Below are 72,089 nucleotides of genomic sequence, written 5' to 3' on the forward strand. Positions count from 1 at the left end.
ATCAAAAATTCCCCACTCAAAGCCTATTTTGAAGGAAATTGGATTCTCTACAACTTTGTCTCTCACAAGCCAGGGCTAGAAATGATTCATTTGAGAAATACAGTGCAAAAGATTACAGGTCCTTTTCAGGCATCCTTCAAAAGCAGTTTTTTCCCAAGGAGGATATGATCAAGATAAAAGCCCCAAATGAAAAATATATTCCAAAGTGGCTTGTAGAGGACCTCTTGAGGTTTCCAAAAGGTATTAGAACTCCCTCATAGCTTAAAAATTGAGGGAGATATGCTTGATCAAAGTTAGGTGATTTTGAAGGACCAAATGTGAAAAAGGAGGGTTCAAATTGAGGAATTTTGCAAATGGGCCTATGGTTTTCTTATGAAAGCTTGGTCCACAAGCCATTGGCATGCCCAAAGTCATTTGCCACGAAAATTAGCATTATATTTGAATTAATATGATTTTTATTTCATTTTAATGATTTAATAAAGATTAAAAATCAAATATTTTGTCAAAAATTATATTTGGTTGATTTCCAATCAGCATTAATACCTAAATATAATCTATTTTCGTGACAAAGTGGTATGAAAAAGATTGACACAATATTTGGACCAAAATAGTAGCTTGGGATTCAAGAAAGAATCAAATTTCTCAAATATGGCAAAATTGGATTCATTGAGGTTTGGGCTATCTTTTTAACCTAATTTGATTCTCCTATAAGTATACAAGTCAGAACAGTGGACTAGGGGTTGGAAATTCGGTGCAGAAGGCCATATTCAAGAACTCCAAATTCTCCAAAAAAACTCAAGATCGGTTTCTAGGAATTAGGGGTTTTCAAAGCAATCTAAAGATCACAAAAGTTTCCCTGAAGGATTCTGAACCTGTGTGGATCATCACTCGACCCCAACACCCCCAGAATTGTCTCAGTTTTGCCAAGGTAAGTCGCTTAAAACATTGACTCGATTAACATGTTATAGGTACTTTCATGATGCTTTGATCATATATTCTGGCTTGTGTTGATGCACTGATTGTTTCTGGATTGATTGTGGGGAGTTTTCTTGCCTTAATCACCTTTCGCCGTTGAAGGTCGAATAAGCTTTTAGGGTTTTGATTTAGGGCTTTCTGTTAGAGATAAAATTAGGCCAAACCATAGACATGGTTGGATTCGCGTGACTATAACGAGGAGTTTTCAGGGGTCGCGAAACATTTACAGACACCCACGCCCTGTTCGCTATTTTTGTGTTTGGTTTGCTACAAACGAATTAGTAGCAAAATCGTAGCTAAATGTTCAGGGATTTAGCAGGGTCTGGTGGAGATGACGATTGCGTGGCATTACGCCACTGGCTCATTCAAACATTCGCGCGCAGTGTTTCTTTGGACTCTCTTGTTTTTTTTAATTGAGTGGGCGCGTGTTTTTAACACAACATGCTCACAGACCAGTTGGCAAGCGCGCTTGGGGTTTATACCAAGGGTCCAGGGTTCGATCCCTGGCCCTTTCTATTATTTTTCTGAATTTACATTCTTGATCCCATGCGCTTCATATCATAAGACCCACCATAGTCCCTCTAGATCCAGCCATAGAATCCACCACTCATTTAGATCCAACGTCCCAGGATTCAGTCTCTACACCATATACCTTATTAACAATCACATAGAATCAAAACCCTTATAAAACTTAATTAATTTTAATTATTTATCTGGTTTTAATTGAAATATCTTTTTTAATATATATTAATTATATAATTATTTTTTCTAATGAAATAAATATATAATAATTATATTAAGAATTTTAATTTGTTGTTCGTGCCGATTAAATCGATTAATCGCTATGGTCAACAATGATTTTAATTAAAATACTATAAAACACAAATCAAATTATATTCGATTAAATGGTTGCAATTATCTTATTGATTGTGATGATTAATCCTCCCTTATTCTAAATCTAATTTGTTATTATTTGTAATCGTATTAATCGGTTATGAGGGGTAACAATACAAAATAAAATTCACTAAAATAATAAAACACATTAATTCATTATTAGTGATAATCGAATCAATCGATTTGAATTGGTAATGGTGCAAAACCTCAAATCTGTTAACTATGGCGAATGAATCTATTGATCGTTGCGGTTAATAGTGCTAAATCAAATCAGGGTTGTACGCCCAAAACATCTAAAACAACTTCAAAACATTTTTTCAAACTTCAAGTTCAAAATACAGATTTTTATCTACGATAGGCTATTCAAAGCCTCCAAACCTTCAAATCAAATTTCAAACCTTAAGGCGTACAACCCTCCCCGAACTACGTAGACTCTGATCCTCCATAAGGAGGTACGTAGGCACTTGGCAACAAGGCGAGTCCCCTTCCCTAAAATCTCAATTTTTCCCCTATTCACTTCCTTAGCTATAAACCTCAATTTTAGCCATAAACCTTTGTCCTTAGATTCAAAGCCAATAGGAAAGGGTTGAGGGTGTCTAACACCTTCCCTCGACCTGAATATAGTATCTTACCCTGATCTCTTAATTGCATAGGTTTCCTATTCGCCTTGGTAGAATAGGTGGCGACTCTCTAAGTTTTAATTTTTAGGCAGGTTGCTACAGCTGGCGACTCGCCTTGTTGCCAAGTGCCTACGTACCTCCTTATGGAGGATCAGAGTCTACGTAGTTCGTGGGACGGGTTGTACGCCCTTAAGGTCTGAAATTTGATTTGAAGGTTTGAAGGCTTTGAATAGCCCATCGTAGATAAAAATCTGTATTTGGAGTTTGAAGTTTGAAAAATGTTTGAAAAATGTTTTGAAGTTGTTTTAGATGTTCTGGGCGTACAACCCTGATTTGGCACAATTAACCGCGATGATCAATAGGTTTGATCACCATAGCCAAAAGATTAGGGGTTTTGTACCATTACCAATTCAAATCGATTGATTCGATTATCGCTAATAATGAATTATTGTGTTTTATTATTTTTTGTGAATTTTGTTTTGTATTGTTACCCCTCGTAACCGATTAACATGATTACAAATAATAACAAATTGGAATTTAGAACAAGGGAGGATTAATCATCACAATCAATAAGATAATTGCAACCATTTAATCAAATAGAAATTAATTGTATTTTAATTAAATAAATATTTTAATTAAAGTTATTATTGCCCATAGCGATTAATCGATTTAATCGGAACGAACAATAAATTGACATTTTAATATAAATATCATGTACTAATTTATTTAGAAAAATAATTATTAATACATGAATAAATATATTAAAAGAGATTAATTAAAACATATTATTAATTAAAATTTATTTTAGTTTATTGGGATTAAGATCCCATGTGGTTAGTTTGAGGTGTATAGTATAGGGCATTAGATCTGCAGCGTTGGATTTGGCTGAGTGGAGGTTGGAGGGTTAGATTTGTGAGGTTGTATGGTAGCTTATAATATGTAGAGCATGGGATCAGCAGTTAGAAATTCCAGAAAAAATAATAGCAAGGGCCAGGGATCGAACCCTGGACCCTTGAGTGACCAACAAACACGCTTACCAACCCAACCAGCGTGCGCGTGTGTTCAGAATACACAACCAGCTCATCATATATGAAACAATAAAAAGGATAAAATCCCTGCGCGCGAAATTCGAATCAGCGAATAGCGTGATGCCACGCACTCGTCTTCACCACCAGACCCTGCAACCTTTGCTACGAAATTGCTAGAAATATTTCGTAGCAACACCAAACCACCAAAATAGCGAACAGCTCATGGATACAAATAAAAATGGCGCGACCCCCCGACTCCTCTCGTTTTGATCATACAATCCTAATGCTAGCCCTGTTTTGTCTTAATTTTAACCCTACTGAAAACCCCCAATTAAAACCCTAGAAGCTTAAATCGGCTATCAATGGCAGAACACGCTTAGATCATGCAACTTCAATCAAAATTATCCAGAAACGATCCCCACATGATAACAAAGCATAACACGCAAACAATTTCACGTAAAAACGCAAAGATTGGCCCAATCGATTCAAAGTTCAGTGCGACTTACCAGGGCCTATATGGAGATATTCTGGGGTTGTTGTTGAAGCGTGAGTATCCCAATAGCTTCAGAATGATCCCACGAGTCTTTAGCAATCCTCGTATCTCCTTGAAAGTTCCAAATTCCACGAAACCGAAATCAAGTTTTTGGAGAATTTTTTTGTTCTTGGAATCCTTCTCTGCAGAATTGTGCGTCCCCTAATCTATTGCTCTCACTTGTCTACTTATAGGAGGATCAAATTAGGTTAAAAAGATAGCCCAAACCTCAATGAATCCAATTTTACCATATTTGAGAAATTTGATTCTTTCTTGAATCCCAAGCTACTATTTTGGTCCAAATATTGTGTCAATCTTTTTCATACCACTTTGTCACGAAAATAAATTATATTTAGGTATTAATGCTGATTGGAAATCAACCAAATATAATTTTTTGACAAAATATTCGATTTTTAGTCTTTATTAAATCATTAAAATGAAATAAAAATCATATTAATTCAAATATAATGCTAATTTTCGTGGCAAATGACTTTGGGCATGCTAATGGCTTGTGGACCAAGCTTGCATAAGAAAACCATAGGCCCATTTGCAAAATTCCTCAATTTGAACCCTCCTTTTTCACATTTGGTCCTTCAAAATCACCTAACTTTGATCAAGCATATCTCCCTCAATTTTTAAGCTATGAGGGAGTTCTAATACTTTTTAGAAACCTCAAGAGGTCCTCTACAAGACACTTTGGAATATAATTTTCATTTGGGGCTTTTATCTTGATCATATCCTCCTTGGGAAAAAACTGCTTTTGAAGGATGCCTGAAAAGGACCTGTAATCTTTTGCACTGTATCTCTCAAATGAATCACTTCTAGCCCTGGCTTGTGAGAGACAAAGTTGTAGAGAATCCAATTTCCTTCAAAATAGGCTTTGAGTGGGGAATTTTTGATGTTCCATGTGAAAGTTATGCCCAGTCAAAGTTGGGTTGACTTTCTCCTAAGAAACCCTAATTTGAACCTTTTTTGCATTTGTTCATCTCTGAGTTTCTATTAATGGAATCATGATCAATCTTTGATCAAATGATGGTTATGCACCTCTATACTTGATGTTTGACCAATGACCATAGTTTGAATCATGCTTTGATTGCAGTTGACCTTCAAGTTTGAATCAGTTAACTGTGGATCTTGGGGATTGTTTGAGCAAAGCTTTGGCACTGAATCTTGAACCTTGAATCATTGTGAATGGAACATGGAGGGCAAATTTTGGGGTATGACAGAGGTCATTTGGACCAATCTCTTGAATCCATCTACCAACCAATGAAGCCATAATTTTAATCCATCAGTCCATGTTGACCAGCAGCAAACAATTTTGAGGACGGTCCTGCTTTAAACCAGTTTACTCTTCTAACCGCGGTCACACTCTTAGCAGTTCAACCCCGAAGTATGAAAGGCACTAGTCCACTGCCCTTATTGATGAATAATAACAAGCCCATATGATAAGTAGACCCCGATCCTTTGTGAAGACAACATACGACCCTGCCTTGAAGGAAAACCTTAGCCTGTTCCATGACCCTTGATCCCTTGTCAGATTATTGATTAATGAATGCATGAGTTATGTTAGATGACCTAATGAGAGGTATGTACATGAGATTATGAAATGCATAAGTCTAAGCCAGATAAAATTGAAAGGGTAGGACAAATTTGGGGTATGACACCTTTCTTTCATTCAAGACGCAATTGACTGGTATACTTGCACATACACAAGTAAGGCCCTCCTCTTGAATGAAATGAATTTAGTTATTTTGTCACTCTTTTAATGTTTGTGGTGGAATAGTAGAAATACCTCTCTGTAAAGATGATTTCATGCCTCTTTACTGTAAACAGAGATTTAATTCAAGCTTCAACCTTGAGCTTCAAGCAATGCACCAAAAATAATTAATTTCCCTAATTATTTCTCCGAACTACAAAAAGCTCTGACTTCCATTAGGGATATGTAGGCATGAGTTTCACAAGGAATCTCAGCGAGCTAATAAAAAACCAAAAAATAGTCAGTCTGTCTGTCTTTTAAATCAATTCAATTCCTTCTCCTAACACAAAGGAGAAACTTTCCCAATCATTCAACAACAAACACAAACACATAGACACAGAGAAGGTTCCCGTAGAGTACTACGGATATGTAGGGTGCTTAAACTCTTCCCTATGTATAACCGACCTCCCGGACTCCAGAATTTCTAGTCTAGGTGAATCCCCACACTTAGCAGACTCCTAGGGTTTATTTGAGATCTTTTTCCCTTTTCCTACTCGTACGATAATTAAAAAGTTCGTGTGATATCGTAGGAAGAACTGAAACAAAATTCATCCTGCCCCAGGCGCATTCTCCTTCCAAATTTCGCGTGAAGGGTCTAGCGTGCCGTCCTCCCAAGTGAAACGGGGAGGTAAAAAAAACGACACCACACCCGTGCCCCGAACTACGTTGACTCTGATCCTCCATAAGGAGGTACGTAGGCACTTGGCAATAAGGCGAGTCCCCTTCCCCAAAACCTCAATTCGTTCAAATCTCATTTTTGCCCTCTTCACTTCTTTAGCTATTAACCTCAATGATTTTGCCATAAACCTTTACTTTACAATGCAACCCTTAGGAAAGGGTTAAGGGTGCCTAACACCTTCCCTTGACCTGATTATAATAACTTACCCATATTTCTTAACTGCGTAGGGTTTCCTATTCGCCCTGGTAGAATAGGTGGCGACTCTAAAACCTTTATTTTTAGGGCAAGTTGCTACACTTTCCTTCAACGTTATGTCTTCGAAGGAATGTCATATGATCTCGCGTCATTTTGAGGAGCTAATGACTTTGATTGAAAGCGGATGAACTGTCTTTGGGACGAAAACTGCCATTCATCGACCTATGTTGAGGAATCTGAACTATCTTCTTGACGAAGACTGCCATTCATTGACTCCGCTGGGAAGTTAAAAAACAGTTTTCTAGGAGGAAAACTTCCATTTGTCAAATTTGATGGGGATGAAACATCTTGGAAGCAGACAAACTGTTTCTTGCAAAGAAACTGCGATTTGTCGATTCCTCGGGTATTAAACAGACAAACTGTCTTTCTTGAGAAGGACTGCCATTTGTAAATTGCTAGGGGAACAAACTGTCTTCTTGAGGGAGACTGCCATTTGTTGACCCAGCCGGGGAGTTGAAAAGTGAACAAACGGTCTTCTGTTGAAAGAGACTGCCATTTGTCAACTTTGCTGAGGAATTCATAAACGAAACGAACTGTCTTCATGAAGAAGGCTGCCATTCATTGACTCTGCTTAGGAAAAAAAGTGAGCAAACTGTCTTCTGTAAAAGAGACTGCCATTTGCCGACTTTAATAAGGAATCCTTAGGCGAAACGAACTGTCTTCGTAAAGAAGACTGCCATTTGTTATCTTTGCTTGGAAAAAGTGAGCAAACTGTCTTCTGCTGAAAGAGACTGCCATTTGCTGACTTTACTGAGGAATCCTTAAGCGAAACGAACTATCTTCGTGAAGAAGACTGCCATTCATTATCTTCGCTTAGAAGAAGTGAGCAAACTGTCTTCTGCTGAAAGAGACTGCCATTTGCCAACTTTAATAAGGAATCCCTAAGCAAGACGAACTATCTTTGTGAAGAAGACTGCCATTCGTTATCTTCGCTTGGAAGAAGTGAGCAAACTGTCTTCTGCTGAAAGAGACTGCCATTTGTTGACTTAAACAAGGAATCCTTAAGCGAAACGTACTGTCTTCGTGAAGAAGACTACCATTCATTATCTTCGTTGGAGAAAACAGTGAAACGGTCTATCTTCTTGAAGAAGATTGCCATTCTTTGACTCTTGTGGGGAAATTCGAAAGCGGACAAACTATCTTCCGGAGAAGATTGCCAACAATCGACGTGTCAGAGAATCCCGGTTGGGGAACCCAAAAAGTGAACAAACTATCTTCATGAGGAAGACTACCATTTGTCGACCTTGCTCGGGAACAACAGTAGTGAACAAACAATCTCTTTGAGGGAGATTACCGCTTGCTGACTTGTTGGGGAATCCTGGTGTATGAACCGTCATCATGAAGAAGAATGTTCTTTCATGACTCGCAGGGGAAACTTGAGTAGATGTCCAAGTGGCTCGAGCAATAATAGTATCAAAGCCTAACTAGACTATGCTAACTATGTAGTCATGTGATATGATCCGTAAAGAATGTCTGAATGTTATGAAGATTATAAAACGTAAAGTGAATGTGAATAGGATTGTCGCGGATGTGAAATCCCGTGATACGACTTGATTTTTTTTTTATTGATCAGAAGATGTCTTCTTCTTGGAATATGTAGTTTGCACTCGGTTGGGGATACCTGGTTACCGGTTGTCCGCTGTCTGAAGTGAGTGACATGACTTGAAGTGAAAATCCGTTATCGGGAGATGTTCGCAAAGCGACATCATGGGGAAATTTGTTCCCGGAGTTTCAACTGTTTTTGGAGCAACTGCTTGCATTCTTCCTATTGTTTGTAAACCTTAGCAAGAAATTTCACCTTTATTTTGCAAGTAAATCCATTTTATTTTTGAAAACGTTTGTTTCAAGAAAATGACTATCAGACCTAAAAATGCATTTTAAGAAACTGAATAAGACTCGATTGAAAAGAAAAGGCACAAGGCTCAAATTGTTATTTATGGAATGGTAATCAGTCAAAGGCTTAATTCCATGGAGTATTTACAAAGTTGGAAATTGGTAATTTTTGGGAAAAGGACTACGTTGAAACGTGACGACCGTTATCTTTCCCTTCAACTCTGAGTCGCGCTGTATTCGTGCTTTGTAGAAGATGACCTGCTAATGATGAATACTCCGCTATGGATTTTCTGAATGATCAAGTTTGTCCTGAACACAGTTACTTGCCATATATCCCTAACTTTTGCGTAGACTACCCCTTTCGGGTTTTAAGTCTACCGGGATTGATTATACATATTTTTTTATGTCTCTAACTTTTTCCTGAATCGCCCTTTCGGGTTGTCAATTCATGCGAGTTTTCAACTTAGCGAGCTGTTCTTTTAATTATTTAGGCGAAGTATTTCTTGACTGCGTCGACGTTCACAGGACGGGTGAATTCTTCTCCATCCATAGTCGTGAGTATTAAGGCTCCTCCCGAGAAAGCTCTCTTGACCATGTATGGGCCGTCATAATTGGGAGTCCATTTGCCCCTGGAATCTGTGATAAAAGATTGAATCTTTTTGAACACAAGGTCGCCTTCTTTGATTGTGCGAGGTCGAACCGTTTTGTCGAAAGCTTTCTTCATTCTTTATTGATATAGCTGTCCGTGGCATAAAGCTGTCATGCGCTTTTCTTCGATTAAGTTCAACTCATCGAATCTGCTTTGACACCACTCGGCTTCTGTTAATTTTGCCTCCATCAAGACTCTCATTGATGGGATCTCAACCTCTATGGGTAGGACTGCTTCCATGCCATATACAAGGGAGAAAGGAGTTGCTCCAGTCGAAGTACGTACGGATGTACGGTAACCATGAAGAGCAAACGGGAGCATTTCATGCCAATCTTTATAAGTGATGACCATTTTCTGAATGATTTTCTTGATGTTTTTGTTAGCTGCTTCTACAGCTCCATTCATCTTTGGTCTGTAAGGAGATGAGTTGTGATGTTCAATCTTGAATTCTTCACAAAGTTCCTTCATCATTTTGTTATTCAAATTTGACCCATTGTCAGTGATTATCTTGCTAGGAATGCTGTAGCGACAGATGATGTGATTCTTGATAAACCTGACGACAACTTGTCTTGTAACGTTTGCATATGAAGCTGCTTCGACCCACTTGGTGAAATAGTCTATGGCTACCAAGATGAAGCGATGTCCGTTGGACGCTTTTGGCTCGATCATTCCGATCATGTCGATTCCCCACATGGAGAAAGGCCAAGGGGAAGAGAGTATATTGAGAAGAGATGGTGGAACATGAATTCTATCAGCGTAGATCTGACATTTGTGACACCTCTTTGCATACTGGTAGCAATCTGACTCCATCGTCAGCCAATAATATCCTGCTCTCAGTATTTTCCTTCCCATGGTGTATCCATTGGTGTGAGTACCAAGGGAACCTTCATGTATTTCCCTCATGAGTGTTTCTGCTTCATTTCTGTCAACGCATCTGAGCAGGACCATGTCGAAATTTCTCTTGTACAGAACATGTTCATTCAGGAAGAATCTGCCAGCTAACTTTCTCAAAGTTTTTCTATCTTTCTTTGACGTCCCAAGAGGGTACTCTTGTCTTTGAAGAAAGTTTTTGATGTCGTGATACCATGGTTTGTCGTCGATGATTTCTTCTGTTGTGAAGACGTGAGAGGGCCTATCCAGGCGTATGACATCGATCTGAGGAATGTCATTCCAATGATTTATCCTAATCATGGAAGAGAGTGTGGCTAATGCATCAGCCAAGTTATTTTCTTCACGAGGAATGTGATGAAAATCTACCCTGTCGAAGAATGGTAATAATCTTCTCGCGTAGTCTTTGTAAGGGATTAGCCCAGGTTGGCGTGTTTCCCATTCTCCTTTGATTTGATTGATGACCAAAGCAGAATCTCCGTATACATCCAAGTGTTTGATTCTTAGATTCACGGCTTCTTCGAGACCCATGATGCAAGCTTCATATTAAGCCTCATTGTTTGTGCACTTGAAAGTTAATCTAGCGGTGAATGGAATATGGGTACCTCGAGGGGTAACAATGATTGCCATAATTCCTCGTCCATAAGCATTGACGGCTCCGTAAAAAATTAAGCCCCATTGGGATCCTATCTCAGGTCCTTCGTCTGGTAGTGGCTCTTCGTAATCTTTCATCTTGAGGTACATGACGTCCTCGTCCGGAAAGTCAAAACTGGTTGATTCATGACCATTGAGTGGATGGTGAGCCAGGTGCTCAGGTAGGATTCTTCTTTTCACGGCTTTCTGAGCGTGATACTCAATGTCGTATTCTGATAATAGCATCTGCCAACGCGAAATTCTCCCAGTTAATGCAGGCTTTTCAAAGATGTACTTGATTGGATCCATCTTGGAGATCAAACAAGTAGTATGTCGAGTCATGTACTGGCGAAGACGCTTGGCAGCCCAGACCAAAGCACAACAGGTTTTCTCGAGCATGGAGTAGCGGGATTCACAGTCGGTGAATTTCTTGCTCAGGTAGTAGATGGCATGCTCTTTTCTCTTCGTCTCGTCTTGCTGCCCAAGGACACAACCCATGGAATCTTCTAAGACGGTTAAGTACATTATCAAAGGTCTTCTTTCCACTAGAGGAGACATTATGGGTGGTTCGAGCAGATATTCCTTAATGCTGTCGAACGCTTTCTAACAATCGTCTGTCCAGACGCAACTTTGATTTTTCGGTAGAAGTTTGAAAATTGGAGCACAAGTTGCAGTCATGAGATATATGAATATTGAGATGTAATTCAGACGTCCAAGAAATCCTCTAACTTATTTCTCGGTTCTGGGCGAAGGCATTTCCTGAATTGCCTTGACTTTATCTGGATCTACTTCAATTCCTCGTTTGCTGACGATGAAACCAAGGAGTTTTCCTGAGTAGAAACCAAAGGTACATTTGTTGGGATTCAGGCAAATCTGAAACTTCTGTAAGCGTTGAAATAACTTTGTCAGATTCTGTATGTGATCTTCCTCATTTTCTGATCTGGCAATCATGTCATCCACATAGACTTCCACTTCCTTATGCATCATGTCGTGGAAAAGTGTAGTCATGGCTCTTTGATATGTTGCCCCTGCGTTATTTAGTCCAAAAGGTATAACGCGGTAGCAGAACGCTCCCTAGGGAGTGATGAAAGTTGTTTTCTCCATGTCTTCAGGTGCCATCTTGATTTGGTTGTATCCCAAAAATCCGTCCATGAATGAGAAAACTTTGGATTTTGCTGTACTATCCACTAACATGTCAATATGTGGTAGAGGAAAGTCATCCTTAGGGCTAGCTTTGTTCAAATCTCTGTAGTCGACGCACATGCGGACTTTTCCGTCTTTCTTAGGTACGGGAACAATGTTAGCTAACCACTGAGGGTATTCTGAAGTGACGAGGAAACCAACGTTGATTTGCTTTTGAACTTCCTCTTTGATTTTCATGGCCATCTCCGGATGAGTTCTTCTCAATTTTTGCTTGACCCGGGGGCATTATGATTTTAATGGTAAATGATGCTCCTCTATACTGGTATCCAGCCCTGGCATATCCTGATAGGACCAAGCGAAGACGTCTGAGAATTCTTTGAGCAGTTGTATCAAACTCTCTCTGATCTCTGAACTGAGCGAAACTCCAATCTTAACCTCTTTTCTGTTTCCATCGGAAGCAAGGTTAATGATCTCTAGAGGCTCATTGTATGGCTGAATGGCCTCTTCCCTTTGTTGAAGTAACCGTGAAATTTCCTTTGATATTTCTTCGTCTTCTTCTTCCTCTGCCTCGAATACAGGAAACCCAAAGCTTGGAGAAGTCATACGATCGTACGTTTCACCGAGGTGTTTTATGATTAATCTGCATATATGTGATGATTTTTATTTAGACAACGAGGGAAGACTCGGTGTATGCAGTTAATGGAATATTTTGATGTTTTTAGGGTGTTTTTTAGGATTACCAATTTCCGAAAAAAGAAAAAGGAAAAACTAACGAAGGAACAAAATGACATTTTTATTTATCGACAGTCACTTCTTGAAACAAAGACCCTATAAAACAAAACTCTATTATGTCATACCCCAAAATTTGCCCAACATATTTATTCATATTTCAATCCATCTGACTTTCAAATGCTCAAAGACACACAAGAAAGAAGCATGCAGTCTCTCTCCAAAACAACAGCCTTTAAATTAGGGTTTCTGATTTAATCAAGGAATCTGAGCTTCTGACACCTCAAGTGGACTACATGATCCCTCATATGATTCAAAGTGCCCTCATGCCAAGTTTCGAGCCCTGATTCAAAAGATTGCTCACTCAATGACCCAAATAATCAACAATCGACTGGTTGACCTAAAAATCAAACTATGGTCAAACCACAGTCAAAACTTCTGATTTTTGGTCAACATCCTCATTAGGAGGTACCCTTAACCATTTGATCAAGGATTGATCATGGTTCATCAAGAAAAGATCAGAAATCAACGAATTCAAAAGTTTCTAAATTAGGGTTTTCTAGGTAAAAGTCAACCGAACTTTGACCAATCATAACTCCCACATGGAACATCAGAAATTTTCCATCCAAAGCTCATTTTAAAGGAAATTTTATTCTCTAAAACTTTGTCTCTCACATGCCAAGTCTAAAAATGCTTCTTTAAGAGATATGGACCAAAACATTATAGGTCCTTTTCAAAAGTCAACCAAAAGTCATTTTTTTCAAAAGAACATACAAGGAGCATGGAAAATTATTTTGACATGAGACAAAAGACATTGGTTAGAGGACTCTTCAAGGTTTCTAAAAAGGCCAAAAACTTGAAAAAATGTGGAAGCATGAGGAAATGGAAAGGTGCACAAGTTCACTTATTTTTAAGGGCATGTATGAAGAGAAAAAGTTCAAAACTCCAAATGTTTCCAAATGGGCCTAAGATATGGATTTCAAACTTCACTATGGGCTTTATAATAACTCTTGGAATAATTATTTTATTTTTCTAATATTTATTTTTATTTATTTGAATTTTAATTCATTTAAATATTAATAAATCATATAAAATTAGAATAATTTATTTTAAATCCAAGATTCGATTTTTTAATCAATTCCAATTATGCAATACATCAAATATATGGTCCAATTTCGTGAAAGGGGAGATTGGAGAGAAAGGAACAAGATTGGAATAGAAAAATCAAGATTTAATGCAAATTGAGAATCAAAGATTTTCTTCACCAAAACAAGATTTGTTCTAAGTTTTATAACCTTAAAAGGCTCCTCTATATATTGATAACAAAACCTAATAAGGGGAGGACGAAAAAAAGGGGCAAGGAGGCTAGGGTTTTCAAAGGTAAAAAATCAAAGAAAGTAGGGCACGATATAATTCTCTTCTCAGCAAGCTTCAACATGTTCCAGCAATCCTAATTTACTCCTGGGACTTCAAAAGGTAAGAATGATCCCATAACTAAGGCCCATGCTACTCAGAATTCATCATTCGTGTTATTCATGCATCTCCATGTTTGATTTTCGTATTACATATATTCACGTGTTTCAATTGGATTTGACTGTTTGATTGAGTTCATGACAAATGTTAGAGGAGATTTGAGTCCTTAAAGGGGAGTTTTAACGCACAACATGGAATCTGCCATGGCTAGGGCATATGATGCTCATGGTTCGGTTCCGTCGATGTAGGCCGTCTCCGATCAAAATAAATCCATCATTTAAGTCGCCTGAGCTTGATTATTGGATCTGGGTTCGCTTTACTCGTGATTTGCTCGTGTTCTGCGTGTTTTATGTTCTTGCAGGTTTGCTACCATGAAAGTCGCAGCTAAACCGTGGCTAGGTTGAAAGAAAATTCGTAGCTAAAAGCTCTGTGAGTTTTAATGAAGAAGACGATGCAGGTGGCGTGGTATCAATGGCCAGTCAACCACCCAATTTTCTCCCATTCGCGTGTCGTCGTTCTACTTGTTGGTCAAAAATTCAAACTTCCTCTCTCCAATAACTACCGGCTGTCCGTGCAGACAATGGGCCCACGCGCGTTTGCCGTTTGACTTCCACCATTCACGTTTTTATTTTATTTATTTGTTGCAGGTGTATATTATATCAATTAAAACACACAGTACAGTTGGCGAGAGGGAGAGTTTTGGGACTTAAGGGTTCACGGTTCGAACCATGCCTGCGAATTTAATTTTTATTACCTGAAGCGCCTTGCAGATCCAGTACGCTTGACCTACACTCTGTTATCGTACGCCCTCCTATCATCACCATCGGATCATGGCTATATCAGATCCAACACACCTAGCACGCGGTCTCACCATGGAGCCTCACAGACCAACCACATGGAATCAAAAGCTAAGAAGTTTTTTCAATTTTTTATTTTATTTTATTATATAAACTCTTTTATTTGTTTTCTTTCCTTTATTTTATTTTTTATTTCAAGTATTATTTTTAGTTAAACCTTTTATTTGTTAAATAAATATTTTCAAAACTCTTTAATATATTTATTTAATCGAAAGTTCGATTTTTCTAAATTCTCAAATATATTAAAAATATTCACTTTTTATGTTTTAAACCAATTGCTTTAAACCCTGATTTTATTCTAACTATTTTTCATGATCATTAATCACTGTTGTTGGTAGTTGGTAGGTGTTTTCCATTAACGCATTTTTAAGCCTTATAAACCTTGTGGGTCACAACAAGTTTTCTTTTTAGGGTTTATACAATTAAGGTTTGTAGATCACTCATACACTAAATTTCATTTTCCTTATGCAATTTTTTAGGGTTTAATCAAAAGTCCTCCGACTACGTACCATGCCAATCAGGAAGCTAAGTTTCTAATCCTTTTTATTTATTTATTTATTTATTTATTTTAAATATTATTTTACTTTTCTTTATAGATTGAATTAAGGTTTACACAAATCTCTCCTACACTAATCCACTATTATTTTCTTATTTATTTTCAGAATTGATCGAGGGTTCGAGGAAGATCAAGGCATTCAAGAATTTTTGTTAATTATTATTCCTACTTATTTTCTGTCTTTTTAATTTCCCCCGTCCCCGCAGGTGTTTATTGTAATAGTTGTAGGTTTTTATTTTCCTGCCTTTAATTTCTGCTCATTTTAAACTGCGTGGTTAGTAAATTAGGGAGTGCAAGATCATCAATCAAACGTTAGATCATTAACTCAAGATTAAATATCTGAATACAATCACGTGATTGGTGCACACACTCACCTTTAGGGTAATCTCTCTTGTTGCCTTTGTTGCCTGATGCCTTATAATTCTGTCGCCTCTAAGTATACTAAAATAGTCAAAGTCCCTCGATTCCGAGGATACCTAAAGCAAAGGTTGCCTTATTCAGTGATATCATCCAGTCCCTCAAAGTTGCCTCGGTTTAAAAGATGATTGTCCCAATTGCTAAGGTATTCTCGCATGATGCCTAAAAAGATTAATGACTATTATATCCTTCCCTTAGACTACCTGCCCTCTACATGGTAGGGACAGTCTTATGGCGAATGATACTTTTCTCGATGACCCTTAACATCCAATTGAAAGGCTTCCTGCCCTCTTATGGCATGGATAGATCCTTTCGCCTGAAAAGCTAAAAGAACGAATTTTCAAACTTAGGGTAGTTGCTATTAATTGCTTGCTCTAATTCAAATTACTTTTTACACCTCTTTTTCAAATTCAAAAAGACTACGCTTATTTACAAGCTAAAGTTCTTCTTCAAAAATCTCTTCAAACAATGCAAACATTTCAAACAAAGTGAGCTAAGAAATTAAGAGCCCATGGATAACCATGGATGCAAAGGGTGTCTTACACCTTCCCTTTGTATAACTTACCCCCCGAACTCAAAATCTTTTTAAAAGGTCTTTTCCTGTTCTTTTAGCCTTTCCTAAAATTGGATAAAATAAAAGTCGGTGGCGACTCTTGCTATCCGCACATTTCAAATAAAGTCAGTTCACCGTATTACGTATTGCTTTGGGCGAAGCAAAGAGGGACATTTTCCTAAGAAATAGTAAAATGCAAAGCCCTATGAAACATCTCTTCACCCTGGGCTATGGTGAGAGGACAAAATAACGGTGAAAGTTCCTACTTAGAAGTGCGAACAACGGTCGAAACTTCAACAACTGTCCAATAGTGGCGAACCCCATTGTGCACTAGGTAATCTGGCATCTTAGGCTTGAGCTGGCCTGTGGTAGGTCTTGATTTACCAACCACTGTCTTTGCAACACTCAGACGATCTTCTTCTACTTCAGTAGACTAAGCGGTGTGAGCATACCCATTTCCAAGTGGAGTATGTCGGACTTTCTTTTGAGGAAACTTCCAATCTTCTGAATGGAGAGAATCGTTGTCGGAGACACTTTCGAGATTATCCTCTTCTGTATTTTGGTCTTGCTCTTCTACCAAGATGGCATTGACTAGGTATGTATACTCTAAGTCTGTAGCCTCGGAAGGTGACTTGGGGATATAATCCTCAATGATGACTTCACCAGTCGATGATGATGAATAGCAAGGTTTGTATATCTCTTTTGGTTGAGTAAGGTACTCATAATCAATGTTCCATCCAGTCGGAACCATGTCTTCAAGAGATATTTTTGAACTTTCAGGAGCGGAGTATTTCACCATGTAGTCGAATTTTCCGCTTGGTTCTCCTAATGTATCCCAGGTTTCTTCGGGGATAGGAGGAACTTCTTCTGATGAACCATGACTTCTGGTGGTGAAGCTGTTGGTAACTTCGTCACTGCTTGGTTGAGTCTTACTTTCAGATCCTTTAGTTGGATAATAGCAAGGTGAATCAGACTCTGGTAGGGAGACGTATCCTGCTCTGTGGAGATAGGATAGCCATTCCTCTTCATCGGTGTTTTCTGTACCGATGGTATTGACTATTTGTTGAACAGGTTGAAGAAGACCTCCCCTGCGGAAAGTTTCTTGAGTTGGTAGAACTACCTCAATTCCTGGAATAGCCTTTGATGATGTTGGAAAGAATCCAACTCCTGTTCTGTTCTTGTTGTTGGTAGGAATCTCAAAGTGCCCCCAACCACTGGTAGTGCCATCCTTTACAACTTGGATTGCATCTTTGCAGGAAGAAATAGACGTTGCTTTCTCCTTTCCCTTTTCCTTATCCAAGGAAAGTGCTTAGAATTTAGTTCCAGCAACTTCTTTTGGTTCTATGTCGGAGAATGATGACAGGCTGCTGACGATCAAAGCTCGTTATCCACATACGGTTACCAATTTGCTATTTCGTATGAACTTCAGTTTTTGATGAAGTGTTGAAGTAATTGCCCCAGCCTCATGAATCCATGGGTGACCTAGCAAACAACTGTATGATGTCGGGATATCCATAACTTGGAAAGTGATTTTGAAGGTGTGAGGTCCAATAGTTATGTGAAGATCCACTTCTCCAAAAACTGACTTTCTTGAATCATTGAATGCTTTGACGATGACGTGACTGTCCCTTAGCGGGGAATCCTTGAAGAATAATCTTGATAATGTTGATTTAGGCATGACGTTGAGAGAGGATCCATTTTCTATTAAGACTCCTATGAGTACATCACCCATGCAGCTAACTGAGATATTGAGTGGCAGATTATGGTCCGCTCCTTCTTCAGGAAGATCTTCGTCACAGAAACTCAGATTAGTTCCTGCGGAGATGTTGGCAACGATGTTGTTGAATTGTCCTATGGTAACGCCAGGTTCTACGAAAGCTTGTTCCAAAACTTTCTGTAGAGCTTCCCTATGAGCTTCAGAACTCAATTGCAGGGAGAGAACAAATATCCTAGACGGAGTATGTAGCAGTTGATCTACAATGTTGTATTCACTCCTCTGGATTAATTTCAAGATCTCATCATTTTCTTTCGCTTGAACAGCATTGGTCAGATGATTGTCTTGCTTATGTGGTGCTTCTTCCGAAGGTTTCTCCACATTTTCTGTTGTTATGTTGAAGACTCGTCCACTTCTAGTGACTCGACTAACGTCAACGATGTTGACGACAAACGGTAATGGTATTTCCTTACCATTTTCAATGAATGTAGCATTGTACTTGTATGGTATAGCCTTGCTGGACTCATACGGTACAGGACCTGGTAAGTAGATGAATGTAGCCTTGCTGGACTCATAATGGTATTTCCTTACCATTTTCAATGAATGTAGCATTGTACTTGTATGGTATGCGAAGATGTTTTCCTAATAATCTTCTCCCTTTGTTGTGAACAAGACGCCAGGCTTGGACAATTTCCTTCTTCAGCATGTTACCATGATCGTCGATGTTCTTGAAGAACAGACCCTCCAATTGAATACTACTTGGTATGTTTTTCATGGGATAGCCGTATTGACGACGGGCTAAAGCTGGATTATAACTGATTCCTCCCTTAGTTCCAATAAGGGGTACGTTGGGATAACTTCCGCAACTGAAGATGATTTTGGTTTCGTCGTTGTCAGGACTACACCAATCAATTTCCGAATGAGTGAGGGACATGATTTCTTGTGACCTGTGAAGGCCATCCCTCATATTCTAGAAAGTGCTAGACTTCGGCAGGTGTGAGACGAACCATTCGTATAACAATGGTACTCAGCATGTGATTAATCCTCCTTGATGCAGGTTTCTTGAATGCACAGAGTGGTAAGCATCTGCAAGCAAGGTTGGAAGTGGATTTCCAATTAAGAAGATCTTAATTGCGTTGATGTCGACGAAGTTGTCAATGTTAGGAAACAAAAACAATCCGTAGATAAGCAATGTCAAGATGTCCTCAAAAGCGCTCATATCTTGGATGCTGACGAAGTACCGAGCTTGATCCATTAGGAACTTGGAGGGTAATCCTTGAATTCCTCCTTTACTCACCATATGAGTTTTGATGTCGACTACGTTCAAGGGAGTAGTTGCTGCAATGATGATGTCGTCATGATTCTTTTCCAAACCGGAGTACGGATCTTGCGCGTACACGGGTATTCCAATCAGACGAGAGTACTCCTCCAACGTAGGCATGAGTTGATAATATGGAAAGGTGAAACAGTGATACATTGGATCGTAAAACTGTACCAATGTGGGAAGAATCCCATCCACAATGTTGGTATTGAGAAGAGGCAGAAGTTTTCCATACTTCTGCTTGAAAGCCTGGGGGTTGACCACCAGTTTTTTCGAGCTTTTCCAATTCCTCGACCTTAGGAATCTTGAAGGTGTATTTCCTAGCTCTCTTTCTTCTGTAATCCATGGTATAGATTCTTAAGTCCTTTCTCCGTTTCTCTCTTTCTATGAAGTTAAAAACGTCTGTTATTTAGTTTCCTTGAAAAACGACTCGAAAAAGACTCTTTGGTTTTAATTATCATGATGAATGCATGAATGCACACATAAGAGTTTTTAACAAACATGGCGTAGAAGGGTATAGTGGTTATGGAGTCACAACGCAAACCTCGCCCCAGGGTAAACTAAGGATAAGGATTTTTGTACCTGTAGAACGGGTTCTAAGGGTTCTCAGAGCTTTTGCTCAATATTAAAGATACGTTGACTGGTATCTATAAGAGAGTTTTCTCTGTTTGTAGTATCTGCGTGACAATTACTTTCGTAATCACCGCTCTACGTCCTAAAAAAGGCTTTAAGTGGGGTTAATGTGTTTCTAGGTCCTCCTGGTACAAATCAGTCTCGGAATGCATTGGTGCAGTTAATCACAACCAGCCAGGAAAATCCCAAGAGTAGATTTGGGAACCAAGATTAGAGGGCCTTCACCAAGAAGACATCCTCCATCTTATCTTATGTTGCACTCAAATCCAGGTATAGGATTTCTCACCGCAAGGGGGAATCAAGCCCTTTCCCGATACAGAAAAAACAAAATAAACAAATATAAATGCAGCAAACACATGAAATGACATAAAGGTTAGGCAGAACCTCTCTTGTTTGAGGGGGAATTTGGCATCCCTAATTCCTCATTAGGGGCTGGACCAGCACAGGTCAACCATTGGTTTGGATGAAAAAACAAGGTTATTAATATCCCCAGCAGAGTCGCCATTTTTCTGTGGTGTCGTTCTTTTTACCTCCCCATTTCACTTGGGAGGACGACACGCTAGACCCTTCACGCGGAAATTGGAAGGAGAATGCGCCCGTGGCGGGATGAATTTTATTCCAGTTCTTCCTACGATAACACACGAACTTTTTAATTATCCTACGAGGAGGAAGGGGAAAAAGATCTCAAATAAACCCTAGGAGTTTGCTAAGTGTGGGAATTCACCTAGACTAGAAATTCTGGAGTCCGGGAGGTCGGTTATACATAGGGAAGGTTTTAAGCACCCTACATACCCGTAGTACTCTACGGGAACCTTCTCTGTGTCTATGTGTTTGTGTTTGTTGCTAATGATTGGGAAAGTTTCTCCTTTGTGTTAGGAGAAGGAATTGAATTGAATTAAAAAGACAGACAGACAGACTATTTTTGTTTTTTTATTAGCTCGCTGAGATTCCTTGTGAACCTCATGCCTACATATCCCTAATGGAAGTCAGAGCTTTTTATAGTTTGGTGAACTAATTAGGGAAATTAATTATTTTTGGTGCCTTGCTTGGAGCTCAAGGTTGAAGCTTGAATTAAATCTCTGTTTACAGTAAAGAGACATGAAATCATCTTTACAGAGAGGTATTTCTACTATTCCACCACAAACATTTAAAAGAGTGACAGAAAAGCTGAATTCATTTCATTAAAGAAAGGGACCTTACTTGTGTGTTTGCATATATGCCAGTCGCGTGTCTCTTGAATGAAAGAAAGATTCTCATCCAAATTAGGGAAAGTGTACAAGTCTGAGTGTGTTTTCCTCAGAGCATGCCTTTCAAAGTCCTAAATGGGAGAATGTTTGAAATTGAAATTGAAATGTTTGTTTGTTTGAATGTGGTGAGATAGGAGAAATATCTCTCTATAGAGATAAGCTATGTCTATCTACTGTTTGAAATATTTGATTTTTTAGCTGGCTTGTATGAGGCCCAAGCTTGAGGCTTTTGATTGTTTTTAATGACTTTAGGAGATGACTTTACTGGGGATTAACTTAAACTAAGTTTTGTGTTCTGTACGAAGCCCAGAATTGAGGCTGACTCTAGCTGGAGAGTTGTTATTTTGTGCCTTGTATGAAGCCCAAGGTTGTGGCTGACTCTTAGCTAGGGAAGGCATTATTTTCTGCCTTGTATGAAGCCCAAGGTTGTGGCTGACTGTTGAGGAAACTAAGTATGGATGACTCTATGGGGAAAAGATCCTAAAGGTTAGGAATCTTTTGACACAAGAATTGTGGTTTATCTGCCTTGTACAAAGCCCAAGGTTGTGGCTACTTAATGGTGAAGGACTCACTGGGGAGACTCTATTATATGCCTTGTACAAAGCCCAAGGTTGTGGCTGACTCTGAATAAAGGGAAAGATCTACCAGTGTGGGATCTCTGACTCAGAAGGGATTTTGACTCTGTTGAGGATTATCCTAAAGATTGACTCTACTGAGGATTGTGCTTTTGTTAAGCATGGATTGATGAATTAAAGACCCAGGTTTGAAGATTGACTCTACTGGGGGATTTGTTTGGATGATTGACCCAAAGTGGACACCACCGGGGAATTGGTTTCTTTATTGACTGAGACTTACCTTAAGTGAAATTTATCGTTTAAAAGTTGAATTTTTGGAAGCTAACCATTTCCAGGGAATTATGACTTTAGAGGACTGATTTTGGAGGCTAACCCTTTCCAGGGGTTTTACTCTGCTGGAGAGTTTATCTTTTGAAAGTTTAATTTTTGGAAGCTAACCCTTTCCAGGGAATTTTGTTAAAATGAAGGAATGAATGGAGGCTGACCCTTTCCAGGGATTTTACTCTGCTGGAGAGTTTATCTTTTGAAAGTTTAATTTTTGGAAGCTAACCCTTTCCAGGGAATTTTGTTAAAATGAAGGAATGAATGGAGGATGACCCTTTCCAGGGATGATGGCAAAATGATTAACTATTTGAGAGTTCTTGTTTAAAGCCCAAGATTAAGGCTGACACTGACTGAGGATAGATTGCTATGGAACCTAGACTCTGTTAAGGAGAAAAATATTGAAGATTGAGAATAAGGGTGACAGAGACTATCCATGTCTCTCATTCCAAAAGGTGTACTCAATACTGAGATTGAGACATTTTTAGCTTGTGTAAAAGTCTGGTTTTAAGAATAGAAGAAACTCACCAGGGTATGCTAAAAGGTGACTAAAGACCTGTTCCTATGTTTATAAGAAACCTGATCGATCCTTGTATACAAGCTCAAGAGTAAGCTAGGAATATGCTTTTAAGAAGCCTGTGGGTCCTTGTACAAAGCCCAAGAGGAGGATAATCGAGGGTCCTTGTTATAGCACAAGAGAAAGCTATGTGGTTTTAAACTTATTTTGGCTTTAAGCAAATGGGTAAGAGGTTTCACCGGGAATAATTCCTCTTGGGTGGATGTGTCCTAGTTTTGGGTTCTAAGGCTTTTTTCAAGATGTTTCACCGGGAATAATTCATCTTGAGGGTTTGAACTACAAATCTCTAATTAGGAAAGAGCCTTCACCGGGAAGACATTCTCAATCCTAGGCCATAGTCCTACAGTATATATGTAGTTTAACTGTCCTAAGGTTTACACTCAGACGTAGTCCTAATATATAAACAGTTTATATTTGACAGTAATTTAAATAAAGACTATAAATTGAAAGCTTGTAAAGCCTAACCTGGATGGAGTGGAGGCCTTTGAAGATGTATGTACAAAGCCTTACCAGTAGCTTGGTTGTTTATTGATAACGGGTGAATATTTATTATAAACAGTTAAATATTTTTGAAAACAGAAGAAGTGAAGATGGACTCTAGGTCACATAGGTATCTGAAGAGTTTCACCGGAATAATGGCCTTCAAATACCAGAAGAATGTTTTGAAAACAGAAAAAGGATTTTATAAATACAGTTTTTGAAAATTAACAAAAGTCAACTTAATTATGATAAAGGCAAAGCCTATACCTAATTAAGACCTAAATGGTTAGGGTTTTATCACAAAAATATTCACAAAATGGTTAGGTTTAAAAATCAAAAGGAAAATGTATATTAAAAGTATTTAAAAATACTTAAAAACACACCATTTTAAACCTAACTCTCTTGTTTCTCAACCAAACCCAAAGATGTAAACATGGATTTCACTTGTTTTTGAATGAGGAACAAGATTATGGGCGCAGAATTTATTTATTCTAAGTGTAACTAAAGAATTTCAGTATGAACACGAAGAACACACAAACCCTAATTTTAAAATTAAATGATGATGAAGACGAATAAATGAATGATGATAGAGCGTTTTTAATCCTCTGATGATTCTGAACAAACTGGTATCGAGATATATTAAAAAGGGTACTTAAATAAGAGTGTTAGAGTTTGAAAAAATACCTCTGAAAATGGAGGTCGATAGCTATGGTGGAGAACTTCTGGCTATGGATGAACGATCACAAAAGCTTCCTGGGGACTCAGTGATGCTAACTGAATGCTTGTTGCAACTTGAATGCCTCAGAATTGCTCTACTCGACCCCTTCTATTTGAGCTCCAAGTGAAAATGGAAGGTAGTGATTCTGCCCTTACAGATGGGCTGCGACCATCTGGGTAGCTTCACTACACCCTAAGGAACGTGTTTGAACGCTTGGACTTGTTTGACACCTTCTGAATTGTTCTACAGACCTCCAACTGCTCGAGCTCCAAAATGAAAGTGGTTATGGTGTTCCTCCACTTACAGAGGTGATCCAGGTGCTTGGATCACTTCTAATGAACCTCCTTGAGATGTTAGAAGGCTTACTTTCAAAAGAAGAGCTCTAGTTTGAAGAATTCGATTCTTCTTGCCAAAGAACTTTTGAAAACCATAAGCATGAGGGAGAGAAGGAGAAAGCAAGAATTGGAGTTGCTTTGGTGTGCTTATTACTGAGGTATCCACTTCTATTTATAGGCAAATGATGCAGAGTAGTTTGGGAGAGTGAGCTTTGCTTAATGAGGTTAACTTAGTTTCTTGGTTATGAAGAAATGTGAGAAAGATCCATATGCAATGATGAGTTCTTTGATACCACTCCCTAGCCATCGGTTTTGCTTGATCTTAAGGGACAAAGTTGATGCAGAAATGAGCTCTAATTGGTTGGGAGAAGATTCCTTTGATGAATCACCACTTGGCCATAAATTCTCAAAAGGCAGTCATTACATAATCACATGTTTTGGTTTTGGAATATTCCCTTAAAATATTTGTGTAATGATGCAAACTATTGTCTCCTATCCTTGAAATGTTTCTGAAGTTTAGAGGCACCAATTAGTGTAAGCACTTGCATAAAATTGCAAATTCCAAACTTAGGCATGACCTATAATTTCACTTCAAATGCCTAACTTTGATCAATCATATCTCTTAGCTCAAGATGAATTTGGAGAAGGTTGAGCACAATTTGGAAAGCCCTTAACATGTACTTCAATTCATTAGTTTGGAGTTTCTTCAAAATCAATTGGGAAATTTGTGAAAAATGGGCTTGAAGTTTGAAGAAAACTAGGGTTTTTTGCTAGTTTTATGAAGGTAGCAACTCTGAAGCTCCATATCTCTTCAATGGTTGATTTCTAGCCAAAAAATCATATGTGACAAAGTTGTTCATTGGATCAAAATCTACAACTTTGATGTTGGAAGTTTTTTTCAGTTTGTACTTGAAATTTTGAGATATTCATTTCCAAAGTTTTGAAAAAAAGACCTTTAAATACTTAGAAAATTTTCTAAGTATGAAAAGTCAATCTTTGACTTTTTGATTCTTGATTGATTTTCTTGATTTCTCTTGGTAAAATGACTTCAATAATCATATATTGATGATATTGATCCTCAAAAGTCATGTTTTAATCCAAAACCCTAAAAGTCAAAAGTGATCTTGTACAGTTGACTTTTTCCAAATGAAGTGAAATCTTGGACTTTGGTAATGAATCAAGTCCTCCTCCTCAAATGAGTGATATGAATGGATTATATTGAGGTATTAGAAGCTCTTGAGTCATGTTTTGAGTTGTGGACCCATGTCCTGATTAAAAGTCAACTGTCCAGGTGAATTAGGTCTGAAACCCTAATTGTCGACCATATGAAATTGATGACTGTAAATCTTGAATTGAAGTTCAATGCTTAGTGGATATTGTTATATGGATCATTTAAATATGATTTAATCCTTTGAGTGATGCCCTGGGGCTTTTTAGGATTTCCCAAATGTGGTCCCTGATCTTAGTCCTTGATGGGCCCAAAACCCTAGTCTAGTGATCTGAGCAAACCTGAGCCATGATGACTGATGTTTAATCAACATAGGTGGATAAATGAATCATTTGAGTCCCATGATTGTATTAGAAGTCATTCTCATATTGATTGATCCTTTGCCTGAACTCCTTTGTCCTTGAGCACCCTTGATTGGGTATCAGACAAACAAGTGACTGCTCTGAGTACCTGTCTTGAGTTTGATGAGATGTTTGGAGGTATGAAATCTCAGGGGGGGGGGGGTCAAAATTAGGGTATGACACCACCTAACTTGTTAGATTGGTTTGAATGTCGATCGTCTCAATACCTTTTGTAGTAACTGATTTAGATCTTAAGAAGATGATCGTCTCTACCGTTGTGAGGATAGATTTAGATCTTGGATCGTTGATCGTCTCAGCATTGTGTATAGTAACTGATTTAGATCTCAGAATGTCGATCGTCTCAGCACCTTGTGGGGTAACCAATTTATATCTTGTAATGTCGATCGTCTCAGCACCTTGTGGGGTAACCAATTCAGATCTTGTAACCAATTTAGATCTTGGAATGACCGTCTCCACCGTTTGTATTGATGAATTTAGATCTTGAATTGTTGATCGTCTCGACACCTTGTGGGGTAACCAAATTAGATCTTATAATGTCGATCATCTCAGCACCTTGTGGGGTAACTGTCATACCCCAAAATTTGCCCACTATATTTCAAGATAGTTGGGCTCAGATAGTCTCCACAGGCTCATGCAATCTCTGACTGAAAGCATGATCACCCTCCTCCTAAGAAATAGATACCAAAACTAGGGTTTGCATTCTCTCAAGGTCAAATTAAATTCTAAGACCTAAAATGGGCTCCAAATTTTGATAGAATGCTGACACTTAAACATGATTGAATTGTAATATTATTTTTTAATATACTATATGTTATATATTATATAAATATATTATTTATTAGCATTTTTATAATATTAGTAAAAGAATTATATTTTGTAATTTGGATGATAAAAATTTGATCCAAATTAAATTGTATGAAATTGAATCGAATCAGATTGAATTTTTTCAATCAATCATCTGATATCAAAATTCAAAACGAACCACAAATAAATTTATATTTTATTTGTATTTTTCACATCCATGATATGCTACATTTTCAAACAATGGATTGATATACTATAATTAAATGAATAGACACTCATATTTTTCTCTTTTAAATTTTTATCTAACAAAAATTCAACTATAATTTAGTTAATATAAAATATTCAATCGCAATAACTATAAAAAAACACTTAAATATCAATTTGAAAAATATCAAATGCATAATTTTATTAGATTTATTTTGATATGCTCTTACATTTAACATTTAATTTTTGAGCAATGTGCTATATTTTTTTATAGACTTAACATGAATATGTGCAATAACAACTGGCTGTAGCAGGGTTTCCTCCATGTGACGCACATCTTGGCCAACCATGATAAGATGTGCACCATTCATCACACTTATAATCGTCACAAGTATCAGAAGGATTAGATTTGGCTATGGTACATAATTTGCCTGCTTGACATGTCATGGTTACAAATGCGGAAAAAAAGATGAAGCATACTTACATTCTTATAATTAAGTTTGATAATGTTAACACCCAACAAATAAACATTACTTACATACATACATAAAAGTGCTACGAAATAATATAAAAAAAGACAAAATTTATATACCTGAAAAAATAATGAAAAGGACAAGAATTGACATGACAGAAAGCTTAGTCATTTTGAATAGCTTCAATTTTAAAAGAATGAATGAGATGTTTTCTGAGAGTATGCAAACCTCGAATTTATATACAACTAAAAAATATAAAATAAATGAAAAGTTGAAAGGTGATAAATATCATTTCAAATTTTGTCATCTAAACTACACAGTGAACCTTTTTAATATTTTTAATTAATACATATTTAGTCAATATTCATAATATTTTACATTAATGCATATTTACTAAAATTTCTAGAAAAGAAAAGATAAATTCAAACATAATAAAAATTTTCAACAATTTAAAATTGTATATTGATTTCAATATTATTTTGGTCCACCTACTTTATGTCATTCAAAAAATTATTATCTCTATTTTATATTTTAAATAGTTTTGGTCTTTTTTCTTACTTTTTCCACTTAAAGTTCATAATTTTTTTTATAGTGAAGCATAACTTATAGAAATTTTGACCCACATATCATCTTTCTTTAAAAAAATTCCTTAATTGCCACCCTTTGTAAATACATTTTCAATATGCCATTTTTTATACTTTTTTAAAAATAAAAAATCTACCCCGTTAAGAGGTCGTCATCCAATATCGAGGCCCTCTTTTTATTTTTATTTTTATTTATTGTCATTTTTAATTGTCTTAAAAAAATTAAAAAATAACAAATCATTAACAATTAGTAATTAATTAATTAATTAATTAATTAATGTATTCAAAAAATATCAAACAATAATTAAAAATTTTAAAAAGTTTTAATTTTAATTCGCAAAGAAAATAAAAATAAAAATTGACATATATTAATTTAATAATTTTTATTTAACCTAGATAAAAAGCCGATTTTAAAAAGTAAAAGTCGATCACGGACATAAGCTTAATGAAAAGTTGCAACAATATCGAAAAGTAAAAGTTGGTGCCTTCTTAGTACTTCTATTTTGGATATTGTACTAGTGATGTACTTTCTTTTCCGCTGCGATATTATGGATTGTTGTCTCTATGTACCATTATTAATACTTTATGCATATTATTTTAGATATATGTGTGTGGGGTGATACATAAAAACACCATAATATTTATTATAAATGAAATGAAAGTTGCTCGAGGAATTAATAATAAATCATGGAAATTTAATTCGAAGTACAAACATTTGTTTTTTTATTAATTTATCTATTTCATAAGAGAATAATAATTTATTTAGTAAAAATTGAAAAGAAAACAACACGGATATGTTTTTATAATTATTTATTTTTTATTAGTATGATATATTGTGTTGATTTATTATTCAATATTACTTTTTTAATACTATTCATTAGTTTAGTTTATTTAATCTATATATTTTTATTATTTCATTTGTATCATTCTTAACTGATCATTCTCATTTTGTAATTATTATTTTTTTAAATAAAAGAATTATATTTCAAAGGAGCAAACTACAAATAGTTATGGCCAAAGCCAAAGCCAATAAAGACAAGAGTAATTACATTAACAACATAACTATTTTTCTTCTATAGTTGGTATGCCTCCAACCTCAATATACAATAGCATCTAGTATACTCTTAGTAATTCTATCAACTTCTATAGTTTATGTTTATTTCTCAAAAAAGACCTTATTCATTTGAGTCCATATGCCATACAGGTTCTCTGCCGCTACAGCCTTGAATAAGCTTGTTTCCATCCCTTGCCACGAGTATATTTTTTGATCCATTGAAGGTCTATGTCCTTTGTATCAATCATTTGCATCCAATTTAGAATGGCTGGCCAAATTTTGATAGAATGCTGATACTTAAACATGATTGAATTGTAATATTATTTTTTAATATACTATATGTTATATATTATATATATATAAGTATATATATATATATATATATATATATATATATATATATTATTTATTAGCATTTTTATAATATTAGTAAAAGAATTATATTTTGTAATTTGGATGATAAAAAATTGATCCAAATTAAATTGTATGAAATTGAATCGAATCAGATTGAATTTTTTCAATCAATTATCTGATATCAAAACGAACCACAAATAAATTTATATTTTATTTGTTTTTTTCACATCCATGATATGCTACATTTTCAAACAATGGATTGATATACTATGATTAAATAAATAGACACTCATATTTTTCTCTTTTAAATTTTTATCTAACAAAAATTCAATTATAATTTAGTTAATATAAAATATTCAATCGCAATAACTATACAAAAGCACTTAAATATCAATTTGAAAAATATCAATGCATAATTTTATTATATTTATTTTGATATGCTCTTACATTTAACATTTAATTTTTGAGCATTGTGCTATATTTTTTAATAGACTTAACATGGATATGTGCAATAACAACTGGCTGTAGCAGGGTTTCCTCCATGTGGCGCACATCTTGGCCAACCATGATAAGATGTGCACCATTCATCACACTTATAATCGTCACAAGTATCAGAAGGATTAGATTTGACTATGGTACATAATTCTCCTGCTTGACATGTCATGGTTACAACTGCGGAAAAAAAAAGAAGCATACTTACATTCATATAATTAAGTTTGATAATGTTAACACCCAACAAATAAACATTACTTACATACATACATAAATGTGCTACGAAATAATATAAAAAAGACAAAATTTATATACCTGAAAAAATAATGAAAAGAACAAGAATTGACATGACAGAAAACTTAGTCATTTTGAATAGCTTCAATTTTAATAGAATGAATGAGATGTTTTCTGAAATTATGCAAACCTCGAATTTATATACAACTAAAAAATATAAAATAAATGAAAAGTTGAAAAGTGATAAATATCATTTCAAATTTTTCCATCTAAACTATACAGTGAACCTTTTTAATATTTTAAATTAATACATATTTAGTCAATATTCATAATATTTTACATTAATGCATATTTATTAAAATTTCTAGAAAAGAAAAGATAAATTCAAACATAATAAAATTTTTCAACAATTTAAAATTGTATATTGATTTCAATATTATTTTGGTCCACCTACTTCATGTCATTCAAAAAATTATTATCTCTATTTTATATTTTAAATAGTTTTGGTCTTTTTTCTTACCTTTTCCACTTAAAGCTCATAATTTATCCATTTTTATAGTGAAGCATAACTTATAGAAATTTTGACCCACATATTATCTTTCTTTAAAACAATTCCTTAATTGCCACCCTTTGTAAATACATTTTCAATATGCTTATTTTTATACTTTTTTAAAAATAAAAAATCTACCCATTTAAGAGGCCGTCATCCAATATCGAGGCCCTCTTTTTATTTTTATTTATTGTCATTTTTAATTGTCTTTAAAAAATTGAAAAATAACAAATCATAATCAATTAATAATTAATTAAATAATGTATTAAAAAATATCAAACAATAATTAAAAATTCTAAAAAGTTTTAATTTTAATTCGCAAAGAAAATAAAAATAAAAATTGACATATATTAATTTAATAATCTTTATTTAACCCAGATAAAAAGTTGATTTCGAAAAGTAAAAGTCGATCATGGACATAACCTTAATGAAAAGGTGCAACAATATTGAAAAGTAAAAGTTGGTGCCTTCTTAGTACTTCTATTTTGGATATTGTACTTGTTATGATGTATTATTTTGGCCAGAATACATTCGGCTTTGGTATTTTGTACTAGCGATGTACTCTCTTTTCCGCTGCGGTATTATGGATTGATGTCTCTATGTACCATTATTAATACTTTATGCATATTATTCTAGATATATGTGTGTGGAATGTTACATAAAAACACCATAATATTTATTATAAATGAAATGAAAGTTACTCGAGGAATTAATAATAAATCATGGAAATTTAATTCGAAGTACAAACATTTGTTTTTTTAATTAATTTATCTATTTCATAAAAGAATAATAATTTATTTAGTAAAAATTGAAAAGAAAACAACACGGATATGTTTTTATAATTATTTATTTTTTTATTAGTATGATATATTGTGTTGATTTATTATTCAATATTACTTTTTTAATACTATTCATTAGTTTAGTTTATTTAATCTATGTATTTTTATTATTTCATTTGTATCATTCTTAACTGATCATTCTCATTTTGTAATTTTTTTTTGAAATAAAAGAATTATATTTCAAAGGAGCAAACTACAAATAGCTATGGCCAAAGGCAAAGGCAATAAAGACAAGACTAATTACATTAACAACATAGCTATTTTACTTTTATAGTTGGTATGCCTCCAACCTCAATATACAATAGCATCCACTATACTCTTAGTAATTCTTTCAACTTCTATAGTTTATGTTTTGTTCTAAAAAAAGACCTTGTTCCTTTGAGTCCATATGCCATACAGGGTCTCTGCTGCTACAGCCTTGAATAAGCTTGTTTCCATCCCTTGCCACGAGTATATTTTTTTATTCATTGAAGATCTATGTCCTTTGTATCAATCATTTGAATCCAATGTAGAATGGCTGTCCAAATTTTGATAGAATGCTGACACTTAAACATGATTGAATTGTAATATTATTTTTTAATATACTATATGTAATATATTATATAAATATATTATTTACTAGCATTTTTATAATGTTAGTAAAAGAATTATATTTTGTAATTTGGATGATAAAAAATTGATCCAAATTAAATTGTATGAAATTGAATCGAATCAGATTGAATTTTTTCAACCAATCATCTGATATCAAAATTCAAAACGAACCACAAATAAATTTATATTTTATTTGTTTTTTTCACATCCATGATATGCTACATTTTCAAACAATGGATTGATATACTATAATTAAATAAATAGACACTCATATTTTTCTCTTTTAAATTTTTATCTAACAAAAATTCAATTATAATTTAGTTAATATAAAATATTCAATCGCAATAACTATACAAAAACACTTAAATATCAATGCATAATTTTATTAGATTTATTTTGATATGCTCTTACATTTAACATTTAATTTTTGAGCATTGTGCTATATTTTTTTATAGACTTAACATGGATATGTGCAATAACAACTGGCTGTAGCAGGGTTTCCTCCATGTGGCGCACATCTTGGCCAACCATGATAAGATGTGCACCATTCATCACACTTATAATCGTCACAAGTATCAGAAGGATTAGATTTGACTATGGTACATAATTCTCCTGCTTGACATGTCATGGTTACAACTGCGGAAAAAAAAAAAAAAAGCATACTTACATTCTTATAATTAAGTTTGATAATGTTAACACCCAACAAATAAACATTACTTACATACATACATAAAAGTGCTACAAAATAATATAAAAAAGAAAAAATTTATATACCTGAAAAAATAATGAAAAGGACAAGAATTGACATGACAGAAAACTTAGTCATTTTGAATAGCTTCAATTTTAATAGAATGAATGAGATGTTTTCTGAGTATGCAAACCTCGAATTTATATACAACTAAAAAATATAAAATAAATGAAAAGTTGAAAAGTGATAAATATCATTTCAAATTTTGCCATCTAAACTATACAGTGAACCTTTTTAATATTTTAAATTAATACATATTTAGTCAATATTCATAATATTTTACATTAATGCATATTTATTAAAATTTCTAGAAAAGAAAAGATAAATTCAAACATAATAAAAATTTTCAACAATTTAAAATTGTATATTGATTTCAATATTATTTTGTTCCACCTACTTCATGTCATTCAAAAAATTATTATCTCTATTTTATATTTTAAATAGTTTTGGTCTTTTTTCTTATTTTTTCCACTTAAAGTTCATAATTTATCCACTTTTATAGTGAAGCATAACTTATAAAAATTTTGACCCACATATCATATTTCTTTAAAACAATTCCTTAATTGCCACCCTTTGTAAATACATTTTCAATATGCTTATTTTTATACTTTTTTAAAAATAAAAAATCTACCCCTTTAAGAGGCTGTCATCCAATATCGAGCCCTCTTTTTATTTTTATTTATTGTCATTTTTAATTGTCTTAAAAAAATTGAAAAATAACAAATCATAATCAATTAATAATTAATTAAATAATGTATTAAAAAAATATCAAACAATAATTAAAAATTTTAAAAAGTTTTAATTTTAATTCGCAAAGAAAATAAAAATAAAAATTGACATATATTAATTTAATAATCTTTATTTAACCTAGATAAAAAGTTGATTTCGAAAAGTAAAAGTCGATCATGGACATAACCTTAATGAAAAGGTGCAACAATATCGAAAAGTAAAAGTTGGTGCCTTCTTAGTACTTCTATTTTGGATATTGTACTTGTTATGATGTATTATTTTGGTCATGATACATTCGGCTTTTGTATTTTGTACTAGCGATGTACTTTCTTTTCCGCTGCGATATTATGGATTGATGTCTCTATGTACCATTATTAATACTTTATGCATATTATTCTAGATATATGTGTGTGGGATGTTACATAAAAACACCATAATATTTATTATAAATGAAATGAAAGTTACTCGAGGAATTAATAATAAATCATGGAAATTTAATTCGAAGTACAAACATTTCTTTTTTTTATTAATTTATCTATTTCATAAAAGAATAATAATTTATTTAGTAAAAATTGAAAAGAAAACAACACGGATATGTTTTTATAATTAATATACTTCGCCCCCTGCCAATATAGTGAGTTTTGGTTTACGCCCCCTGAAATTTTTTTTTATTAAATGCCCCTTATAAAACATAAATCCTGGATTTACCAAACCCTTTTACCATATTTGCTGACTGGGCGATGATGTGGCAATAATATTAATCTAATATCACATTCAAAGTCTTTATTACATCTTTTAATGTTGTTTATTTATCTTATGCTCTTATGCTATTGCTTTTCTCTTTGCTCTTCTCCCTTTTTTCAGAATTTTGGTTCAGCCATTCATGTTTTTAGAACTATACCTACCAGAGAGAACCGGCGGCGAAACAAGCAGCTATAGTGCATGTTTCGTTTGGAAATGGTTGTAATATAATCACCTTCTATTGCATTGATCATGATCTTGAATATTTTGCTTCTCGGCAAGTACTAGTTTTAAAACCATTATTCTATTTAAATCTTACAACTTTAGTGAATCGTCTTCCGTGATCACAAAATATCTTTTCTCCACCAAGTGACCAACATTCATTAAGTTGCAATTTATATTATGACCCACAACACCTTATCTATAGCTAATATCTTGCCATCTTTCAAATGAACAAGTACAAAACTCATCAATTTATGTCGGGGACAAAAGAAAAAGTCAAATAACAGAACAAAACTCATCAAATACGAGAATTGGCAAAACCATGATGGCAGCAACATCACTTCACGTCTTTTGAATGTGTCATACAATAGAGAAACAAATACTTAAGAATGAAAACAATAGAGTAAAACAAAATAACCCACTACATTTAAAACTACAAAATCTACATTATTGTGCTAAAAAAAACACTTTTTCCTCATCATCTACATAATGGAGCATGCATTTGGGTTTTCATCACTGAACATGCAGATGTTTTGATAATGGCACCTACCTTATGTGAAAAATAGTTTTCATTAATTTCTCAAGCTAAGGTAATAGAAATGTAAAGGAGAATCATAAAAATAATGATTTTAATAATGATTTGAAACTTCTTAATTTCTACACTACATTAGTTCCAAGATGTTTTACTTCTAAATAATCTAAAAGTTATCCATCATATGTATAGGATTTGTAACAGGTACGATAAATTTGAATAACACAACAAAAACTTAAATTACATAGCAGTATATTTTATTCAGGAACAAAAACCATATGACATAACATTTCTCCTTGTATTGGCTAGTGAAAAGTTAAAGGGTTTGATTCTCACCTCAAACAATATACTACCAATACTAAAATTTGATTGTTCAACACAAAAGGAATCAAATAACAAAAACTGTGTACTCTACAATGATGCATGCATGCATTCAAATAATCACATATTTTGACAGCAAATCTGCATGGAGCTTACACTATAAAACCAATCTGAAACCAATCTTTTAAAGCAAACACTACCAGCCAGTTAAGTTATTTAGATTCTGGTTGTGTTTCATTTACGTCCATGTAGCTTGATAACTATAAATTCATATATCAATACTAGTATTGTGAACTAAAGATTATGGCATAATGCATGGAATTTTTGTATTTATAAAACACACCATAACCATCTTCTCAGGTTCCAATTTCTGAATAAATTAAAGACAATTTATGTATATATCGTAAAAAGTGATTATATCTCCAAATATGATCCTTTAGTTTTGAATGGGCGGGGAATGCATGAAGTTCAAGGCATTCGTTCAATAGACGATGCACAATCTTTGGAAGCAAATGGAAGAAGCAGTGGTTATAGGAGAGCTGCTGCTAGTGATGATTTCATCGTTTCCAAACAAGAAAGTCAGTCCGGTAATTACCAGCAGTGGACTTGGTTATTCAAACGATAATTTACAAAGGAAGTTGTTTCACGATATGAATGATGATTCCTACATGAAAAGGATACTCGAAAGTCCCAAGAGGTAAAAGGAATGAAAAGGATTCATCTTGTTCCTTACTACAACTGATCCGCTGGTTTTTCACTTTGTCTCCTTTGACCCAAGAACTAATATTTTAATTAATATTTTAATTGAATATAAGGGATAAAAGGGTAAAAACCATGGTCATATACATTCATTAAGTCTTATTTAATAGTAAATTTATGCTACTTATGGTGAGTTTGAGGGGGAGCAAATAATATCCTAGAAGATGTTTAGTTCTATGATACTGTGGTGTGACCATATAATATTGTAGCCAAAATTTTCCAAAGGGGGAGTTTCTTAGTTCTGTGTTGGCAACAATTTTGGTAAAACATTCTGCTCAGAAAATGTTATGAATAGTGCTTTGACATATGAGCAAAACATCCTATCCGATTTTAAATGATGTCAAAGTGGATGTCTTAACATTGTTTGCTAAACTAAACTGTGTGTTAGTTTGCGTTTTAAGGATGTGTTTATATAGCCGGTGTTTGTTTGTTTGTTTGTTTGTTTGTTTGTTTGTTGCTTTTGCTTAAACTCAAAAGGAGTTTTTCACGAGCTGTTCCAATAATTTTGGACTAATCATGCCTTGCTTTCACGAAGATAATTATGGGAAGCTTTAAAACATTATTTGAATTTGGCCCAAGCCCATGACATGCACTGCTGCTTTATAAAGACTGGCCAACCCTACTTGTGCCACCTAACTAATTTGAGGAATATGTGTTTATCGTGTTTGAGATTTATGATTTGAATCTCTTGTTATTTGTTACTTGTGATCCACTCTTGTATTGCTTTGATATTAGAGTTGGAGTGTTTTTAGTTGAGTCGTAATTTGTTAATCATCCATATGCTTTTAAGCAAAGGATGATTGTGTGTCTTTGAAGATTGTCTTCTACCATTGATTAATTCTATCGTATTTCACTGTATGTAATTAATGGGATTTAAGGAGGGCCTCATACCTAGGTGAGTCTTAGGTAGAAGTATAGCAAGGGTAGTGATTAAGTGAGTAGATCGTAAACTGTTTATTTGCTGAAGGTGTATGAATTGATTCTATTTAGTGGACTTATCCCTGGCTTGGTAGCCTCCAGAGTAGGTGTTGTTGTACACCGAACTGGGTTAACACTTGCTTGTGTCTCTTTTATTTTGCCTTACTTTTTCTCACCTTGTTCCATATTGGTTAGTTCTCAGATATTTGTGTCGTGACATTTCCTTCGATATCACATATTTGATATCAGAATTTCGGCGAGGATTGGCCAAAATGGAAAGATGCAATTGAAGCAGAATTAAACTCACTCTACAAAAGACAAGTTTTTGGACCTGTAGTCCGAACACCTCAAGGTGTTAAGCCAGTTGGATACAAATGGGGTTTTCGTGCGAAAGCGAAATGAAAATAATGAAATTGTGAGATACAAAGCTCAAATTGTTGCTCAAGGATTTTCGCAAAGACCTTGAATTGATTTTAGGGTTAAATAGCTTTCACCCCCTGCAATAGTAGCGTGTTTTGATTTTCCCCCTATTAAAAAAAATTTAGTCTTCGCCCCTTAGAAAAAAAGATTCTGTTTTCAGACACCCCCTATTCCATGTTTGGCTGATTGGGCGTGCAGAATCTTACTGACTGGGCGCCATATTCCATGTTTGGCTGACTGGGCGTATGACGTGATTGTCTTTGGAAAGCTTGGAAAAATTGCAAATTAATAAGTTGCAAAACCTAGGATTTGAATCCATGTCATAAAGGCAATAGTGCTGCAAACTTACCACCAAACCATGCATGCTTAGTTGTATATATTTGCAACGGAGTTCTATATATTAATGTTCCATTATTTTTCAATAATATATAATTTTTAAAGATACAAATTTAAAATTTTTAAAGGATACAAATTTTTAAAGATAAAAGTCTAATTTGACATGAAAAAAATAAATATTTAAAATTTTAAATAAAGTGAAAGGACTTTTGATAATATAATTGTCAAACCAGTAGGTGAGCTATTGGTCTAATAACAGGAAAAAGTATATATGGCTTTAGATAACACTTTTGATAAAAAGTACTCAATTTTAATGAATGTATCATCCCAGCCACACCTAAGTGATTCAAATGGATTCATTCAGAAAAAAAATGATTTAAGGCTAACACCAGAATATGTATATAGGAAGGATTAAAGCCCTCTCAAAAATTGTCAAAAGACCAAGTTGTTAAAGATTGGAAAGAGACTATGTTCTTAAAGATTGAAAAAACAGTAGCATAGTTTTATCATCACTTACAATTACACTACTATCAGAGTAAATAAATAACATGAGTTCTAAAGTTCTTTTCCTATTAAATGGTGTGTCTACTGCAAGAGTAAATCATATTAACTCAAAAGTATATGCTATTTATACTTTCTATATCTTGTAGGCACTAATAGCATTTCTGATGGGAGCAGTTTGAATGAAACAATTGAGGGGGAAAAATCCTCAATATATTTTAGGGTTAAATATTCGACACCCCTCTGCCATTAGAGCGAGATTCGATTTTGCCCCCCTGAAGTTATTTTTTTACGAAGACACCCTTGTAAAAGTTTTAATCAACTTTTACCACACTCTTTTACTCCACATGCTTACTGGGCTTTGACCCATTGGCTTAGGTGGCTATACAACCTACTCTTCTCCGTGTGGCACTTATAATAGCTATATCATTCAAGACATTTACAGCCTCCATGTACATAGAAGAATATTATAAAGTCAACATAACCAGAGGAAAATATCATGGTTAATTTTGACGATTAACAGCTGACAACTTTAGAAACAAACAATTATTCCTCACCTTGAAATGCTCAGCAACAAGCCACGACTCAAATGATGAGAATAGAAGTGAAGTAGCAATGCCTCCCAAAATACGTCCCAACATCAAAACTCTGTACTGAGGAGAATGTTTGGTGATGCAGCTCGCAATGTAGGTTATGCAATAAGTCACACAAGCTCTCTTCCGACCCCTGATTTCAAAGCAAGTAGCATAAGATACTGAAAAATATGGTAACAAAACAATTAGAAAAAAGAAATGAATCTCACTGTTTGTCAGCCAGAGATCCCACAATTGTTCCAAACAACATTGAAGACCCAAAGCCAGCAATGAAGAGTTGTCCAATATCCCCCTTTCCATATCCATAAGTACTATAAAGATAGTAGACATGTGGACCTTGCAACCAATCACCAGCTATAGCCATAGAAACAGAAACCCATTAGATCACCAAAAACTAACATCTCTTGTAACAATTACAAAGTGGAGAGTTCTCAATCAATTTACACCTGTTTGTCACATAGGATTTGTCACATAATTGATAGATTCCATAAGTTAACTTCATCTACCTCAGTTTTGAATAATCTTCAGGTATGTCCAAAATTTGAAACTACTTGTTTCCTGTTTTAGAATTTGGGTTGATCCTAAACAAAAGGGGAGTTGGATAAAATTAACCAAATTGTGAATCTTGTTTGTTGTTTACGTGATTATGCAATGAAAACTAAATGCCCTGAAGTCAAAAGTGATGTGTCAGTCCCAACGTACTTCTGATACCCTTTATCGCTGGAACTCATGTTGGATCCTGTTATTGTTGCTTCAGGTCAAACGTATCAGAGACAGTCCATCCAAACTTGGCTTGATAGCGGGCTGAATGTTTGTCCCAAGACTCATCAGACACTTAACCATGCAATTCTAATTCCCAATTATACAGTTAAAGCTATGATAGCAAGTTGGTGTGAAGAAAATAACGTCGAAGTTCCCCATCATTCAAAGCAGAGTAATTCTACCCAAAGTTCACCCCCCAAAGATTATTTATTGCATCAACATTTAAATCGGCTCTGTAGTTTCGGTCTTCGCATAGTTGCAATTCCAATTCAAAATCATCTCTTCAAACCGGAAATGCATTTGAAAAGCAAAAGGGTGATGACTTCTCCAGATTAAGCGGTGAAGGTGAGACAGAAATGTTTGAGCAACAATCTCAGGCTCCTTCATGTAGTTATAGCAGAAGTGAGTCATTTTCAAGTTTTATTTCTAGTACTGATTATGTACCATCAGTTTCAAAAAAAGGTGTCACAGATATCAAATAAGCAACCAAAGGTGAGTCATTTTCCTATGTTTTCACCAACATTCCAAGATATATATGTTTATGTATTATAGTTTGATTTTATTATGTTGCAGCTATACTTTGTTCAGAATGTTTGATGATATAGTATTTCTAGCCAAAGGTGGTCTTACAGCATATCATGGTCCTGTGAAAAAAGTGGAAGAATACTTCGTTTCATTAATATTCTTGAAGGTTTAGAGAAACCAACTTCAGGTGTAACTGTTGAAACACTTCCTGGGAGATGGATGCTTCATAATGGATATCCAGTACCAGCGTTCGCCGTTTTGAGTCGAGGAAGGAATGGTTGCCGCTGCGATTTGATCGGAGAAGAGTCGAGGAAGGTGTATGAAGAAGACTAAATATGGAGATGTATGAAGGGAAATTAGAATTTCAAATGCTATTGCCACCTAAGCCAATGGGTCAAAGCCCAATCAACATGTGGAGTAAAAGGGTGTGGTAAAAGTTGATTAAAACTTTTATAAGGGTGTCTTCGTAAAAAAATAACTTCAGGGGGGCAAAACCGAATCTCGTTCTAATTGCAGGGGGATGGTATATATTTAACCCTATATTTTATGAAGCTAAAATACATCGTACCGGATCTAAAAGACATTATTTATGATGTACTGCAATATGGGTCATGATAATAAGTGAAAACTCAATGTTGCTATAGCAGGAAATAAAAGACATTGTTTCTAATTTTGCAGCAGGAAATAAAGCTATATGAAACAATCAATACTGAAAGCAGAATCAAAGAATTTGAGTATTAGTAACCTGAGTGAATGTTGTAAGATGAAAGGAATAAGTAAAACTGAACCATTAAGTGGATGGACCGGCTCCTGTCTCCTTCTCAAGAATCCATAACTCCATACCCAAATTATTGCTCTAACCAAACTGGAAAAGCTCATCTGAAAACAGCTTTTGAAATGCATGGTCCTGTTAGAAATGCATGGTCCGACTAGAAATCAAAATAATTAAGGCAAAATTCTACTAATCATGATAAATCAAACCTATATCTCATCAAAGATGGCTTGTTGAATAATTTTCCATTCCTATTAATAAAAACAAAGAGGAACCATAAATAATTTTTCAGGAAGGATTGAATCATAGATAAAATGAAAATAGATCGAGTGAACAAATATATAACAAATTAGCAAATCTGCAGGGAATGGACTCACTTCTCCTTTCTGCTGCCTCTACTGTCTAACCTACAGGAACAATCCCAAAACTATCAATCCAATTCAGACACGGAAAAGATAATCCAAACGTAACACATGCACATGTTGACATAAATCACACAGTTCAACCTTTGCCCATCATTGAGAAACAACAAGCATTGCAACATTTTTGTCCACTCTGAAAATGAGAAAAAATGCATAACTATGATAATGATATTGTAAACTACTATAACTTTTCTAATGTTATTACCTATACACATGTTGATATTGTAGATAACTCCAAACAGAATTCATTATTGATGTTGGCTATGAATTCATCAGAAAACAACACAATTCAAGTATTAATTCAACTACCAACATGATAATACATGTATTACTTAAACTTTAATGATACAAAGCAAAAACTGGTTTATCAACTCAGATATTTTGGTCCTCAACTCAGACAATGTTGACATTGCTAACTAATTATCAGGAGTAGTACCACATACTCTCTTAAGATTTAGAAAGTTGTTTAATTCCTCCTCCTCATCCTCGAATGAACTTACCGCCTATCAACATTAAGGAAAGTTAAGCGCATAAACAATACAATCAAAGAACAAAACAACCAGGAAAATTAAAAGAATGAGATATGATTACTTTGTTATTATAAGCATTTGTAAGTTTTTATATTAAACTTTCCTTTTTTGCCGCATTGGCTTCATATGGAGGTTTTACTTTTACATTCAAAAGAGGAAAGTTAGAACAGCACATAATAAATTATAAGTCAGAAAAGAAAAAAAAACTATAACAGAAAGATAAAAACACAAAGATACAAATAGGAAGACAAAAAAAGCGCTAGGAGGTCTTTTTCGGCGGAGACCTTTCATCGAACAAGTGGTGAGCAAAGCGCAAAAATTTGATAACGAACAATAACAATCCTTCAGCAATTCACAAACCACAATCTAAGCATTAGTGAGCAACAACAAATCAACACAACAACGAATCCGTAACAGAAATCAGACGAAAAAAGAAGAAGAAGAAGAATACTCGCCGGAAAATCTGAGTGGTCCGATAGCTAAAAAAGATTTTAGAGGATTAATTATGCATGCTTGGGTCCCATCAACTTCCACAGGATGTAACGATGTATTTCTGCTGATAGACTAAGGACAGGTGATCCAAAAAGTTTAATACATTCTTGTTATGGCTACATAGAACAGAACATTACTTCACCGAGTTTGTAAAACTTGGAAATATCATCAATGAACTCAGTTGCATCAATGTTCATTACCATATCATTTGGCACCGTTCTATCAGCAGCATGAGTTTAACAAACAAACAAACAACCATACTCTCTATTACTACTCTCCATTGAAAAACAACACCCTCTAAATACAAAACCATATTTCACATGAGAAATAGAAAACAAAGGGGTTAGTCATTAATTAACCTTGAGACATCCAATGAGATCATCAAACGTGTTAAATGTTGGTAGAAAAATTACAAAGACATCCAATGATAACCATCCATGGTGTTTTGATTGTCCTACAAATTTAAGGCAAGTTTGAGTGCTACTAAAAAATTTACTCCTAAAAGTTAGAGCTATTTCTCTCTTTGCGTCATGGCCGTTGTGGAACTCATACCTATCACAAGTAATATCTCTCTATAACCCATTAGTATGAGATGAAAGCATCCAACATAACTTACGGAGCAAAGCCAAATTTACCAAGAGAATATTCCTGACTCCCAACCCACATCACCACTTAAATTTAGTAAGAACTAATCAACAAATCTAAGATATCTTATAATCACCTTTCACCCCCTCCCCACAAGAATCTCTTACGAATCCTCACAATTTTATTCGAAATCCTAGCCGTCGTCAAAACAAACGAGAGATATAAAACTGAAATAGAATTAAAAACCTAATTCAGCAAAGTAAATCTCCCTCTATACTAACATACCTATGTCACCATACCATGTAAGAATCTTTCTAGATAATCTCTTAGAAAAATTATCCATATTCAGTTTACATATAATAAGGGTATCATGCACTTACTAAAGAATAGAAACCACCAGATTAAATGAACCAAACCGTAAACCCTGAGAACAACTACAAGTTCACAACCCAAGAAAACATATCACTTAAGCCCTTAATCATTAACAAAAATAAATAAAAAAAGTTTCAACAAGTCACCTTGCTTCAAACCTCTCTCTTAATACTAATTTCATTAGTCTGACATCTATTAACCAACATAAATAGGTTACCAGAAAAAACAAAATCAAAACATCAATCAAATAATTCAAAAAAAAAAAAACTCCAACTCACCGAGATACAAGCCTCCTGACCTAAGTGTGTGTAAGTTAGTAATACTTTCACCCTTAGCTGAGAGGCTTGCAAAGATCAAAATATAACTTAAAAAACTTTTAAACAACTTTGATTATATCTTTTAAATAATGAGTTCAATGTAGTTAAAAAACACTGATGATTAATATGTAGGTTGTTTTTCAAATAAAATTTAAATGTTCAACTTAATCATGTACTAAGAGATTGTAAATTTGGAACAAAGGTGTTTGAGTTATCATTTGTTATTTAGCAGTGGGTTCACACAATGGACCCAACTCTCTAGCTTCCATTTTTGTGATTTATGAATCAACCGAACTCTGTGGGTATTATGTCTTTTAATTTATGAACGGACCCATCTCAATGACATTATAGATATACACCATAAGTATTGAATTCAAACTCATAGGTCTTCACATTAAGGTATTACCTATGAGGAAGCATGCCATAATGATTTCTTTTATGCTTACCCTTTTTCTCAAACTCATACTCTTATTTTACTTTTAAGCTTGCACTACTTGGAATGATAAGAAGCCGTTGCCAACATTAAAGTCTAACATGAAAATTTTATAGAAGTCTCATACTAAAATATTACAAATATTTTTATTTAAAATATTTAAAGGAGTTTTATAATTAAGCACACAGATACTAACTTATTCTCATAGATAATATTTAGAACAAGAACTCTTCAAAGAAGTAAAACTAAGCATAGATTGCATCTTCAAAGTTCCATTCTATCATATTTTTGTCTCCACCTTAAATTCTTCACCAATAAGCTGTTTCAAATTTGAAACTTCCACAGTAACAAACTCAAATGACCTCTCATTCTTTGGTATCCCCAAGAAAGTAACCTTTTCAATGATCCATTTTTGGTCCAATGCAAATTTTCCATTTGTAACATTTGATCTAACAGAAACACTATTGTTATGCAATGCACCATAAAATCTCACAAGTGTCCACTGCTCTTTCTCTTGTATATCAACAGCTTCACCATCATCCAAATAAACATGTCCATAACTATTTCCATTTCCATTCAAAACAATCACAAGTTCAAATGCAGTGTTCCGAGCCACTTTCGTTGTCATTGCTTCACCTTGTAAGGCCAAAATGTTACCTTCTCCAACATGCACATTTATGTGATCAGATGGTGCATCTAGTGTGACATGTTTACCTAATTCCGCATTCACCGAGTTTGAGAAATTAAAAAGATCAAACCAATTTCCTTTAGGAAAGTATGCATCAACGGTCACTGCACCGGATTGTAGCACAGGTGAGACTAGAACTCCTTTGCCTAGTAGAAACTGTGAGTTTATTTCATATGTTGCACTATCCTCGGGGAATGAAAAGAATAGCGGCCTCGCCATAGGTGTCCCTTTTGTGTTTGATTCATACATTAGTGTGTAGAAATAAGGAAGAAGGCGATAACGAAGGCCAAGCACTTTTCGAGCTGATGCTGCAACTGAATCCCAAAGGTAAAGCTCCTGACTGATGGTCTTGTTATCTGAATGATCTCTTGCAAACGGGTAAAAGGCTCCTAACTATACATTAAAGAAAATAAAAAGTACGTATTAGATATGCATAAATCATAATACAATTTTGAGGAGGAATTAATGTTTGTTACCTGGATCCAGCGACGACAAAGCTCTTCAGTAGTGTTACCTCTGAAGCCGCATATATCTGCGCCAACCATTGGCATTCCAAAGATTCCAGAGTTCAACATGGATGGAATTGAGTATGCTAAATCATTCCATGTAGCAGCATTATCTCCTGTCCAATGAGCCGCATACTTTCCCGAGCTTACGAAAGTTGATCTACTCAAAATGAATGGCCTTTTACCAGTTATACTCACCAAAGCCTTGTTAGTTGCTTTAGATTCAAGTAATCCATTCAAATTATGTGAATCATACTCAGTGATATTACCATAATGTAAGGATGTTGCTGGAACTGTTTTGTTGTTAATCGGCCGTCGAACTCCATTACTGTTAATTTTGTAGGGAGGGTTGTCAAGATTAGAATGTGGAGTGGCATCAGAAATTATGAAATTTGCAAACTCATTCATGTCAAGCCAAAGACCATCAAAAGGAAGAAGTTCCCTAAACAATTTGATTTCATCACCCCAAAATTCTTGACTATGAGGGTTAAGAAAATCAGGATAGTAAACTGGTCCAGGCCAAACTTCTCCTTGATAGTTGATTCCATTTCTCTTTATGTAAATATCAGCTTGTAAACCTCTAACATAGGTTGCATATGTGTTATTCACATTGATACCTGTGTGCAAAATTTTCCTCAAATCAATGAAATATGTATAAATGCCAAAAATAGGCTATGGTCTTAGAAAAATTAGGTACCTGGATCCAAGATAGGTACATATTTCTGGTCATTTTTGTGAAGTGTATCGACAAAATTTCTCATCTTTTCTACCGGAAAATGAACAGGATCGAGTGTGAAATCTTTAAATTTATCCATGTAATCGATATCTGTCCACATAACTTCAAGAGGTATCCCAGCTTTCGCATAGTTGGTTACCACACCTTGCAGATCACTTACATTCTTGTAGCCCCATTTACATTGATGAAAACCTTCACAACGAGTTAACGATTAGCAAAAGAAATCGAGCATGAATAGAAGGACAAAAAAAGGGTGTTGAACTTACCAAAAGACCAATAAGGCACAGGAGCAGGTCTACCAATGAGTTGAGTGTACTGATCCAAAACCGATTCAGGAGAAGAGCCAGCAAAGAAATAGAAATCAAAAACACCACCAATAGCCTTATAAGTAACACGATCACCGCTATAAACAACATCCATTCCATTACTGTTAAGCAGCAAAACTCCATGTGTGGTTCCACTTTTCACTCTTCCATCAGATGAACCCTTTCTCACATCTAAGTAAAAAGGGTGAGAGCCATAAAGGTTCACATCAACATGGAAACTAGCAATATCTTTATTCCAAAGAGTGAATGTTTGGTTTGGTTGTAACTTGAAGGAACTCTTTGTGTGCTCTCCGAAACCATACAGAGAAGCTCTTTTTGATGGTAGAGAGGAAGAAACTTGCAAGTATTGATCTTTGAATACTAGAAACGTTTCGGGGTTTAAAGGCTTTTGTGGTAAAGTATTAAAAATTATATCTTTGTTGGATTTGCGTGAGATGGTGAAACCAAACGGGGTTGTTTTGTGGAGTGTGAAGACAAGGTCTGAATCTGGATGTGTGAGGATGTGTTTTGAGTTTTTAGGATTTTGGAAGATAAAAGAGTGAGATAGAGATGATGAGTCTCTAGAAATCACTTGTTGTGGAATTTCCCATCTTTGATTATTTGAATCAGTGATCCTTACTCTTAGTCTATCTTTGGTCTCAAAACTGCAATTCATAATTAAAAAAGAAAAGTTAATAATACAATCATATGATTATGTTTGTTGAGACAAGAAAATAACATTGAACTATGATTATATTTGTTGAAACAAGAAAATAACACTAAACATAATCACCTAGCAGTGAGGTTGAGGAATGGAATGTCAATTCCATAAACAGAAGATGATTTGATGAGTTTAAGGTTAGCAATCAAAGAGCTTGATGTGGGGTTATTTGTTACACTTGTGATTTTATAGCCATAACCAACTTGTGAATCTCCCACAGTTTGAGAAATGATTATGGAAATAATGAAAAACAAGATTAAAGTTGGTAGTGGAGTAGTTTGAATTCTAGAATTTGTAACCATTTTGATATGAGTTTATGAGAACTTCTAAGGTTGATGAGAAATATGCATGATAGATCCTCTATATATAGTGAAAACAAATTTACCATAGTGAGATTTATTAAATAATCAAGGTTAATTTATATTTTAATTGGATACAACTGTATGATACTTTTCTTTCTTAATTTGAGCATTTTATTAGATGAGCGTGAGGAGATAACAACTAGTAGTAATTGCAAGCGAATAGTAAATGCATGAATTTAGAAAATATCTTACCGATTGTGTTTCCAATACACTATTGAACAAATTGGCTCCATAAAATAATTGAAGTTTAACGTTCACTTTTACTTTGGCATACAAAATAGATTTTTCTTACGTAATTGTTATTTTTTTAATAATAACTATAGCATATAATTTAATTACGTACCGTATACTGTATACTATATAGTATATTGGCAAATAAAAACTTAATATCATTTTTTAAAAATATTTATTTATTTGTTACATTCTATTCTATATTTCTATTATAATTATTACATTATCAAAAAATTATTTTAAAATAATTTTAACTTTTAACATTTTTTTAATGTAATTTTTATTGTATAAATTACTGCTCCATATCTAAATTGTTATTTTATATTTTATTTATAACAATGAAAATATATCAATAGTTGATATGAATAACTAAATATAAAAGAATTAATTTTGAAAAATATTAAATGTGGGATAAAACATTTTTTTTAAACAAGGGTTTTATTAGTTTCTTACCTTTAAATATAGAGGAAACAAGTAATAGCATGCAAAATGGTTTAATTAATGTGGTATTGCAGAACAATGTTCCGGAAGGTGGTTTTTAAAAAAAAAAAAAACGTGAGTTATTATTAAAATAAACGGAACCACGTGTCAAAGTCTAATTAGACTATTAAGGATCACACAGATTGTGCATAGATATGAACTAGAAAATCACATTTCTCCTTTCTTAACTAGTTTTGTTTTAATTAATCTTTTTCTTTTTCTCATCTTTGCATCAAATTTTGAAATAATAAAAATCGTACTATTTTGTATAATTTCTCGTAATTACTTTGGTCAGATTCTCACGTAACAATTTTTTTCTATTGCTGTATACAAACCCTAATATGTCTCCTTTCATAGACTAGTGTTGGACCACTGTTTACAAACCCTAATATATTTATTTTCTATCTCTAGTTACATTTGCACCATTAATATAAACGGATAATAATGATAAGATCACTGACTGTTTACAAGATATTGCAATTTTACTATCTTGACTTTTTCTCGAAATTTGTCTATCAGACAAAACCAGTATTTGTTCAGAAATATACCATAGTTGTCAAAATTATTTCTTTAAAACACCATATAAATAAGAATTCCATCACTTTAAAACACTTCCAACAAATTATTTCTAATAACATTGTCTATTTAAAGTTGGTAACCGTATCACAATAAAAATAAAAAATTTGCATAAAAAGTAGTATCAAACTATTAGAAAATATGTTCAATATTATTATTATTGATCAATTGTTTTAATTAATTTAATATAATTAAACTTTTTATATTTATGAATTGATTTTTAAAAATATTTAATTGTAAGATTTAAATATCTAAAGATCAATTATGAAGATCAATTATTTTAAACTATATTGACTATTTGTTTATATAAGAACGAGCAAAAGACATATTAAAAATCAAAATGTTAACAAATGATACATTTTATATTTTATTTTCCATTAACACATTCTACTTTGATTGCTTAACCAATGTCACAAGTTGACATATATTTTCCTATTATTACTATTTAAAACATTGCCAACCATGGTGAAAGGAATCTCCAAATATTTATTTTAAAGAAAAAACAATCAACCTTTTCAAATTATATCCTCAATGATATAGTAAATGTACAGTTTTCTTCATAAGATTTTTCCAAAAAATAGATATCTAAATTGCTTTAAAAGTTCATAGAAAATTATAAGGTTAGACAAAAATGACGTCTAACCTATTACTTTTAAAATATTTATACTTATCTCTACAATAAATTTTGTAGTGTGAACATTAGAAATAAGTAAAAAAAAAATCTAAAATGAAATCGTAAATACCAAAATTACCAAATATTCAATAAATCATAATTAAATTAGTTTTATGAAAATCCACACACACTTGGCTCCACCATACACAAAGTTCTATGTAGAATAGTTGATCCAGGAATCATTTTAGCAAAATGTGTAACATACATAAAAATGTTTGAGTCCCATTTATATTAACAATAATGCTCAGTTTCCTTATCATTGCAATTATGTAGATAAAGGATATGGTAACTTAAAAAATGAGGGCCCAGTTGAGTCCTTTATGGGTGGATCATCAAATTTAACCGTGAGATTAAACAAATCACAATATACTATTAAATCATTGTTGTTAGGTATTGCCAAATTTAGCTAGACTCACTTTCAACTTTAGTTGTATGATTAAATATTCTTTAGAGAGAATTTTGAGAAATTTTATTTGGACTGAAAACTTGAATAACAAAAAACTAGTTATAACTTGGGGGCATGGAGTGAAAGAGTTATTACTTAATTTTAAGTTAGAATAAAAGTCTTATTTTATAGGACAGATTTACTCGTTTAATTGTATTAAGTAGATGGTTATGCTATGCATTTAGTTGTTAAAATATATTATTGAAATTAATAAAGGGCTACTTTAAGGTATGTCTGAATTAATTTAAATTCAAATTATCATTTTTTTTTTTTTGGTTTAAAAGAGGGCCTAAGCCCAAAGAAACAAACAAACTAGAGAGCAGCAAACCTAGGGGAAGACACCCCCATAAAATCATCCTCAAAACTACTCAAAACAGAAGGAGGAATATCATAAAAAACAATACTGCCCTCACTAAGACTTTTCCCAACTTTAGCTAGCTCATGTGCACACACATTTGCTTCCCTATGCGTATGACATATATCAAAATCACCACAATTAGCAAGCACTCTTCGAATCTGGGTAACAAGCTGCAAGTTGCTATGGTTCCTCCCAGCAAAACTCTGAATGATCTCCACTGCTTGCTTGGAATCAGAATGCACTTCTACCTTGTGAAATCCTGCCTTCATCGTAAGCATGATGCCTTCATAGATCCCCCAAAGTTCTGCACACAAAACATTCCCATATCCAACTGTCTTAGCAAAACCAAACAACCATATGTTTGAAGTAATTTAAATCCTAGTTGAAAGGTGTATTCCTTTAATATTGAAATGTTTTAAATATAATTATTTATATATGGTCTGCAATACACGTTAAAGATTAAAGATTTCTTTTCTGACCACTTAGGAATCAATATTTTTGAACTTGTAAATGAAGCCAAAAATTTATTTCATGTTCACATGACATATACATGAATTTTAGACATCATCATGGAAAATTTGTGGTGCTATATTTATAAATCTCCTATGTTTGAGAAATAATGGCTTTGTTCAGAAATTTGTCATAGCACAATAACTATGAACATCTAACTTACAAATGGTCTTAAAAGTAAGAAAAACTACTTGCAGTAACTTTCCAAATATAATATTATACCAGTCTCATGTACAGTTTTCATAAAAAGTGGTGAAACATGTCTTCCTTAATTAGTGTTTCATATCTCTCTATATCAAAAACTACACAGAAAATGACAACAAACTACTACTATCTCCGTTCCTTTTTATAAGAGAAAATTCACTTTTTAGATTCATTGAATAATCAATGTATCTAGTCTATAAAGAGACCAAATACATTAGTTATTCAATGAATCTAAAAAATGACTTGTCTCTTATAAAAAGGAACGGAGGTAGTATTAATCAGGAGCATCTACTTAACTTCAAGACTATAATTGGAATCTCCTTTTCTTCAGGGTTTAGTCAATACCATGGATCACGCTCGAAGGTTCAAGAATATTCCACTGAAATAAAATAGACTTATAAGGAATGATCTCACTTAAATAGTTTACCAAGAAGAAAAACAATTTCACATGTTTGTTGCATTGGCAGTGGTAGAGGCCATTAGTCTACAACGACTATTTGCAGAACACACACACCACCAATCAAACACATTTAAGAAGTTAAGAAAAATTGAGAGAAAGAGAGAGAAAAAAGGGCATGCCAGCAAAATGCTATTAACCTGTGAAAAACAAAACGAAAATGAAGAGGCATAAATTTGTAATTTAACCACCCAACACTATAGGGCAGAACTACAGTTTAATTCATTGGAGATCTTAAAGTCAGACTAATAAAGTAGGTCTTCAAGTAAATTTTGTTTAAGAATAAAGTTGTAATACAAGATTACCATCCATGAAGTGTGTTGTACTGATGGATAACCATTCTTCACTCTAGCTGTTACAAAGACCCAAGGTTGGCATACAGTTCATCTTTTGCACAACTGTTAAGATACATATGATTAAAATCAAATATTGCTATTGATTAAACTATGTGATTAATTAATAGTGACTAATTGATAGTGTAAAGATTTAGGTGATGGATAAGAGAAATGGATTGTGATTAAAAATGTTCTTATGGAGAAGATAAATGAAAAACTACCCGAATTAAAACTGCAATGTTTTGTAATTACAACTTCTGATGTAAGCAGAAGCAACATTTCATCCTTCTCCTTTCCTATCCAGTCTCCCTGCTTGGGACTCCATTGTCTCGGTGTTTCGTGAAGGACAAAACGCAGTCGAGGAGCTCTTGTACAAGCCTTCTCGATATCCTGTCAAACACATCACAGTTTGTTAAGTAGTCACCAGTTGAGTTCATACCAACATCAACATAATGAATTTCACTGATGTTTCTTAATAAAGCTTCCTTTGTTTTAGGTACTATGCAAATCTCTGCATCAACTGAGTTCACATTAGATACAATATCTAAGAAGAAAATATTGCTGGATGTAGCAACCTGCCTAAAAAAATTAATGTTTAGAGTCGCCACCTATTCTGAAGGGCGAATAGGAAACCCTATGCAGTATAGAGATCAGGGTAAGATACTATATTCAGGTCGAGGGAAGGTGTTAGGCACCCTCAACCCTTTCCTATTGGCTTTGAATCTAAAGTGAAGGTTTATGGCTAAAATATTGAGTAGGGGAAAATTGAGATTTTAGGGAGGGGGACTCGCCTTGTTGCCAAGTGCCTACGTACCTCCTTAGGGAGGATCAGAGTCTACGTAGTTCGGGGGACGGGTTGTACGCCCTTAAGGTTTGAAATTTGATTTGAAGGTTTGAAGGCTTTGAATAGCCTATCGTAGATAAAAATCTGTATTTTGAACTCGAAGTTTGAAAGGTGTTTGAAAAGTGTTTTGAAGTTGTTTTAGATGTTCTGGGCGTACAACCCTGATTTGGCACAATTAACCGCAATGATCAATAGGTTTGGTCACCATAGTTAAAAGATTGGGGTTTTGCATCATTACCAATTCAAATCGATTGATTCGATTATCACTAATAATGAATTAATATGTTTTATTATTGATTTATTAATTTATCGTTACCCCTCATAACCGATAGTTTCGATTACAAATAATAACGAATTGATAAGGGGAAATATGCTAATCATCATAACCAATAAGATGGTTAAAACCATTTAGCAAAATAAATTTATTTGAATTTTAATTTATAGGATTTGATTAATTAAATTAATCGATTGTTAATCATTGCGACCAATAGGTTTAGTCGGAACGAGTAACAAATTAAATCCAAAGACTTCGGCCAAGTGGCCAATGGGATTGGGCGAACCCTAATATTATGAACCTTTACAGGGTTTTTGTGATTTACAATAATTAAAATTAATTAAATAATTAAGTCGGAATAGTCGTATAATCGGGGAAATAATCCTAAGCCTAATCCTAATGTAATTATATTAATCTAATCCTAATTTTGATGTTATAATCCTATTTAAATAAATTAAGAAAGTTAAACACAATTAACTAATATTAATCTAAATAATTAAATGATAGAATAAATAAAAATATAGGAAACCTGGTACCGATCGTGTGTGGTGAGCCTGTGAAGCTCCATGATGGACCTCCCATCCCTGCATGCTAGATCTCATTGCGACCAATAGGTTTAGTCGGAACGAGTAACAAATTAAATCCAAAGACTTCGGCCAAGTGGCCAATGGGATTTGGCGAACCCTAATATTATGAACCTTTACAGGGTTTTTGTGATTTACAATAATTAAAATTAATTAAATAATTAAGTCGGAATAGTCGTATAATCGGGGAAATAATCCTAAGCCTAATCCTAATGTAATTATATTAATCTAATCCTAATTTTGATGTTATAATCCTATTTAAATAAATTAAGAAAGTTAAACACAATTAACTAATATTAATCTAAATAATTAAATGATAGAATAAATAAAAATATAGGAAACCTGGTACCGATCGTGTGTGGTGAGCCTGTGAAGCTCCATGATGGACCTCCCATCCCTGCATGCTAGATCTCACGCTGGGAGATCCAATGGTTAATGATCGCAGGTGTACCATATCCACACGCAGGTGAGCAGCGCCGGATCTGCAAGAGGGAATTGACAAGAAAAACAAGGAAAAATATATGGCGGAGGCAAGGGTCGAACCGACGCCCCTGCGCGTTTGGAATTTACAGTGCACACCCCTTGCCACTACTCCAATTTCGTCTCACTGTTAACAATCGCACGTTAATAATATATATAGATGTAAACGACTTGAAATTAAGTCAGCTGGCCCGCCCCTAGCAGCTTCTTCTTCCCTTTGCTTTTTTCTGTAAACACGTGAAAACTTTGGTTTTTTTTCTACTGTAGCCGTATCCCTGCAACAACCAAACTCAACCAATATGCAGCATAAAATAACATTCAAATACATAAATCGAATAGAAATTCCACTCTGAATTCAATGGTACTAATAATTATTCCTAATTTTTTTCTGTATCAGTGTCCCCAATTTAAACCTTAAGAACCCCATTAATGGTGAATTGTTCAAATTGTAGCCAAACTCCAATTAACTTTCCAGAAAGGTCATGAACATCAAGATAAACATAAATATATAAACAAAACTCATTTACAATGCGTGAATGGAAGTAATCGGCATCAAGAAAATTTCAAGAACACAGTTGCTGCTGTGAGGATGTTCTTGCGGGTTCAAGGTCTAGGACGAGTGGCTCACGTGAGGCAAGGGGCGGCGGCGTAAAAATTGATCGAAGGCGGTGGTGGTTGTTGATGCGCGGCGGTATGAAGATGCTGTTATTATCTTTTTTCGGCCAAAAATCCCCCATTGGTGAATTGGTCTCTGTTTTTATATTGTTCCTAGATTAGGTTTTTTTGTTTATACCTAATGGGCCTACTAAAACTAAATCTAATAATCCTAAAATTAGTTCTAATAATAAATATTAGTAATAATAATTCTAATAACAACTAATATTAATTATTAATAATAATAATAATAATAATAATTAGTAATAATATATACAAATTCTATAATCCTAGATAATATTAATAATAATATCACCTAATATTAATATTAATATTAATAATAAAATTAATAATATTAAATACTAATAGTTAGAAGTAATAAAAATTACTAATAATAATCCAAAAAGATGCAAATGTTAGTAAAAGGAGAAAAAAAATATTAACAAATGATGAAACCCTTGAAACGCCTGTTAATCGCACCCCATTTATTTCTCGGGATATTTTATAAGAGGGCAGGTTTGACAATAGGAATGTCAAACCCCATGGCTCTCAATTCTAACCCTTGATGATTTAACATACGTAGATTTGATCGGGTAAATTTTGGGGTACAACACTGGACACGTAGAAAGAGAACAACAATGTACATGTTTGAAGAGTTACTTAACTAAGAAAATGGAATAGACCATAGTTACTTTTTAATTTGAAGTTTATTCAATTCATAGCATGATTTTCTAATTTTGCAGAAAAGCAGAGCTAAGATATGTAGATACTCAAAGCTTAAAGAACAAAAGCTTCTCCTTTGGGATCGAATTTGAAGAAAGAAACTTACAGTCAAAGTTTTGGTTTGAGAATAAAGGCAAAGAGATGCACCAACTCTATGGAATGTCCGACTGTTAGAATGCACGAGGAGACTCAGCAATCACTTGCAACCATAACAAATGAACTGCATCGTACTCAACAGGATATACCGACAACAAACTTGATTATTCTGTCAAACATATTCGAATACCGATCGTCAGAATCACATGCATTATCGATCAAATTTTTCACAAGCGGAATCACTATGAGTGTTTTATTGTTGCCTTCTATTTCCTTTTTTACACCAACACCTTCACTTGATTTCTTTAAATCCTGACCCCAGAAATGAGCACTTGTGAACTTCTCATAATTTATACTGATCTAGTACAAAATTTACTCCGCAATGTTTCTTCCAGTTTAACGAAAATCTGAGAATGCTCCTGCAAAGAGAAAAACACACGACAAATAATTTATTCATTCATTCTAGAGGAGGCATTGAGCATAAAACAGAAAAGTCCAATAGAGTGGTTAGTAAACAATCAGACCAACATTTTTTTAATCAGGTGAAATCCATGTTCAAAAGCTTAATCATTTCACTTAGCCAAGAAGGACAATTCAGCAAACACATGGTAATAACACATTCCTCCAAACCTATTTCTAGAGTTAGTTCTTCCCTAAAATGCTACTAAATAATGTGGGAAAAGAAGTTTGGAGAAAACCTAATAATGGGCTATTCTTATCTTGTACTGAACCTTTCACCAACAGTGTCCCAGGGATTTGCTGAAAAACCTGCAGCTTGGAAAGAAAACCACCTAAGATCAACATGAACCTCCCACAATTTTAAGTGTTCCCAAAAATAAGTTCATAAAACCAGATGTTGATTTGTAAAATCCTATAATAATAAATTAACTTAAACATGGTTAGCTTAAGTTAGTGAAGAAGACTTCCAATGGAACTGGTTCATCCAAGATATGTGATTTCATGAATTAAGGCAAGCATAGCAGTAAATCTTTAAGATAGGTACTGAATCCTATATGAACAAATACAGTTGACAATGCATGTCTAGCAGACAAGCAAATATGGGCAGCAATCATCATTGCAGTAAACATCAGGGCAAAAGTAAGTGTGAAGAAATGCTGAGTTTAATCCACAAAAGGAAATAATATGCAGAAAAAGGAAGTCAATCCCACCTCCTTAGCAGCCATACAGACTGTTGTGGCCAAACATTTTCAACTGGGGCGGTGTTGATGTTCTTATTTTCATTTTCCTTAAAACCAGAATTCCTGTACCTTCTCATGTTGGACCTAAATGAAACAGACAACAACATTATTAGTTTTTGGACACTTAGATAACTCATCATAGAAGGTACCTGAAGTAAATGTAACAGACAACAGCATTATTAGTTTCATAGAATTCTCACATTGTATTTAGCTTCTTACAATGTACCAGGGAGGAAGTGCTCAAGCACCTGAAGCAGGGGGAAATATTAACAACAGCTGAAGCAGGTAAAACAGCCGACAAAGTTTGTTGTTGGGCCTGTTGCTGAATATTTGACGATGATTTCAATTGCCCATCTGTTGTCATATTATATTATAACAGTTGTGTTTAAAATGTAACTGAAACAAAATCCATCCAGTGATAGGGACCAAACTGGTATTTTCAATCATGGAGGAACCAAAACTTTGAATATTTCAACTGCATAGGTATGTACCAATTCACAGGTGTGGACATGCGAGTCATTGCACTATGACCAATTATTGGAATACGAGGAAAAAGACTTATAGTTAGGTGTACAATTATTGGAAGTAAGGGAAACTACATCATATGTATTTGAATGTTCCAACGGGATATGAGGAAAGCAATACAAGCCATTAGCATCAAGAAATCCTTTAAGAAAATCCTGATTAGAAATATGAGATTTTATAACATATTTGTTAACAAAATACTAAAAAGTGATAACATTAACTTTAGCAAACTTTGAAACATACAACAAGTTTCTAGTTATCTCAGAAACATGAAGAATTTTTCCGTGTATTAGTTTAGTGTTTGGTGTAGATTATGAACTAAAGCATGAAGTCCAATTGACCTAGTCTAAATACTTTGGACATTACCTATTTTTACTCTATCCTTCCCTAGATTGCCAAACGTATGTTGTAAAAGAAAATCAAAGCAAGTAAGATGGTGAGAAGCACCAGGATCTAAAAACTAGGGGTGTTCGCGGTGCGGTTTGGGCGGTTTTGACGAAAAAAATCATCCGAACCGCAAGAGAAAAAATAGTGCGGTTTGGTTCGGTTGACTTTTAAAAAAAATCCGAACCAAACCAAACCAAACTAATGCGGTTTGGTTCGGTTCGGTTGGTTCGATTTTTTACAAATATTTTATTGGGCCATACATACACATATAGATGATAACATAATTTTGTATTTATACATTCATACACTATCAAATAACAACAAAACTCGTCATATTTTGACAACAATTTTCCATTTAATATGTAAAAATTAAATTAGACAAAAATAGAATATTAAACATAAAATAATAGCATAAAACAATATAAAAATTATTATAACGAAACAAAAAAAATAGAAGAGACGAAAGATTAGTGAAAGTGAAAAAGAAAAAAAGTGTTGAGAGATTAGAGAAGAAGATATGCGATAAAAACGAAACTGAAATACATAACATTTACATAAAAATGAGAAGGTGAAAAAGAAAGAATATAAGAGAGTAGAGATTATAGAAGAAGAGGGAAGATGTATGTGGCAAAGAAGGTGCGATAATGTTATTAGAGATTTTAGAAGATCGGGACTGAAATTATATGTGTAAGGATGGGAAAATTGTTCGTAATCATAATGCTAATGTATAATAAGTTTAAGTTTGGGTTGGATGTGAGTTAGTAAAATTTAGGTTGTAACATAGTGCGGTTTGATTCAGTTTGGTTCGGTTTACAAAATACAAATCGCAAACCGAACCGAACCGTGCGGTTTTGTAAAAACTGACCCAAACTAATCTGAATCAAATGCGGTTTTTTGCGGTTTCGGTTTGGTTTGGTTTGGTTTGCAGTTTTCTATTGGGTTGGTTTGATTTTGATCACCCCTACTAAAAACCATGTCTGAGGTTCAAAGTCACATGACATGAAATACTCCTTAGTGTAGGCATGTGAATTTTTTGTGGCCATCACTGTAGTTGGAGTATTGGTTGAGCATTTTCACAAACATCTTGATTTGCATGTCATTGGTTGAGCATTTTCGCAAACATCTTGTGTGCTTGCCATAAAAACAAATTACTCATCATACTTGTGCCGACAATCAAGCACAACATGACCATCCTTGCCACAAAGTTGTCAAGTTGGTCTATTGACTAAGTTGTTTTCTGTTTGGTTTGGCGGTGAAAATGCCAAACGTGCGTTCCTGCTCCATCAATGTGAGTATGCTATGTTTGGTTTTCATTTTTATTTTGACCGCAGCCATGCATTTTCTCCCAAACCGTGCGTCTGGCTGAAGCTTGAAATCCTAGCTTTTCAATTTTAGGAGAATCGATTCTCTTAGTAACACCATACATCACAGCTTAAAATTTCTATTATGCCCCCTTTGTAATTGCTTGAAACACATTCACAATTTTTCTTTTCACTGCTTTTATTTTTGTATTGATATCTTCATATTAGGAAATATTGAAAGAATGGGTCGAAAAAATAAAAGAAAATATAGGCTCTAAAGACCCACTATACTTTTTTCTTTATGTTTAGGGGGGTTTAATCTTTTACTTAACTTAATCAATTTATTTGGCTGTCTATTTTAACAAATTAACATAAAACAGAATAAAATAAAAAGATTATAAAAAAATAAAATATAATTTATTTTTAAATGATGATAAAACGCACGGTATAAAATATTATTTTAAGTAGAATAAAATTAATATAATTAAGATATTAAAATTAACATAACTTAAATATAATTAACATAAAAAATAGAATAAACTTTTATTTTAAGTACACATACTAAAACCTATTTTAGTAATTATATATCTAAAATCAATTTGTTCTAAAATCATCCAAACAACAATGGACCGATAAGAATCACTTTTATACGACCTTGTAAGATTAATACACACTCTCTCATACGACCTTGCAATTAGATGACCTATATCAAGGAAGCGGGTCCATTTATCCTCCGGTGCGAATCCACTCACGCAAGATATAAGAGCGTTATATATATATATATATATATATATATATATATATATATATATATATATATATATATATATATATATATATATCTTCAACTTTCTCTTTACTCCCGAACACACGTGTGTATAAATATCTATTGCCCATCAACTCTTTGATCGTGGTATTTCGGACAATATGGTAATCCTCTTCCCCTTTACCTTGCAAACCAGAAACAATTCAAAAACCACAGTTACCATCACCCCGATATTGACAATCCGTTCAATGTACTTGTGCATAAAAATCGACATGTGATCGATGAATGATATTTTTGGTGGAGTCGGTGTAGTAGGTGGTTTGCATATCTTCTTGATCCTTCAACATTGACCTACAAACCTCTAAAGCCCATGCAAAATTGTCCTCTTTTTCGCACTCTAGAAATGCAAAACCAACAGAATACGTCTTCTCAGTCGACGTAATATCAACAATTTCCAACAATGGAAGCATGTACTTTTTGGTCTTATACGTTGAATGAATTATGAGCACGGTGGGAAACGTATTGACCAATTCAATGTAGTCAGGATGAGCCCAATAAATATCTCTTACTGTAACCCCATCATCACCTCGTCGGTGCCTACAAACATAATTGTTTTCATCTAGAAGTTTTAAGAGGTGTTGCATCTCAGTTCGATCCCCCCAATCGCTAATTTAGATTGATAGCTCATATTATAAACTTGCTTGATATTTTATGTATTCCTGGATCTTTAGCACTTCAAGTTTGTAAATATGTTTTTGGGCGGTACCAAGTTCAAATTCATATCAGAAACACATGTTTTCTCATCCGGAAGAAGTTGACATGCAATTGAATGACCGACTAATTTTTGACTTAAATCATGGTTGTGTAAACCACATATCATATTAAATATCCTTTTTTATTTGCCAAAAGATAACCACGCAACCTAAATGGTCATTCACATTTTCTTGAATTGGTTTCAATTTTTTGATACGATGGATATATTTTCCACTTTCGCATGTCAAACTCACAAATGCATTTCTTCTAGCCGTACCATTATCATACCTGCCAATCACAACACCAAATCCTAGTTTCGTAGCCTCTATACGAATCCACTGCAACATGTCTTCACGTAATTCAAACTCTTCTCCATTTTCAAAATGCTCACGAATATCTACCACCTTAATTGCGATAGGAGATACAAGTGGTAAAAGAACTTGAGATACATTAGGTTTAAGAATGATATCGGGATGCACCATACCTAATATTATAAAAAAAACATAAAACTTATTAACACTAACTTATTAAAAATTTTGGTGTCAAGTAAACCCTAACAGAAACCGGAAATGTGACTCCGGTTATGTTCAACTACAAACCAAAAGTATACATTTGGTTCTTGCGTAACCTGTTTACACAATCAAAAATAGATTAATGTAAGGAACATGGATTGAAATGAATAATGTTTACCTTAAATTTCACGTTCTTGACCTCGTTTTGATTTGATGAACCACAAAAATGAAGATTTAGAGTAGAAAAATGGATTAAGAATGGAAGGGCGTTTTAGAGGTTTTATGGAAAGAAGAAGAAATGGTATGATCAAAAGTTGACCATGCTCGTTACTGTTTTAGCCATTATGGATTTGTCATAATACCAGAAGTATACTTTCAATTATATTTGAAATGACAATGTGGCAGAAAAAATCAATCTTTCTGCTCTACTAATCGGAAACATAATACTGGTACAAAACCGGAGATATATCTCTAATACATTTTTTACATTTTGAAGGCCCAAACCACATTTGACCTATTTTGTAAAATATGTGGTGCGAACCGGAAATGCATTTACGGTTTTAGAGGGATAAATTTGAAATTGCAAAGAATCTTTCTTTTGGGTATGTGGTGAAATAAAAAAATTTCTATATATATATATATATATATATATATATATATATATATATATATATATATATATATATATATATATATAGGGCAACCATTGGATTTTAAAATAAATGGTGGAGATTATGGGTGAATCTTTTTTTCTCTTTCCTACATTTTGAAATAAAAGATTCACCCATAATCTCTACCATTTATTTTAAAATCCAATGGTTGAGATTCATTCTCACATTCTCATATAAATATAGCATTCTCATATGATATGCCATATATATATATATATATATATATATATATATATATATATATATATATATATATATATATATATATATATATATATATATATATATATATATTGAAGGGTCTTGCTAACGAGTGTCCTCAGGACACTCTTTAAGTATACTAAATAAAAAAATATTTTTTATAAAAGTCAATATTTCAATTTTCAATAAGAGAAAATGGGTGATGCACTGATAGTGTAAAATTATTTTACACTGTCAATCAATCACAACCATGTATCCAATTCCATCACACTTTTATCTTTAAAAAATTTTAATGACATGGCAAATTGCTTGTTTTCTATTGGATGACAGTGTAAAACTGTTTTACACTGTCAGTGCATATCCATTAAACCCTTTCAATAAATTTAATATATGCATTTTTAAAAAACTTATCACTTTAATTACTAATGAGTGTCATAAACACATTAGTTAGCATTTCCTTATTTTGAATAGTACATATAAGTGGATGCAGCTTGTTTGGATCTTCTGACCTGCCTTCATCCTACGTCTTCAACTGGTACTTCCATGATGAGTAGAAGAGGTTCGTTTAAACAAAATCTTTCGATCGGTTGAAAATTGAAATTGTTGCTTGAGGTTAGGGTTGATTTGTTATAGAGAGGTTGCAGCTTCTCTCTCTAACATACAAGATCCTTGGAATTGATTGAACTACGTCTACTTAACAAGGATCATAAGTCAGAACCAAAGTGATCCAACTGTGACCGTCTATTTTCATCAGTCAGGTTTTTCTTTTAAGTATTTTAGGTATTTTGCATCACATACCCAGGTAGGACAGCTGCAGGAACAAAGTTGGACATCCCACAAAAAATATGCATTATATCCATGCCTTCCAACCGGGTACGCTGTTCATGAGACATTTGTTATAACTCTTCACCATGAATCTCCATGCCTTTGCCGCATCCTCTTTGGTTGCTAATACTCTTCACACTACACTTCTAAACCTAATATGTCTTTAGATGAATACTTTTAAAGCTTTACCCAACCATCATTTGCGGGGCACATTATTTTAGTCACTCTCCCATTAGGCTGCCAATCAAGAGAAATGTTGCGTACTTCATCCATCATAAATATTTCGCTGCTATTTTCTTTAACCAATTACACTATAAAGTCGTGCAAATCCAAAGTAAAAAAGAATCATGTCTTCATGCATAAGTTAGAATCATAAAACTATGGTTCTACTGTGTACATTTTATTGGGATAACATGGATTTGTGGAAGATACATTAATTAGAAAATTATAACATGGTTAACACGGACTATGGGCTACATGAACCAGGGGATATATTAAGTAGAAAAATTATAACAGGATACACATAATCATACAAAGGCAACTGAAATGAGCCAGAGAGAGCTTGTTTACAATTTTAAAATTTAGGCTCAAGCTGCTGAGGCTTTAGAAACTTGTCAAACCAATCAGACGACTCTTTCACCTGAAATTTTGTTATTTGATGCCCAATTTTAGGTTCTCCAATAAACTGCATGTCAAAGCAATCAATTGCAATTCTTTAGTTCAAAAGACTTAATTATTATATTTGTACTATATTAGAAGTGGTTTAAAACAAAATGATACACCATTGACATTGGACACTACAACATTGAAAACGGAAATTACAGGTTCCAAGTAACTGTTAAATAGTGACAAGTCAATGTGATTTCATACCTTAAAATTATCGGAGCATTGAAACTCTGCATATATCTGACTTACTTTTAACCTTAAATTTTCCAATCCGGCAAGGGGACACCTAGGATCTTCCGCACCTATAGTCACAAACACCCAAACTAATATTTCAATTCCAAGTTAAATTCAAACCCCCAATAAATATATAAACTGATTAATAGAGATGCATAGGTCTAATAAGTAACTGAAGAAGTGCAAAACTTGTATTAGAGTGTGCTCAAGACATCAATTTGCATATGAATATTGTTGCAACTACAATTTGAAAGTGTTTATATATAATAAATACAAGAATCTTACCATTTAGAATAAGTAGAGGACGGGGCGCTATAGATGGAATTGAGTAGGGAGAATCATAATTGGAAGCTAAACCAGGTGCAATCCTGTCCCACACCTGATTAAAAAATATAAACTCTTGAGGTTAGGATCCAGTATTTATGTGAAGATTCTGCTCAGTTGACGAACGAGTAGCAATTATAATATATCAAAGCAATATATCAATTAAGTTGGAGTCTTGAGACAATTATAGTTGACCTTCTCCACTACGTCTTTGTCAATACCACTTTTACCCAAATCATCACGAGCCACTGCATACATGAGCACAAGAGAATTTTGATGTAATTAATTACCAAGGCACGTTAAAAATGCTGTCGTTCATTGCTGGTAAGCTTATCCATAGGACTCATATTCATATCCTACGGATCTTACTCAAACATCATTACAACATTACCATGTAAATATGTAAATATGTAAATGAGAAAACTGATCTTTTATGAGATTGTTTGATGGTACATATGAAATCCTTACTATAATTTTTTAAAGTACTATACATAGAAACTGGTAGATATATGATTACTAGAATGATTAAATGATACTTAGTGAATTTCAGTACATATATATAGTTTTTAATGAAGTAACAAGAGCAATAATAAAGTAAAGAAAGAACACGTGAAATGTAAATGAAATTTCAGAAATAATACATTATCATACCTTCAAAAACAGGTTTTATACTTTCAACTCGTTCATGCCACTTATCATTGTCTATGGCCCATCGAAATCCCTGCATGTAAATGATTCTTAGTATTTAAGTTGTTGTTTTAAAAGCAACTTGCTAAAGATAAGCTTCAATCAATAATACAATGTTCACCTGAACGCCAATTAAAGGAGCAACTACTGCATAGCGAGTATCAGCAGCTCCAGCAAACCATGCATGCATTCCTAAAACCAAGAAATTATGTAATTGATGAGTCACAACAAACCTGGTATCTAACATATTCCTCTCAACTTCTCTCAACCAACCTCCAAGTGATATTCCAGTGATTCCTATCCTAGAGGGGTCTATATCTTCTCTCTGTGTTAGATAATCTGCCAATTTAATCAAGTCCCATACCTGCCAGATCAAGGAATAGTACACCGTTTCAAAATCAAAGTAATCGTGAGTTCAAACTGCCTTAAGCTAATGCCACCAGCTTTACTACAGGCCAGTCAAATCATTTTGGGGGCATAAAATGATTCAGTTAAATAAGAAAGCAGCATGATACAAATGTAAGAAATTTACCGTGTCATATATGAATGGCATTGTGTCTCCGGTTTTCCATGCAGAAATAAGAGCCTGTTTTTTTAACCAACACAAAAGCAAGAAACAAATGATCAGTTTTGAATTTTTATACAGTTAACTCATGTTTTTGTTTGCGAAGGATATTGCGTCGTTACGGCGAATGTTTGAAAAAAAGTCTACAAGTGAATTGGTTCCTTTGAGGAGCTTTCTGTGGAGGAGTTTGTGAATTTCTTTGCTAATTAATTGTGATAAGGTGAAGGTTTTGTCAGAGAGGTCCACCAAACAGTCATTTGGCTCGCTACGGCTTGGAGTATTTGGCTGCGGGTATTTTTAAGGATGAGGTGTTTAGTTTTACCGAATGTATGTCAGATATTATCATTAATTCTGTGAGGTGGCTTTATTCGCTTATAAACTTGTAATTTATTGTAACTTTCATATTTGAAATATTCTACCGCTCCGTTATTTTGAACAGTTGAAGTTTACCGTGTTGTTCTTGGTTGGGGTATCTATTATACTCCCATCAATACATTGCCTACTTATAAAAAAAAGTAAATTTGTGAAAAATAATTAATTTACATTTTATTTTATGTAAAGATGAGATGAACACCAAAATAATAAACATCTAAAATGATAGAAAAAATTATGAGTATTCAAATCTTCAGAAATGATAAAATACTTAAAATAATATTTTAAGAATAATTATTAAATCTAATTTTTATTTGAAATTTTTTTTAAAAAAAAATTTATAAACATTTTTTTACACAAAGTTATGTAAAACTATAAAAATTATTTTAAAAAAACAGAAACAAACAAGCCTTTAATTTTTTTTAATAAAAATGAGGCATACAATTTTTTGAAGAAAATATTTTATAATTTTAAGCAAACAAAAAAGCCATACTTAAAAAAAATCATCAACAAATCTTCTCTAAATCAGTTGTATTAAAATGAACTTCAAAATAAACTTAGGCACAAATATAACTCAAATATTTAATTTTTTAAAACTAAAACTTATAAGAAGAATCTATTAACAGTTTTTTAATTATATTATAGTTTTTCCTTATTATGTGTAAAATATTTGATTTTAATTTTTATGGCACTAATATTGAACGGATTAATATAAAGTATTGGTACATATTATAAAATTAATTTTAATATAGACTATGTAAAACATAAGAATTTCTTTTGCAAACAATAAAAACTAATAAAATGAAATTATAAGAGCTTTAAAAAAAGTAATATATTTTTTGAGATCAATTAAAATTTAAAGCTCTTTTTTTTATTTTATTAATTAGTAACATTATATATATTTTTATTGGTTTGTATTGTCCATTCAAAATTTAAAGTGTTAATATGCGCTTCTAACTTGCAAAAAACTCTTAGATATAGTTTAATTTGTTCAAAATAGTTTAATATCAATTAAGTTAGTTACTAGATAGTTATAATTATATTACGTGCATCCTACCGGAATGTTTATACATGTTAGAATTTCTGAGCAATTCTTGCATGGACACGGTCATAAATCTATAATCTTAGGCACAACTAATAAGAAGTTAGTAATTTTTAATTTATTTTTATTTTAATTTTATTTTTATTTGGTTTCATGGGAGTGGTTGAGATTATGAAGGAAAAAGAAAATTCTTAATTTATTTTTTAATTAATTAAAATTATATAATTGATTGTATGTAAAACAAATTCCTAGGTCCGTGTCCAATTAACTGTATTCTACCGGTATGTTAATACATGCAACAACAACTCTACCGGCATGTTAATCATTCCTTTTATTCTAGTAATTAATTTTTTTTTTTGGCAAAATATATATATTTTAAAGGAAAAATATAGATTAGGTGATCTTCTAGAAAGCTAGTAGGGTATCTGAATTGACTTTTGGAGAAAGAACCTTAATTATTTTTATACTTCAATAGATTATATAAATAGATTATATAGACATATAAAATAATAGTATGTACGTAGTTAAACAGAGAATATATGTAAACTAAAACAGAGAGTTGGTTAATTAATTTTATAGACAAGTTTCTTAAATTATACAAGTATCTAGTTATTTTATATTTATTTGATGGAAAATACTTACATAAACACAATCATAACACTTGTTCTTACACACAACCGATCACATTCTTTTTATTAATTAAAAATTAAAAATAAAATTGCCTCTCTCTTCTTTTATCTCAACCACCCCATAAGAATTAAAAACAAAATTAAAATTAAAATATATTTATATTCTCTCTTTTCATTAGTTGTGTCTAAAAATATGGATTTAGGTTCGTATTCATACAAATATGAAAATAGTTCGAATCCACTTAAAACAAAACGGAATTTTCTTTTATTTTAAAAAAACTAAAATAATATATCAATATATATTTATGAGTGTCTATGCCGCAATTATAGAATTCTTTTTCTTTTTTTTCATTTTGGGCAGGCATCTTACATGCCTCAGCCCTAAATATGAGTCACAGATAATCTCAACCACAATTAAAAAACTATTATAGTATTATCTATATATAGCTAGTGTCGTGTGTGTCCGTCTCAACTAGAGCAAAACGAGAAAAAGTAAAGCAAAGAAAACACATACATCGCGATAGGTGGGGGCGCTCTTCGCTCGTTCACCATGGTAACGAGAATCAACCGAAATTGCTATATAATCCCGCGAAGCATATGCCTGAAACACCAACAACACATATAAAATCCACGATTATAATCATCAAGAAATCCTATTTCATAAGAAAAAATAGAAACAGAGAAAATGCATTAGCAACCTCTAGCAATGGACGCAAAAATTCTTTATACTTGTTTGTACTGTGAAGGAAAACAACTGCAGGTCTTTTTATCTCTTTATCACTTTCCTTCAAGCTCAAAATTAACACAGGCAACTTTCCTTGTTCTCCTTCCTACAAAATCAACGATTATTTCAACAAATTATTCTCTAGATCTAAAAGTCAAACGGAATAACAATAATATCGATTCAAAATTCAAATCCAAAGAAATCGAATACTTACCTCTATATTTAAAAACAGATTCTCCTCCTTGAGCAAATCTTTGAAGTTCTCAATGTCTTTCTTAGGACAGGATTTCATAATCTCCTGTTATAAAACTGTTAGTAGATTGAATTTGAACATGCAGATGAAGAAGATAATCAAATGAGTGTTGAAACTTGAATTGAACCTCATCCATTGACGGTGGAGAATTCAGATACCAAGCATCCGCTACTGGTTTTGCGATTTCAACCGTTAACGGAACTGAAAATAAGTAACAAACGAATTTCATTTCTAGAAGAAGAAGAAGAAAAAACAGAGAATCATCAATGCACAAATTCAATACATAACGATCGAATTTGATTGTTGTACCTTGAGGAGTTCGTCTCTTACGGAGCATTTGTAGAAACTCTGATCGGAACTCGCTCTCGGTTTTAATCGCTTCTTTTTCTTCCATTTTTGTTTCAGTTTCGAGATGTGGAGATTCCATGTGAGCGAGAGTTTGAGCGGTTATGGTTCCGTTTCCTTGTGTGGCACGCGTTTCGTATTTATAATCAACCATTTTGAGTGTAGTATTGGGAGAGGGTGAGAATACGGTTGCAGTTAGAGGCTCAAGGTGGCACGTGTGGTTGACGAGAGTTGGCACGTGTAATGATCGGAGGGGTCTCGCGGGTGGGAGTTTCATCGTTTAGCAGAAGTTTTGCAACCTACAGACACGGTGGTACTGATAAGGGGTAGCTTCCTTATTGGACCCATTCTCGTCGTTTTATCTTGAGTAAGATACATATGAATATGTGATCCTTGTTTATTTCTGGCCAAACATAACATAAACATTCCCTTTTACATATTATATACTCCTCCGTCTCATATTATATTGACTAATTAAAGTATCTTATTTATATATAAATTAAAGAATTTTAAAAATAAATTTCTCTTATGAAACTATATTAATGATTTAATAAATTAAAAAAAAAAAATTATACAATATGCGATAGAGAGTATATTATTAGTACCCGCTAACGAGTGTCCAATGTATTTTTTAAATGTTCCACATAAAAAAATATATTCTTTAAATAAATTATTTATTTTATTTTTCAATACATTAAATACAAGTAGTTTCAATAAAACAAATTTTATTATTTTCTGAAAAAGTTAGATATTTTTATTTTTAAAATATTAAATAAAAATATTATTTATCTTTGTAAACACTTAACAAATGCCCTAGAAGACTAGTTAACATTTCTCTAAAAATGTATCAATTCTAAAAATATTTACACTAAATTAATTAATGATAGTTTTAAGAGAAATCATTTTGCAATAAAAAAGAATAGCTAAATAGCTTTATTTTTTTATATAAAATGTATTTAATATTATATTTAAAATAATATATAAACATGGATTTACTAAATCATTAATGTGTGTTTTATTCACATTTATTTATGGGCAGGACTAAGTTTTAAACTTGTACTTTCTAATTGATTCACTCTATCATATTTATTTTTTTTCTTGACTGAATCAAGGTTTTAGTTTGAATTCTTAAATATGTTCGTTCAATTATTTTTACGAGTTTTTGTATAATAATTTCAAATTTATTAGTCTTGCCTTCTTGTCATTCCTATACAAGTGACTTGATATAAATTTTAATTTTAATCGTTCCATCTCAATCAAATAATGATGAGCAGAAACCTGGGCCATTTATCAATAATACTAGGTGGATTTCCATATTGTTGCTTAAAGTATTTCTGTCAAAGTCAATTTTCCTGAATAAAAGTGTAGGACCCATAGTTATTTACTTTTTGAATTGTAATAAATGTCATCATGTGATTCTTAATCAATACAGCTAGTAACTACTCATGATTTAAAACCCTACTATCAAAGAGTGGGTGGGTAAATTATTGGTTGAACCACATTATTAATTCTCTACCGATCACAAAAAGATGGGTAGTGTACCTCCAACCAATCATATGACTCCATTTTATTTAATATATTTAATTATTTATTAAAATACTATAAATGTCTGTTGTTTTCAAAACATTTTACAAGGGAGATTACCTTATCCAACTTTTTGAGTTGCGTAAATAAGAATTCACCTTTTTAAAATTAATGATTCACTCATAAGATTAAATATTGATGAGAAATAATTAATATAATCACTATAGAATAATTGTTTGAACTTGAAACCACTATATTTATTAAAATGACAAATAATTTTAAAAAATTTATAAAATAAAGATAAAAGTAGTACAGTTAAAAAAAACTCATCTAGTCTTTTATCATTAATATACTCCCTCCGTCCCATAATATATGTCATAGTTGGTCATTTCACACGGATTAAGAAAATGTAATAAATGAAAGAGAGATAATAGTGTTTTTACAAAACTATCCCTGCTTATTATTGGTGTATTTGAATGATCATAAATGTAAAGTAAGAGAATAATAAATTAAGAGTATTAATTAGAGGGCATAATTTGGAAAATAAAAATTAAAATTGCATTGAAAACTTAAGGCGACACTTATTTTGGGACAAATAATTTTATCAAATGCGACACTTATTTTGGGACGGAGGGAGTATCCTATATCAATTTTATTTATGTTTACTACACGAAATGATCATGTCTTATATAAGTTATATTGAATACATGACAAAATGAAGAGGAAAAGGTGGTTGATTACTTAATTGCAATGAAGCTTCAACTCATGGCTTTATTATCAAATAAAATTTGTATGTTTTACCAAAACAAAACAAAACAAAACAATTTGTATGTTCTTTTGTAGTAGTACTTCTGTCACAATATTAATAAGATAGATGACAAACATAAAATTGGAATGCTTTGTTAATTTATACTCTAAACTAGAGAGTCTATAACAAAAGTGATCCAAATTATAAAGGAAGGTGCCTAGAGAAAACATTGGCAAGTGGATAAATAGTTAAAATCTGTTTGTGACTAATTAAAAATCATATAAAAATCAGAATTCCAAACTATTTAAATATAAGGCGATCTGTTAGAGCAGTTCTTTTTTGTCTTTGCGTTATACTCTCTTATTCATAAGATAAATGACAACTTTAAACTTCTTCATGTTTAATATCTTGATGATGAGACTATCATAGAAGATTCAGAGGAGGTGGCTAAAGCATTGACATCATTCGGGAGACAAATGTAGAATTAAGTCTTGAATTGAATATTCATAAAACTGAGATCTTTTGGTCTTCGTGTAATGATAGTAAACTTCATTGGGAGTTATTTTCTTCACGTATTGAGAGGTAGATGTTGGGGATGAAATTGCATGGAAGAGATGTTAGTCGAGATGAAGGCTTTATCGAAGGGTTGTCCATGAAGAGAGCGACCAGGACGGTTGAGCTAATGCATCTTCGGCCACAACTAAGGGTGGAAATAGGTCAGGCCGATAACAGGAGCCTACAGGCTAGCCTATATAGGCTCAGGCCAGGCCACACATTATTTTTAAATAGAAAAGGCTTAGGCTTCTTTATAAGCCTATTTAGTTAAAAAGGTTAGGCCCCAGGCCCTAAAAAAAGCCTTTTAAGCCTATCAGGCCGACCTATTTAAATAAATATGAATACTTTTTTATGATCATTATGTTATGTTTTATACTTTGAATTAAAATACATAAATAAAACTTGGTTATCTTGAGGAACTTGTGAAAATAAGATGTAAACACCAGATGAACGTTGTTTTCATAAGTTTTCTTAAACAAATAGTCTCCTAAAACTTATGCTAATAGGTAAGTTAAAATAAGTTAGTCTATTTAAATATTATTTTAATTGCTTATTTACTTATGTCTAAAACAAATAGGCTTTTATGTAGGCTAACAGGCTAACCAGGCCTTCGAAAAGGTCAGGCTCAGGCCTAAAAAATAAGCCTACGACAGGCTACAGGCCAGGCTTAGGCTTTGGTTTTTTTGACAGGCTAGGCTCAGGCTTGGCAAAGCCTAGCTCGGCCCAGCCTATTTCCACCCCTAGCCACAACCAAAGGATCCTTAGAGTGAGCTTCTTTTACTCTATTGTTGCATGGGTATCGTCAAACTCTTTTTTGGCCTTATAGAACATGTCAACTTAATCATATGG

The 72,089-nt window shown here is 33.5% G+C and overlaps 2 protein-coding genes and 4 long non-coding RNA genes across 14 annotated transcripts; all 6 read right to left on the minus strand.

The window, feature by feature from the left end:
* Positions 1 to 29,848: 29,848 nt before the first annotated feature.
* LOC131654729 (uncharacterized) lies at positions 29,849 to 30,345 on the minus strand. The gene is made up of 2 exons (XR_009299551.1): positions 30,262 to 30,345; positions 29,849 to 30,126 (listed from the first exon to the last, which is right to left on the minus strand). It is a non-coding gene; the product is annotated as an uncharacterized LOC131654729 (long non-coding RNA).
* Positions 30,346 to 32,522: 2,177 nt separating this feature from the next.
* LOC131654730 (uncharacterized) lies at positions 32,523 to 33,032 on the minus strand. The gene is made up of 2 exons (XR_009299552.1): positions 32,935 to 33,032; positions 32,523 to 32,796 (listed from the first exon to the last, which is right to left on the minus strand). It is a non-coding gene; the product is annotated as an uncharacterized LOC131654730 (long non-coding RNA).
* Positions 33,033 to 36,319: 3,287 nt separating this feature from the next.
* On the minus strand, positions 36,320 to 43,763 carry LOC131660028 (uncharacterized). 8 transcript variants are annotated; one of them, XR_009300676.1, is made up of 7 exons: positions 41,667 to 43,763; positions 41,546 to 41,594; positions 41,417 to 41,446; positions 41,249 to 41,290; positions 41,013 to 41,146; positions 39,190 to 39,334; positions 36,320 to 39,113 (listed from the first exon to the last, which is right to left on the minus strand). It is a non-coding gene; the product is annotated as an uncharacterized LOC131660028 (long non-coding RNA). The 8 variants fall into 8 exon arrangements; XR_009300674.1 differs by having other exon boundaries at positions 41,013 to 41,290; positions 41,417 to 41,594; positions 41,667 to 41,722; positions 41,905 to 43,763; XR_009300675.1 differs by having other exon boundaries at positions 41,546 to 43,763.
* A 516-nt stretch (positions 43,764 to 44,279) lies between these two features.
* On the minus strand, positions 44,280 to 47,491 carry LOC131660029 (alpha-glucosidase-like). Its single transcript, XM_058929144.1, has 5 exons — positions 47,219 to 47,491; positions 46,387 to 47,090; positions 46,082 to 46,312; positions 45,355 to 46,001; positions 44,280 to 45,271 (listed from the first exon to the last, which is right to left on the minus strand). Exons 1-5 carry the CDS (start codon positions 47,446 to 47,448, stop codon positions 44,471 to 44,473), a joined length of 2,613 nt encoding a protein of 870 aa, XP_058785127.1. The 5' UTR covers positions 47,449 to 47,491; the 3' UTR covers positions 44,280 to 44,470.
* A 2,665-nt stretch (positions 47,492 to 50,156) lies between these two features.
* Positions 50,157 to 57,310, minus strand: LOC131660030 (uncharacterized). Of its 2 annotated transcripts, XR_009300677.1 has the most exons (7): positions 56,832 to 57,310; positions 56,602 to 56,715; positions 56,131 to 56,200; positions 55,443 to 55,851; positions 51,999 to 52,167; positions 51,748 to 51,840; positions 50,157 to 51,364 (listed from the first exon to the last, which is right to left on the minus strand). It is a non-coding gene; the product is annotated as an uncharacterized LOC131660030 (long non-coding RNA). The 2 variants fall into 2 exon arrangements; XR_009300678.1 differs by lacking the exon at positions 56,131 to 56,200.
* A 5,597-nt stretch (positions 57,311 to 62,907) lies between these two features.
* Positions 62,908 to 68,838, minus strand: LOC131660031 (uncharacterized). Its single transcript, XM_058929145.1, has 13 exons — positions 68,378 to 68,838; positions 68,196 to 68,269; positions 68,030 to 68,113; positions 67,790 to 67,921; positions 67,606 to 67,692; positions 65,016 to 65,069; positions 64,757 to 64,847; positions 64,605 to 64,675; positions 64,448 to 64,517; positions 63,992 to 64,044; positions 63,758 to 63,851; positions 63,443 to 63,540; positions 62,908 to 63,257 (listed from the first exon to the last, which is right to left on the minus strand). The coding sequence occupies exons 1-13, from the start codon at positions 68,688 to 68,690 to the stop codon at positions 63,147 to 63,149; spliced, it is 1,332 nt and encodes a 443-aa protein (XP_058785128.1). The 5' UTR covers positions 68,691 to 68,838; the 3' UTR covers positions 62,908 to 63,146.
* Between the last annotated feature and the right edge of the window lie 3,251 nt (positions 68,839 to 72,089).

This window comes from Vicia villosa, linkage group LG3, assembly GCF_029867415.1.
Source record: "Vicia villosa cultivar HV-30 ecotype Madison, WI linkage group LG3, Vvil1.0, whole genome shotgun sequence".
NCBI lineage: Eukaryota > Viridiplantae > Streptophyta > Magnoliopsida > Fabales > Fabaceae > Vicia > Vicia villosa.

Bases quoted from the DNA above. Each gene is read 5' to 3' on its own strand.
- LOC131660029 (XM_058929144.1), bottom strand. From the start codon at position 47,448: ATGGTTACAAATTCTAGAATTCAAACTACTCCACTACCAACTTTAATC. The intron at 46,313-46,386 runs GTAAGTTCAACA...CTCGTTGTGAAG, and splicing joins TGTGCCTTATTGGTCTTTTG to GTTTTCATCAATGTAAATGG. The intron at 45,272-45,354 runs GTAACAAACATT...TTTAATGTATAG, and splicing joins TTTGTCGTCGCTGGATCCAG to TTAGGAGCCTTTTACCCGTT.
- LOC131660031 (XM_058929145.1), bottom strand. From the start codon at position 68,690: ATGAAACTCCCACCCGCGAGACCCCTCCGATCATTACACGTGCCAACT. The intron at 67,922-68,029 runs GTAAGTATTCGA...TTGATTTTGTAG, and splicing joins ATCTGTTTTTAAATATAGAG to GAAGGAGAACAAGGAAAGTT. The intron at 63,852-63,991 runs GTCAACTATAAT...TTTTTTAATCAG, and splicing joins ACAAAGACGTAGTGGAGAAG to GTGTGGGACAGGATTGCACC.